The sequence below is a fragment of the Haliotis cracherodii genome, unplaced genomic scaffold (assembly GCF_022045235.1).
Source record: "Haliotis cracherodii isolate W230 unplaced genomic scaffold, xgHalCrac1.p SCAF_1, whole genome shotgun sequence".
In the NCBI taxonomy this organism is placed as follows: Eukaryota; Metazoa; Mollusca; class Gastropoda; order Lepetellida; family Haliotidae; genus Haliotis; species Haliotis cracherodii.
Window position 1 is genome coordinate 36,669,595 of NW_027266264.1, and position 72,089 is coordinate 36,741,683.

General features: G+C 39.6%; 3 protein-coding genes across 11 annotated transcripts in view; 1 reads left to right on the top strand and 2 right to left on the bottom strand.

Moving 5' to 3' along the window:
• Positions 1-10,857: 10,857 nt before the first annotated feature.
• Positions 10,858-31,348, bottom strand: LOC139464066 (organic cation transporter protein-like). Its single transcript, XM_071245620.1, has 10 exons — positions 31,225-31,348; positions 24,705-25,050; positions 23,241-23,472; positions 22,196-22,385; positions 19,125-19,257; positions 15,332-15,432; positions 13,352-13,569; positions 13,090-13,204; positions 11,811-11,883; positions 10,858-11,379 (listed from the first exon to the last, which is right to left on the bottom strand). Exons 2-10 carry the CDS (start codon positions 25,014-25,016, stop codon positions 11,131-11,133), a joined length of 1,623 nt encoding a protein of 540 aa, XP_071101721.1. The 5' UTR covers positions 25,017-25,050; positions 31,225-31,348; the 3' UTR covers positions 10,858-11,130.
• Positions 31,349-37,218: 5,870 nt separating this feature from the next.
• On the bottom strand, positions 37,219-54,633 carry LOC139477176 (eukaryotic translation elongation factor 2-like). The gene is made up of 15 exons (XM_071259729.1): positions 54,526-54,633; positions 52,654-52,868; positions 52,249-52,445; positions 51,061-51,287; positions 50,611-50,856; positions 50,248-50,361; positions 48,748-48,886; positions 43,376-43,571; positions 42,802-42,940; positions 42,555-42,674; positions 41,003-41,254; positions 40,559-40,768; positions 38,929-39,111; positions 38,651-38,783; positions 37,219-37,727 (listed from the first exon to the last, which is right to left on the bottom strand). Exons 1-15 carry the CDS (start codon positions 54,526-54,528, stop codon positions 37,534-37,536), a joined length of 2,568 nt encoding a protein of 855 aa, XP_071115830.1. The 5' UTR covers positions 54,529-54,633; the 3' UTR covers positions 37,219-37,533.
• Positions 54,634-62,240: 7,607 nt separating this feature from the next.
• The window catches only part of LOC139477182 (uncharacterized), a 164,222-nt gene continuing 154,373 nt past the window's right edge, over positions 62,241-72,089 (top strand). For all 9 annotated transcript variants that reach the window (XM_071259743.1, XM_071259760.1, XM_071259755.1 and 6 more), the window contains exons 1-2: positions 62,241-62,298; positions 64,596-66,208. In XM_071259743.1, the coding sequence (XP_071115844.1) occupies positions 64,661-66,208 (1,548 nt within the window). In that variant the 5' untranslated portion in view covers positions 62,241-62,298; positions 64,596-64,660. The remainder of the gene's footprint in view (positions 62,299-64,595; positions 66,209-72,089) is intronic.

The following is a 72,089-nucleotide window of genomic DNA, read 5'->3' on the forward strand; positions in this document are numbered from 1 at the left end:
TATAACTATTACCGTGTGCTAAACTGAGACATTGTCTCTGTGTAATTTGTACCGTGTGTGAAACTGAGACATTGTCTATGTGTAATTAGTACCGTGTGTGAAACTGAGACACTGTCTCTGTGTAATAAGTACTGTGTGTGAATCTGAGACATTATCTCTGTGTAATTAGTACCGTGTGTCAAACTGAGACATTGTCTATGTGTAATTAGTACCGTGTGTGAAACTGAGACATTGGCTGTGTGTAATTAGTACCGTGTGTGAAACAGACACATTATCTCTGTGTAATTAGTACCGTGTGTGAAACTGAGACAGTATCTCTGTGTGAAATCCTTATTTCCTATAATCCATGCAAGGAAATCATTATGACCAAGGAAATCCTTATTACCTATAATCCATGCCAGGAAATCATTATGACCGAGGAAATCCTTATTACCTATAATCTATGCAAGGAAATCATTATGACCAAGGAAATCCTTATTACCTATAATCTATGCAAGGAAATCATTGTGACCAAGGAAATCCTTATTACCGATAATCCATGCGAGGAAATCATGATAACCAAGGAAATCCTTATTACCTTTAATCCATGCAAGGAAATCATTATGACCAAGGTAATCCATATTACCTATAATCCATGCAAGGAAATCATTATAACCAAGGTAATCCATATTACCTATAATCCATGAAACGAAATCATTATGACCAAGGAAATCCTTATTACCGATAATCAATGCAAGCAAATCATTATGACCAAGGAAATCCTTATTGTCTATAATCCATGCGAGGAAATCATGATAACCAAGGAAATCCTTATTACCTATAATCCATGCAAGGAAATCATTATGAACAAGGAAATCCTTATTACCTATAATCCATGCGAGGAAATCATGATAACCAAGGAAATCCTTATTACCTATAATCCATGCAAGGAAATCATTATGAACAAGGAAATCCTTATTACCTATAATCCATGCGAGGAAATCATGATAACCAAGGAAATCCTTATTACCTATAACCCATGCAAGGAAATCATTATGACCAAGGAAATCCTTATTACCGATAATCCATGCGAGGAAATCATGATAACCAAGGAAATCCTTATTACCTTTAATCCATGCAAGGAAATCATTATGACCAAGGTAATCCATATTACCTATAATCCATGCAAGGAAATCATTATAACCAAGGTAATCCATATTACCTATAATCCATGCAAGGAAAGCATTATGACCAAGGAAATCGTAATAATCCATAAAGGAAGCCTGAAGCTGGTAGAGAAATGAAACGCAACTACAGTCAACGTCTTTATTATACATCAATGTTCATTGTCTCCCAATAGTGTCATGTTGAGAAGGTCACCTTCAACACACCTCGGATGTAACGGATTTCACATCTGTTCGACATATCAAAAGCATGCTGCTCTGATCAAAGCTGACGATGAAGACACAACACTCATACTGGTTCCAGTATGAGATTCTTGGTGTTCATCGTTGCTTGGCATTTTGTCACATCCATATTCGTTATATCCGAGGTCCATGTATTTCTGTCCATCAAACACAGACCACAAGTTTCAGACTGTGTCGTCATTGAAGAAACTGTCTCCTTCTCACCTGTCAGTATTCTTGAGTGCAGCAAAACAAAGATTACAATTCGGTTCTTTTGATACAAATGGGTTAAGTATGTTAAATGTTTCCTTTTCAATAATAGATATTATATTCAGAATATGGCACTGATATTATACATTGGATACAGTAATGTCAATTGAAATTTTATCACCGGATATATACTAGTAGTCCTTGTTTATCACAGTGAAACGACTTCAGGACCCTGTGTCCTGGACCCACTAAGTTTTCAGAACATCCAGTATGTCAAGCGAACAATATATACTCACACGCAAAAGAAACGCAAGTGGTTTTAAGCAAATAGGTAACAAACACGGAACCATAAATTGAGTTTTAGCATGTAGTGAAGCCTGATGGTGTTATCAATATTTTTGGTTGCATTTTGGAAGCCCCGAGTAAAAACGCAACATAAAAAACGAATCGCCAAAACGCACCATTTCAATGAATATGTGGGTATCATGCACCCATTTCTCGCGGAATCGAAAATGCACGAACTGTCACGAACTGTAGTGGGTATAAAACTGTGGCCGATTCTTGGACCTACCACTCCTTTGTCAACAATGCCACGCCTAACTCAATTTCAGAGAAACCAGGTTATCGGACGTTTGGAAGCTGGGAAGTCTGTCCTAGATGTTGCCCGTCATTTCAACGTTAACATAACCACAATTTACCGTCTCCTGCATCGATACAATGCTACACAGACCACAGATGACCTTCCTCGGAGCAGTCGTCCTAGGGTCACCACACCTCGACAAGATCGGCAGATTACCCGTCAACACTAGCGACATCCGTTTCTAAATGCAAGTGAAAGTGCTCGACAGACCATAGGAACACATAATCGACACATAAGCCGGGACACTGTGATCCGACGTCTCCGTTCCAACAACCTCAGATGTCGCCGACAGGCACGTCGCCTGTTCTCCAACCACGGCATCGACAAGCACGACGGCACAGGGTCATCGCAATTGGCTTCATCGTGAGTGGAGGCGTGTCATCTTCTCTGATGAAAGTCGCTTTTGTGTCTACCATGCAGACGGAAGAGACAGATTTGGCGGCGTCGAGGTGGTCGTTTCGCTGACAGAAACGTTGTGGAAAGGGATCCACGGGGTGGATCTAGCGTCATGATATGGACAGGGATTGGACTTAAAGCGAGACTTGGACCCATGTGCTTTCTGAATGTTGGTCAAGGTCGGGGACACGGCGTCACTGCTCAGCGGTATATCGACCAAGCGATCAGACCCCACGTTGTTCCATTTTTTGCACAACATCAAGAACACATTTTCCAGCAGGACAACGCTCCAGAGCTACCATGGCCTTTCTGCAACAACACAACATCCGTGTTCAACCGTGGCCAGCCCTCAGCCCTGATCTGAACCCCATCGAACACTTGTGGGATGAGGTTCAGAGGCGTTTGCACAATGTGCGCCCAGTCCCTACAACTGCCGATGAACTACAACTGCTCTGGGTGTGTGCAGGAGGATCCCTAGGGCCTTCACAAATCGTCTGATCCACTCAATGTACAGGAAATGTGTGGCAGTGATCAATGCTAATGGTGGACACACTAGGTATTGTCTAACATTTTGTGTATTGACCCGAAACTGTGTCAGCCCTTAACATTTGAAAAAAACAATTATGTCATCTGCCTTTTAATCCATTAAACTGTCTTCAGTCACATTTTCGTCAATCTTGCCCTATTAGTATTTCTTGTCTTTACTGTTGAAAATAAATAACATGTATACTGCATTTTCGACTTGCGTTTCTTTTGCGTGTGAGTATATTTTGTACATCCAGTGGTCGGTCCTCGGGCACATTACCTACTCCTGCCCACTGTAGGCGATGAGCCACTCCTTCACTGGTTGAAGGTTGTATTGGCCTGGGCCTCTTCCCCCAATAAACATAATCACACCATCCAACACGATGTACACCCTTTCGGGAAAACAGAAGTATGTTCTAACAGCCTCGTCTGTTATGTCATCTAGAACGACGGGACATCTCACATTCTCATCTCGCAAGAACTTTGCCGCCTGAACCCGGTCGTTCATGTTCTTAGCTGATTCAATGTAATAACTGTTGCTCTTGAAATGCCACCCGTCTGTTGGATGAGCTTCCTTTATGTATATCAGAAGAAACTCAGCGACATGACCATAGTTTTGAACAATGTCGTTGAACTTGCCCAGTTGGGCTATGAACGGAGGTCAGCTACAGCTTCCAAAGTTGAGAACCAGAGGGCGCCCCTTCTTCATGAAGTCGAGCAGACGGTGTTTGGTTTTACCGTCTGCTGACCAGACGTATGGGTTACAAGCTTTGTCATTCTGTTCAGGATTAGAAAATCGCTGTTCTCTCACCATAATCAGTATATGTTTCCAAGTTTTCAGACTGAGTAAACTGTTATAGAACTCTTCTTCATTAACAGATGCTCCCGAAAGAATAACTTTCCAAGTCTCCAGGAATTGTCTTCGTAGTGGTGGACATATTCTTGATAGGTTGATAATAATAAACATAAGGACGAACTTCAGAATGCTGGCGATAGCCGGCAACATGGTCGACAGTATCCATGGCATCTTCATCGTCCTATCCGTTCTGCTCAAAATAGTATTTACAGTTAGCAACAATACCTATATGTTCATTATGTGGCTTTGTGCTTGATTTAGGTTTATTGTGAAGCGTCCATGTCTTGACAGGACATCTCAGGTTCACAAATTCTTTACAAATATTTAGTAACCAACAAGAACTGTAACCATTGTGTAACCATTAGATCTGTACCCACCACCTGATTTAATACGGGAAACAATATTTTAGGTAGCTGGAAGAGTGGAAGATATTTTGGTGTGACTGGGATGTGATATGTTTTGTTTTGTTTGTTTGTTTGTTTGTTTGTTTGTTTGTTTGTTTGTTTGTTTGACACCGCACTCAGCAAATATTCCAGCTATATGACGACGGTCTGTAAAATAATCGAGTCTGGACCAGACAATCCAGTGATTGACATCGTGTGCACCGATCCACGCAATTGGGATCGATGACATGTGTCAACAAAGTCAGCGAGCCTGACCACCCGATCCCGTTAGACGCCTTTTACGACAAGCATAGTCGCCTTTTACGCCTTTTTAAGCGTGGGTTTTGACTGAGCCCAAGTGCCTATCTCTTCTTAAGGCTTTATAGGACTCTTTTTTATAGTTTTTATTCACTACTATATGAACAAACACAATTCTAATGTGCCTCATGGCAGGGGATAGTGATGACGCTGTTTTCTTGTTCATTATCAATCATGATGTGGAATTGTCTTCCTGACTCTACACGTCCATATTTTTGGTGGCTACTGGTTTTTTTTGCAGAAATACAGTGCCTCTGAGTTTGTGTTAGAATCATGATTAAAATCGCAAAACGGCATAAACTTTTTATGTTCATATTATTTGATCTATAAATACATACAGTTCAACCGACGAGCAAAGAAACGTTCCTCGGGAATAATGTCAAGGAAGATACTTGTATTGTTAAAAAACGCGAATTAACATCATCACAAGTTATGCCGTGAATGAGAATAAACGAAGGTATTGTGTCCACAGTTCGGAGGATGGGGTCAGACTGAAATCAGCACATGAAACTCCCTTTATTCCTTCAGAATGCCGCACGTGAAGTACATGTACAACAGTATAGAGAGATTGGTCAATGTTACGCTGTCCAGTGATGTTTCCTTCCAAAATGTCCAGACCTGTCTTGACTTGCCAACAGATGCCGCACCAAACTATCATGACAAACTCTTCCATCTGCTCTCCCTGTGTCTTTGCCAGCTTCTGGTCCATCAGCTCCTCGGTGTTCGAACCAATCGATGTCGGCGTTCCGGGGTCAGCGTTAATCTCGTAGTAGTCTGCAAGCTCTGATATTGCACCGACGCAGTCTTCTGGACACTGTCCAGCGACCGACAGGCCTAATGACGTCATTCCTCAGATGGAGGATTTTCCTGGGTAGTGGTGACAGGTCTACCCCTACAAGGCCTGTCTCCCATCCGCTCAGCCTGTCTGAAACGGGCCTTGACCATGGTTCTCTCTGTTGTAGTGTTAATCAAAGCAGGTTATTTTTGTGTGAACAGTTCATCGTACATAAATCATATCTTTGTAGGTTGGCATGCACCAAATGTTTCACTTCAACTCAAGTTCCACTGATCTTGGGTAATGTAGCACGTGCATTACTCAGAAAGGTGTTTTGGTTGTGTTTGGGCGATTGATTCTAAACCATTTTTAACACTATTCGGGGTTTCGTTTCAAATTTCAGCTTGGTAACGTTTCTTTTGTTCGTCGGATGAGATAAAAAGTTACGCTATTTGTGGCCATCATTCATAATGTTCGGCATTGAAAGCACATTCCTCCAGCAGTTTGGAGGACAAACGTGTCAAGTTGACCACTTTTCTGTCAATTTGAAAATAACTGCTAACTGAGCTATTGCTACAAATGGTGTTGAAAATTGTCTTTTATTTATGAAAAAATGCTTTATTATATTAATTTCACTGTTCTGTTCTAAAATCACCTATATCTGTACATGTTTCAGTGAATAGTGAGAAAATTGTAACATTCTTTCCACAGGTTTAATTAAAAACATCTCGGCTCCTAAAAGTGAAGGGAAAAATACCATGACTCCACAACAAAAAACAACCGGATATCTCTCTCATTCAAATATTGAAACACAAAATACTGCGTTGTCATTATAACTCTGAATCATAAGCAATGCCCTGGCGCTACACGCCCTTTGTACACACCACCTACCGATCTACTTGTGTGTATGTCCCAGATACTGACCTGGCCTAGATATATACCAACGTTTGTACTCCCTTACTTTCGTCAACCAGACAGCCTGTCTAGTTCATACATAATATGTTTAAGGAACGTTAGTCTGTCCTCTAGCAACATAATAAACTGGACTGTTTCTGTGAGATGGACACATACCTGACACCTCACTCTGTAGACAGTTCCCGGCCTCCTTGGAGTTGACGTCAATGAGCAGGCGACCGATCAAGTGTTCACAGGGTATATATACTTGACGTTGCGTTTCGGTGCAACTTCCGCACTGTCCAAAAACCGTTAGGTAATGCAGGTGTGTGATTATGGTGACAACACGTGATCAACTTGTTTACTTAATGCTTCTCAAATATCATGATAGGATAATCCGCTATATATGTTCATATATTTCATTGAATACATGGAATTCATATTTGAATTACTCAGAAATAACAAATTCATAAAAAATATCAAAAGAGCAACCATGAGAAAACAATAAATTTTAATATACATATTTGAGAACATTTATAAGATATATATTATTAGAACACTTCATCAGATCCTGTTCACGAAATAATGATATACTATATATTCAACACAGTGGTTTCACAAGTTACCACAAAAAAACTAAATCTACATATGAGTGACTGAAAAAAAGTTTTAATTTTAAAAACTTTGTCAATGGATCCCCAATTATAAACATACAGAATAAATGTTAAAAAATTCTTTAAAAAAACACTAAAAAAATGTATCAAAGCTTGATGATTCATATTTTAGTTCTGGTATGTAAATGCTTGTCAGCACCTGCATGATGTGCACAGACACACACACTGATTATATATATATATATATATATATATATATATATATATATATATATATATATATATATATATATATATATATATCATAACACAACTTTTTACACTGTCTTAATTCACTCTATTTAAATCAAATCTGACAGTAATTATCAGTAAAAGGGCTTAATCACATTAATAGACTTACAGATACCCATTGGAATCAGCTGAATCAGAATTATTTACTATCAACAACCCCACTGGAAAAAAAACAGAGAGAGGGGCTCTGATAGTCCAAAACATGATTTAAATCAGACTGTTGGAGTCTTGTGATAATGATACATTGTGTTTCACAGTGACTGCTGTCCTCAAAGAGGTGAAGCACGATGTGGTTGTCTCAGGTCAAGGTACAGCATCATTAATCAGTCATGTCCTTTGTACTCTATATCATGATGGGATGTATGTCATTACAGTCCACGTTTCATCATATACCTCCCTACGGGATTCCGAGTTAGTGCAGGTCCCCAGCAACTTGTGCTTGACATACAAGGCAACTGGTTGGTTGGTTGTTGTTTAGGGCCCTTCTCAGCAATATTCCAGCTATATGACGGCAGTCGGTAAATGATCAAATCTGGACCAGACAATCCAGTGATTGACATCATGATCATCGATCCACACAATTGGGATACCACGACATGCATTAACCAAGTCAGCGAGTCTGACCACCTGATCCCATTTACTCAGCTCTTACGACAAACATGGGTTGCTGAAAGCTGATTTAAAGGACAAATGTGATTACTATATGAAAGGAGTGGCAGCCATGTCTAAAATTGGATTGGAATTTTGTAAGCACAACACACAGGAAGTGCAAGCTCCTTAAACCTAATTCTTTCAGAAGAGGCCCTGAAAGCTAGATTCAACAGGGCACAAATGAAAGAAGATAAATACAACCATATGTTCTACACATGGGAATATACATGGATGCATGAAGCAATGACCAAGAAAATGACTAAATGACATCATAACATGCCAATGTTTAAAATCAGATCTCAATTCTGAACCCACTGACCTCAATGCTGACTATACCCACAAGTTCTGCTTAAATACAAATGTCTGAGGTCATGGGTGTACACGATGTTATATATATGTAACATTGTTTTCTACCTTCATCATTCACACTGCAAGTCAAATCACACATTCATATAACAAGTATTCAAAAACAATTTATTGATAGGGACATATTTCATTTTCAAAATGGCTGCCACGGCAAACAGACAAGAGAATGAGGATTGTACCCATTACCTCATTAGATTCCAGTGCACTGAATAGTGCACCAAAGTGCATTCTAATTATTCTATTGGCTACACAGACATGATATGCTATTTCACAAATTCTGATTCATAATGCAAGGCTCGTGTGACATTCCCTTACAGCTCCACTATCACTTTGTGTTGAGGACAGATTGTCTGGGTGAGCAAGACAACATTGCAATGTTACCATTGTTATTAGACAGATAAAAACAGGTGACAAGGTCACAAGAAAATAACATTTTCATACTTCATAAAATGTCCCAGTTACTACCTTACTTGTTTTGATTTATTGTAAAGAAGAAATGCAGACGGAAGTCAATGGGGACCAACAGTTGTCATGGCTACTCAGTTACAACACACAAGCTTAAGGCCTTTTAAGGCTTTTTGAAGCTTAAAAGTAAGACCAATGTGTGCTTTAGGAGAATTTATTTGGACGTTTATATTTTATGTCATTGTCAGAGCCAAACTGCCAAAACACGGCCTCCATCCAAGGACTCTCCGCGACAGACGTAGCTTAACTTCAGTAGATTTGTGAACTGCAACAACAAGCATGGAGAACTGGGGACCTGTTTCTACTGTGAAATCATCTGAGGGACAAAGGCTATTCATCCCCAGAGGAAGAATACCATTTTAAGGGAGTGTGTTAAAGAAATACATACAGTTCTACTTGTCAACACAGCCTGGACAGTGTATCAACTCGGTGGTGGACCCAAGTGGAGGGGGGGTGCGGTCGGGTAGCCTGGTGGTTAAAGCATTTGCTCGTCACACCGAAGACCCAGGTTCGATTCCCAACAAGGGTACAATGCGTGAAGCCCATTTCTGGTGTCCCCTGTCATGATATTGATGGAATATTGCTAAAAGCGGTGTAAAACCAAACTCACTCACTCCAAGTGGAGGGGTGGCGATTCAGAGGAAAAAGGAAGACAATGACATGCACTAAAGAATACCTCCTCACCACACTCTAAATTTCTTGTCTAAATTTGAACCCCCCTCCCACCCCACCCCCGAGTTATAGATAGGACAACTCCTCCAACCCCCATTGATGTAAAGAATGTGACACAGCTATACACAGATCCAGAGACACACACCTTTAAAACTTCCCTGAGGCACCTGTGCAACTTCTGCAAAGTCTTTGGTGTAATCTGAATAATGTGTAAAATATGAAACTCTTGATTGTCTTTCCAACATGACTATACTTGCTTCAGCAACACAAATCTGTACCTGCTTATTGCCACATGTAACAATGGATGGTGTTCTTACCTCCTCTCCCTCACATGTTCCTCATCCTGTTACACTGAAGCAGCCATCATACTTTTGCTTACAACACATACCACAAGAAGGAAAAGAAAAACGATACACAGCAGTTTCAGAAATAGAATCTAAATATAAAATACCTCTTGGAGTCATGAAACAAACATCCTAAAAAACCATGGAACAAGTAAAATACAGACAACACAAGCTGAGACTTCTTTCAGAGACATGGCCAAGGTTCAGAGTGATGATCTGATGACTGCCATCATGTACATCAACATCAGGAAAATAGCAACATTAAGCCACAATAAATTATCAGATTTTCATCAAAATTTACTTAAAATGTGAGGTGGGAGGCAATTCAACTTTCATAGTTTGGGTTTTCTAAATCAATCCATGTTGAAAGATTCACTTTAATTTTCAGAAGGTCTATGCGTATGGTGTATTGAAGGTCTATGCATATGGTGTATTGAAGGTCTATGCGTATGGTGTATTGAAGGTCTATGCGTATGGTGTATTGAAGGTCTATGCGTATGGTGTATTGAAGGTCTATGCGTATGGTGTATTGAAAGTCTATGCGTATGGTGTATTGAAGGTCTATGCGTATGGTGTATTGAAGGTCTATGCGTATGGTGTATTGAAGGTCTATGCGTATGGTGTATTGAAGGTCTATGCGTATGGTGTATTGAAGGTCTATGCGTATGGTGTATTGAAGGTCTATGCGTATGGTGTATTGAAGGTCTATGCGTATGGTGTATTGAAGGTCTATGCGTATGGTGTATTGAAGGTCTATGCGTATGGTGTATTGAAGGTCTATGCGTATGGTGTATTGAAGGTCTATGCGTATGGTGTATTGAAGGTCTATGCGTATGGTGTATTGAAGGTCTATGCATATGGTGTATTGAAGGTCTATGCGTATGGTGTATTGAAGGTCTATGCATATGGTGTATTGAAGGTCTATGCGTATGGTGTATTGAAGGTCTATGCGTATGGTGTATTGAAGGTCTATGCGTATGGTGTATTGAAGGTCTATGCGTATGGTGTAATCAAGGAGTGAACAACACATGGATCAATATTTCTTGTACTTATGGTTTACAATTACCGTGTTTTTTTGTACTGGTTGTACTGCAGGAAGGGTTAAAAATATAATAAATAATACAACACACAGTCAAATATCTTTGTTTTGAACTTGGATGTGTCAAATTCCCAGTTTTCTCAAACTCATTTGGGAGTCCTAGGTATCGAAATCAAGCATAAAACTCCCCTGATCGTGCTGATGTTTCGAGCCCCAGATCCAGGCCCCCATGAGTTCGACACAACAAGGTTTGAGTGTAGGTGTCTGTAGTCCATTGAATAATATGCTGGACAGGTTCCATGACTATCACACTTCTTGGCCAGCACTAAAACAGTTTTCCATGTTAACTTCGGCAAGTGGCTGATGTTCTGTCAGTGTTCTGTTCTGATCAGCATCCTGAGCAAGCACTGTGTGATTGATTGAGAGAGTCGTGGACACATGGAGCTGGTCAGGGAGAGGAGCCCCGGCGGTCTCGGACATAAACATCATGAGTACACCACACACCAGGGACAGAACCCCAAACACTGCAAAGGGAACTGGCTTGTGTATGTCTCCCTACAACAACAAAAACAGATTTATTCTGAGTTGTTGTATTCACTCAAACTTAAAGTGATTATTTGTTTCAAGTACAAAGATGATGAAGTAAGGCCAAACCAATACATTTTGTGTATCACATACAAGCAGGGAAATAAACTACTGGAATACAGTATTTGACTACTGTTGGACTTTTTATATTTCAGGATTTTTTTGATTTTTTTTTTTTTTAAATGGAAATAAAAACAAAACATGCAGTGAACTTTATGATGATGTGGGCAGTGCCTGAGAACCAAGACTGTTATTTATTTTAGCCTAAGTTGTCTAAATCAAGTACATATATCAACATTCAAACATGACATCGACAGAGCTTAATAGAGAATGTGTCAGGTCCCCCATTGTACATATGACACCCCTTCCACTGCTATGGGATCAGTGTCAGAATGTCTTACCAAGAAAACAATCTGTGGGGCAACTATCCCTCCGATCCTTGCTGCCATGGAACATGCTCCAATGCCAATATTTCTGAAAGAGAAAAGAGAACATCCAAGATATCCTCCAGATGAAGGAGCACACTGACATGTGTAGCTCCCCTGGCTATTACTTAACTGGTTTACTAAAGAATTCAAATATTATCTTCTTAACGTATACATTAGCACTTCATGTCGACGCCATGAAATATCACCCTTTGTTCTCGATTAGCAAACAACAGATGTACTATTCTGGACTACATCATCCCAATGTTGTCTCTCTGCACGTTCCTGCATCCTGCCTGTATTGTGGCTGTGCAGTTTCATCAATGTTCACACCCTGCATGGTGGATCTGCAGTTTCATCAATGTTCACACCCTGCATGGTGGATCTGCAGTTTCATCAATGTTCACACCCTGCATGGTGGCTGTGCAGTTTCATCAATGTTCACACCCTGCATGGTGGCTGTGCAGTTTCATCAATGTTCACACCCTGCATGGTGGCTGTGCAGTTTCATCAATGTTCACACCCTGCATGGTGGCTGTGCAGTTTCATCAATGTTCACACCCTGCATGGTGGCTGTGCAGTTTCATCAATGTTCACACCCTGCATGGTGGCCGTGCAGTTTCATCAATGTTCACACCCTACATGGTGGCTGTGCAGTTTCATCAATGTTCACACCCTGCATGGTGGCTGTGCAGTTTCATCAATGTTCACACCCTGCATGGTGGCTGTGCAGTTTCATCAATGTTCACACCCTGCATGGTGGCTGTGCAGTTTCATCAATGTTCACACCCTGCATGGTGGCTGTGCAGTTTCATCAATGTTCACATCCTGCATGGTGGCTGTGCAGTTTCATCAATGTTAACACCCTGCATGTTGGCTGTGCAGTTTCATTAATGTTCACAACGTGCAGGTGTTTGCAAAAGATCACAATATGTCAGCACGTGGGATAAAAGCCCAAAGTGCCACAAATGTTTAGCACTTTCAAAAAAGCCCATGAGGACGGATATGTTGCTGACAGATCCAGGATCATATTGAGTGTGAATCTTGCATTCAGATTATGATCATCAGATGATCCTAGCCGGCGTGACTTTGGGACAGACAGACATGCAATAGTCATAGTGCTAAGGTCATGTTGTGAAACAGGACCGGTTATCTTAGTTCCAATTGCAGTGCCTCAGTCATCAGCTACCTTCAATCCCTCCCTAATAAGAAGTGCACAAGTTACAAGTGAACATCCATGGGCTGACTGACTCACCTGACTACAGTAGGGAATGTTTCTGCTGAGAAGACCTGCACTGCCGCCCAGCCCCCAGATATACCAGCCTTGCCGAGCAGGGCAAACACTAAAGTCAGTGACGTCAGCTTGACATCTTGAAGAAAACAGAAACATGGTAATGGTGAAAACTAATAAATATCGATTTGTGAATGACTGCGAAAAACTGAAAAGCTGAATGAGCAGATTGCCATATGTACATTACATTTATGTCATAAATCCACAACATCTGTCGGAGACCTACCAGCGACATCTAGGATGAGGATGGAGAAGCAGAAAACTCCAGCCATCATTATCAGGAGAGTGGTGGTCTTCCGTCGACCGAGACTGTTGTTGACCAGGGCAACAAATAGGAGAGCAGGGATCTCCACCAAGCCAGACAGGAAGACATTGAGATAACGATCTCCTGACAGGTTCTTGGAGTTGAAATTGAGACCATAGTATACAGAGCTTGACACAAACCTGGAGAAGAGATGTCAGCAAGGTGAGGCAGCAATTAGTTGGGAGGTGACAATGGCAAGGGGAAATCATAACTTCATAGTTTGAGGTGTAACAATCAGGAGAAAAACAGAATCTCTCCTTCCGTACAATCATTTCAACAAAACCTTGCTGATTTGTTTTGTAATTTATTTTTCTCTCTCTCATAATGTATGGTTAACAATGTTTACAATATTGCATGCAAAGAAGCTACAATAGAGCCACAAGGCTCTGTAGCTCACCTGAATTATGAAGAAATAATGACGGCCATGTTCAAAGGAGGACTGGAAATGTGTGTGCAATGTTTAGGCATCATAGCTGGGACCATTACTACAGCTCCATAGGCCAGTTTCAGATGAGATTTAAAACATGCAGTAACACAAGCAAAACCGAGTATGTGAAGACAGCTCTAAATTCAAAATGTTCCAAAAAATAATGTTTCATACCGCATACCACAAACTTGAAGCATATCAAATTTCATGATGATACATGCAGAAAAAATGAGTAAAGGGCAAAAATGACAACTTTAATATGGCCACCATTGGAATCCTGTGAGCACATTTTAGGGACACCACAGTTGGGATCATTCAGTTTCATGGGCTTTGCAAAGAGATGTAAACAATGTAAAGGTTAATGACAGACAAGCAACCGGACAGACAATGCACAATGACATAAGCTCACTTGACGTAAATTTAAGTCCAGTCAGCTAAAAAGCGTATACAATATGATCACAAAAATAGCACTTCCAATGAAATCAGTAACATTAATATAAATATTGTCACTACTAAAGTTATAGATGCCTAATTGAAATAATGGGCAGAATAAGAATTTTGTCCCTTGCTGAATAATATACCAACTAATGAAAAGTGCAGCTTTAACAAGATGAAACAATTCTCAACAAGAACCCACCAATAAACTAATTATACGTCTCATAATGTGCGCAGGCTATGCTAATTAATCCTAACCATGTCCTTCCTGACCCCAGGTGAGGCAGTAAGCAATGCTGCTTTAAAGAATGTTACATATATCCCCACATCACCCGTTTTCGAGCCCCTTAACAATTCATGACCACACATGTTAACAATGTATTCAAGGTAGACGCTTCAAAGCCCATGGAAGACATGAAAGTGTTCGCCACTTGCCACTGATGTTATGTTGCAAATTAAGCTACACAAGGAAAGACATTCAATAAGCAATGAACACAAACATCCTCTTTCATTAATCATCATTTAATCAAACTTGATCTGATGATAATTTTGATTTGGAACAATCATATGTACCGATAATTATATCGGCTGATGTATGTAAACTTCCTGTCTGTAATGTCATGTGACTGACCATGTTGTGCATCTATTTTTAACTTGACTCTAATGGAGGGGATCAAAATCACGCTTTAAAATTAACAAAACATGGTCATTTGACCATCCAAGTGTTAACAGAAATAAACGTTCTCAAAGGTAAGACTTACTTGTGGTGTATTGGGCTTGTTATTAGACAGGTAATGAGAAATACTTCTTAGGGGCTCAATACCACAAGTATGTATATATGTATCCACCTAATGTGGAAGGAAACGCTTGTGTGACACAAGTTGTTGACACTAACTACTTGTTTGTAGCCCATGAGCACAATTAGATGAACAGAAGGATGAACCTCGGATTTAAACCTATGACCAGAGGATCCTGGCATAGCTAAGGGACACAACTCTGCAAGCAAAGCACACACGAAACCAGAAGGTGAAATCACATACCATCCATACATGAGGAAGAGAGACCCTCGAGTCAACTTCCAGGAACTGCATAAATGAAAGTAAGAATATTTCTTCTGTTCTGCAATTTTTCTGTGTTCCCTCTGAAATTTCAATATTTTGATATGATCATTCTGATAAGATAAAAACTTCAGTCTATTTTCCTTACCTCTGATGAAACTTTTTAATTTGAGCTCAAAATAGTCACAGTGAATTAAGGTGCATCATATGTTTGAAGAGAAAATTGATAACAAATCATATCTGGAAGTGTTAGCAGTGAGAAGCAAGCAATATCAGGGCCATTTCTCCATCCCTAACGAACATTCCCATCTTGTCCTATGTACAGTGAATGTCCCAACATAGCATGTGAAGGTCTTACGTATAGTGTAATGTCCTAGCATAATGTGTGTAGATCTTACATACAGCGTTAATGTCTCAGCATAATGTGTGTAGGTCTTACATACAGCGTAATGTCCCAGCATAATGTGTTTAGGTCTTACATACAGTGTAATGTCTCAGCATAGCATGTGTAGGTCTTACATACAGCGTAATGTCCCAGCATAATGTGTTTAGGTCTTACATACAGTGTAATGTCTCAGCATAGCATGTGTAGGTCTTACATACAGCGTAATGTCCCAGCATAATGTGTTTAGGTCTTACATACAGTGTAATGTCCCAGCATAATGTGTTTAGGTCTTACATACAGTGTAATGTCCCAGCATAATGTGTGTAGGTCTTACATACAGTGTAATGTCTCAGCATAGCATGTGTAGGTCTTACATACAGTGTAATGTCTCAGCATAATGTGTTTAGGTCTTACATACAGTGTAATGTCCCAGCATAATGTGTGTAGGTCTTACATACAGTGTAATGTCTCAGCATAGCATGTGTAGGTCTTACATACAGCGTAATGTCCCAGCATAATGTGTTTAGGTCTTACATACAGTGTAATGTCCCAGCATAATGTGTGTAGGTCTTACATACAGTGTAATGTCTCAGCATAGCATGTGTAGGTCTTACATACAGTGTAATGTCCCAGCATAATGTGTTTAGGTCTTACATACAGTGTATTGTCTCAGTATAACATGTGTAGGTCTTACATACAGTGTAATGTCTCAGCATAGCATGTGTAGGTCTTACATACAGTGTAATGTCCCAGCATAATGTGTTTAGGTCTTACATACAGTGTAATGTCTCAGCATAGCATGTGTACGTCTTACATACAGTGTAATGTCTCAGCATAGCATGTGTAGGTCTTACATACAGTGTAATGTCTCAGCATAGCATGTTTAGGTCTTACATACAGCGTAATGTCCCAGCATAATGTGTTTAGGTCTTACATACAGCGTAATGTCCCAGCATAATGTGTGTAGGTCTTACATACAGTGTAATGTCCCAGCATAATGTGTTTAGGTCTTACATACAGTGTATTGTCCCAGTATAACATGTGTAGGTCTTACATACAGTGTAATGTCTCAGCATAGCATGTGTAGGTCTTACATACAGTGTAATGTCCCAGCATAGCATGTTTAGGTCTTACATACAGTGTAATGTCTCAGCATAGCATGTGTAGGTCTTACATACAGTGTAATGTCCCAGCATAGCATGTGTAGGTCTTACAAACAGTGTAATGTCTCAGCATAGCATGTGTAGGTCTTACATACAGTGTATTGTCCGAGTATAACATGTGTAGGTCTTACATACAGTGTAATGTCTCAGCATAGCATGTGTAGGTCTTACATACAGTGTAATGTCCCAGCATAGCATGTGTAGGTCTTACAAACAGTGTAATGTCTCAGCATAGCATGTGTAGGTCTTACATACAGTGTAATGTCCCAGCATAGCATGTGTAGGTCTTACAAACAGTGTAATGTCTCAGCATAATGTGTGTAGGTCTTACATACAGTGTATTGTCTCAGCAAAGCATGTGTAGGTCTTACATACAGTGTAATGTCCCAGCATAGCATGTTTACCGGTAGGTCTTACATACAGTGTAATGTCCCAGCATAATGTGTGTAGGTCTTACATACAGTGTAATGTCCAAGCATAATGTGTGTAGGTCTTACATACAGTGTAATGTCCCAACATAGCATGTGTAGGTCTTTCATACAGTGTATTGTCCCAGTATAACATGTGTAGGTCTTACATACAGCGTAATGTCTCAGCATAGCATGTTTAGGTCTTACATACAGTGTAATGTCCCAGCATAATGTGTGTAGGTCTTACATACAGCGTAATGTCCCAGCATAATGTGTGTAGGTCTTACATACAGTGAATGTTCCAGTATAACATGTTTAGGTCTTACATACAGTGTAATGTCCCAACATAGCATGTGTAGGTCTTTCATACAGTGTATTGTCCCAGTATAACATGTGTAGGTCTTACATACAGCGTAATGTCTCAGCATAGCATGTTTAGGTCTTACATACAGTGTAATGTCCCAGCATAATGTGTGTAGGTCTTACATACAGTGTAACGTCGCAGCATAATGTGTGTAAAGCCTACACATAGACAAGGGAGAGGGTAAAGCCTACACAGAGACAAGGGGGAGGGTAAAGCCTACACAGAGACAAGGGGGAGGGTAAAGCCTACACAGAGACAAGGGGGAGGGTAAAGCCTACACAGAGACAAGGGAGAGGGTAAAGCCTACACAGAGACAAGGGGGAGGGTAAAGCCTACACAGAGACAAGGGGGAGGGTAAAGCCTACACAGAGACAAGGGGGAGGGTAAAGCCTACACAGAGACAAGGGAGAGGGTAAAGCCTACACAGAGAGAAGGGAGAGGGTAAAGCCTACACAGAGACAAGGGGGAGGGTAAAGCTTACACAGAGACAAGGGAGAGGGTAAAGCCTACACAGAGACAAGGGAGAGGGTAAAGCCTACACAGAGACAAGGGGGAGGGTAAAGCCTACACAGAGACAAAGAGAGGGTAAAGCCTACACAGAGACAAGGGAGAGGGTAAAGCCTACACAGAGACAAGGGGGAGGGTAAAGCCTACACAGAGACAAGGGGGAGGGTAAAGCCTACACAGAGACAAGGGAGAGGGTAAAGCCTACACAGAGACAAGGGGGAGGGTAAAGCCTACACAGAGACAAGGGAGAGGGTAAAGCCTACACAGAGACAAGGGGGAGGGTAAAGCCTACACAGAGACAAGGGGGAGGGTAAAGCCTACACAGAGACAAAGAGAGGGTAAAGCCTACACAGAGACAAGGGAGAGGGTAAAGCCTACACAGAGACAAGGGAGAGGGTAAAGCCTACACAGAGACAAGGGGGAGGGTAAAGCCTACACAGAGACAAGGGAGAGGGTAAAGCCTACACAGAGACAAGGGGGAGGGTAAAGCCTACACAGAGACAAGGGGGAGGGTAAAGCCTACACAGAGACAAGGGGGAGGGTAAAGCCTACACAGAGACAAGGGAGAAGGTAAAGCCTACACAGAGACAAGGGGGAGGGTAAAGCCTACACAGAGACAAGGGGGAGGGTAAAGCCTACACAGAGACAAGGGGGAGGGTAAAGCCTACACAGAGACAAGGGGGAGGGTAAAGCCTACACAGAGACAAGGGGGAGGGTAAAGCCTACACAGAGACAAGGGAGAGGGTAAAGCCTACACAGAGACAAGGGGGAGGGTAAAGCCTACACAGAGTCTAGGCACAGTGGAAGGGAAAGCCTACCAGAGATAAGGCACATTGCACATCGTGACTACACTGTACCACACAAGGCAATCCTGCAGCCTCTCTGTACCTCTCCACTAGAATGTGTCACCAGTGTCTGCTGTAAATGGTAAATCAGAGTATCTTACCTCAACAAAGAGTTGGAGAGGAGAAAGGTCAGGTAGTGGGCGCTTGTTAGTTGCTGCCATGGCTGTCAAAATCCTTTCGGCGTCTTTGAATCTTCCCTGACTTAGGAGCCATCTTGGACTTTCAGGTATGAACCTGTGTAGATATGGTGAATTCATTGCAATACTCCAGCCACATTAAAGGGGCACTGATCTAACGCCATTCTTCGGACTGGTTGTTGCCTTTGTTATTGTTTTTTTCCCCCGTGAGTACCCGGATGATACGCAACGCAACTGAGCGTGACCAGAGACTGGGCTACCGTCTGCAAGGACAGCTAAATACACTTGGAGGCTGGAGGCAATATTTGTTTTACGCATTTTTGAATAAACACTGATTGGTTAAATGTGATCTATAAAGATTCGACAAAGGGCGCATGTTAATTAATTTCTTCAGCCTAAACAAACAGACAAAAAGAACGGCGGAGCTCATCGGAAGTCGTCATTTGGAAATACCCCAGATGGTTATAGTTTAATACTAAAAAAAAGTAACCATGCAGTGAAAGCATTTTCGGTTTTCGGATTGCGTCGATAATACGACTACTACTCCCTTGTTGTCATCCACGTTTTCTCGTATAACCCTACACTTGTGTATTTGTCGTCATTCACTTGATGCTCAGTTAATGAATTTATTACAGGTACAATTAGTGGTAGCACCACTTAGATTACCTGACAAAGGTTCTCATTTGGCATTTATTGTGTCTGGGGTAATTATTCAATCTAAATCCAGGTTTGAAGTGAGGTGAAATGTGCGTTATGTAATATGCACGTGGCAGCCCAGCAAGAGATGAATGATCAGTTGATTTACTTTGGTAAATCAACGGATCGTTCCTAGTCATCAAAGGATTAACAGAAAATACGTTGATTGATTAATCACTGTTATCTTGCACAGTGGATATGTCAAAAGTGAGTGTTTACATGTCTAGGTTTACTAAAACAAAGGGAATACACTCATATCATGGCGTGAAGTGCCGATGTAAAAACAACATACTTTGTTAACTGATAATACGTTGATTGGTTGCTCATTGTTATCAAACTCAGTGGATTTTTTTGGAACCGTGGACGTAATGAAAATAGTTGTCACGTGGCCTTTCTCAGCCAACCCTTGAGACTTGACACCTATGTGAAACACCTGAAACAATCCAAGTGATCAGTTGAGAAACGAACACTGGTTATAATATCCCGAAACGATATATATCTTTTAGAATATTTGATAGTTACAGAAACACGTGACATCGAATAAGTTATTTTGTATAGCTGCAGATGAGTGGGATATTATTCCTTTGTGTGGATATTCACGGATACATTCCTCGAACAAGGAAGCTGCCTATTTATACACATAAATTTGGTAAGTTGTAATTATGGTATTTGCATTTTGTTTTCCTTCATTTGAACCGATTCGTTCTTGGTTCTCTACGTCTTGGTTGGGAAATTCTTCAATGCGCGATAGACGTTGTTTTCACAGGTCATTTCCTTTGTAAGCGTGTATAGATTACCGTCAATTTGTAAAATGTGATTCTCTCAGGCAATTTATAAAATGTGTAAAATGTAAAATGTCATTTTGACTAAAAAATCTGTCCAGATTGATTAAGACGATCAAAAGGGCCTACAAACATCACAACAGATTATTCTGTAGGATTAGAAGCCAAACAACATAGAAATGTACTTTTCAACGTTACATTTTCAGTCTCTCGGTGATGACATTAAACATCAAAATGTTTGGAATTCGTTATCATAATAATACAGATGGAAATGTTGTTCAGTCACTTTGTAAAATAACTGAATATTTAGACGTTTAATAAATATGTTACACATTTTGACAGTAAAAAAATATACACACTATAAAAAAAGCAATGCTCAGATGAAATATTTACTTTGTGTTGCAAGTCAAAATAGTGTAAACGAAAATCGCAAAATTACCAAGCAAGTGACTTATCAAAACTTCGTCACCATTACCGATGCTACCCACAAAGATACCTACATTTCCTTATTATCTCGAAAACTGTATTTCATTTTGTTGATCAATGTAACCATACGCTCTTATTACTACCGGTATCCATAAAAGTGACTAATGCGCTTACGAATGGCGCAACAGAGGTCGCGAGCTAGTCTAGATTTCTGCTCTACATCCGGGTACTCACTGGGAAAAAACAATAACAAAGGCAACAACCAGTCCCGGGGAATTGCGTTAGATCAGTGCCCCTTTAAGGCAGGCAAGGTGTTGAAACAAAGACCGACATCTTCACATGGTGAAATTAACATTCCCCAGTTTGACATCACATACATCACCTGTCATTGGATAATGAATCCCAATCATAGAGCCAATTAAATCTCATATAACTTATGGGCATTTCTTTGTAATGCGTAGAAACAGATCTTGATATTTCCTGGATCAACAGATATTTCTGTGAACGTACTATGTTCCTTAATGTGATCTTACAGGAAAGGGTGTTTTCTGAATAACATTGTTCCATGGAGAGCCAAGTGTTTTTCCATATTGTAAATATCACATATTATAAATATGTTTTATAATTTGTCTTATTTCTAACATATGATATTTATACCATGGGATACACACAAGGGTAATAATGTCTTTATGGAGACATTATTCTTGAAATAATTGAATACAATGCTTGATTACGTACACATTATTTTTTAAATAGTGACACCTGATTTGCAGCCATGCTTACTTAGATCAACAACATCAGGAAACACCAATCCATACACATTAAGAACATTATACAAGTAGGCATCACATCGATGTATGGCGCTCATTAAAGGTTGTTCCTGTTAGGACACCTTATCTGCATAATTATCAGACCCTGATACCAGATTTATCCGTCTGTTATATCACATTGATAACATTATCCCATATACGATCATGAGGATAAAAAGCATTATCACCTTAATAGAAACACACACTTAGAGACACTTTATTGTGTTTTACATCCTTTATGCTTTACAGTCTCCACAACAAAACAAGACAGAAAATGTGATTCTTATTCTTTAATGACATGTAGACCAGAGTTCATACTTACCACCATGTAAAGAGTAAGAAGACACCTGATGCCGATGTTGCCATAGTGAGGTGGCGCCAGTCGCGCATGAAGAATGCCCACAACGCCAGGGTCATGAGGCCCACTGCCCAAAACCCGATGCAGCCACAGAACGTTCTCCAGGCTGGCGTGACGAACTCCAGCGGCAGAACAAAGTTGACCACTAACGTTCCTGAAAGTCATATCAAGTCATACAGCTATCCTCATCTGCAGTGTATTTTGTGCAGCTCACTGAACCATAATCACAAATTCACATCAGATCAACTAAGCTTGAGATCAAGATCAAGAACAAGAAAGGTAGTTAGGTCAAGATGTGTCCGCATAATGTGGGAGGAATGTTGAAAGTTATGCAGGTCACAGACCTTAACCACTTTGGTGAAACCAACGAGCACCAGTGGGGTGTTATTAAACCAAAGATCACAATGGGGGAAAATCCAGGATCTAAACCAGCAATCCTGGGAAGGGTTGCGTAACTTGGTACAGCAGGACCTGAAGACCACTGAGCCACCCATGACCCCAAAATAACATTTGAAGCAGCTGTCATCATAATCAGTTTTTAAATACTACAGAGCTCAAGATAAGCTTTTGATTATTTGGGTATTTTACCCATGAGTTTGATTTTGATTGGGTAACCACAATTTTTTAGTGGGCATTCAATTCTTTTCACCCACCTGTTTCTTGACAATTTGGTATTTTAACTTGAGAACCAATTTCATAACAATTCCTAGAAATTATACTGCAAATTTTGTTATAACCCGTCTTGGACGCTTGCGACGACCTGTCCAGGAAGTCCTATTTTTCAAAATCTTGCACTGTGGTCATTGACCACGATTTTTTAGAAGCACCAATCAGTGACTGGTTAAGATACACGAGGCATGATGCACTTTTCAATTGGAATCGATCAGTTCTACCAACATGACCACATGTACAGTACAATCTGTGTTTGGTATGAGTACATCAATCATAAAATGAGTTTCAAAATACGACACATTTCCCATCAAAACAAAACAAACAAAACACTGCAAACCTCCAACAAGAGCCCCCACGATGAAGCGGAAGGCTGCATACAGTTCCCAGGAGTTGGCGAAGGCGCTACCAAACCACACAACCAGCAGCAGGGTATACTCCACAAACAGCATCTTCTTGCGGCCCAGCAGGTCCGCCAGTTGACCAGTGGCCACCGCTCCCACCAGGACACCCACCATCTGTATCGATGTGATGAGGTTGGGAATGTAGCTCCGAGAACACACCAAGCCCCACTGAAACATCCACAACATCATTCTATCACTGAAATATCAACATCATTATTCCACCACTAAAACATGAACATCATTTTTTAACTGGAACATCATAACACATGAAGTGATTTTTTTCAAGGGGACATATTGTCGGATCATAGGTTTTCGGACATTATATGTTTCAGACGTCCATGTCTATCGTGATTAGTCGTGCTATAACAGGGGATGTAGCATCACACAGACATTGTTAATATATTTAGATGAAGGCTTGTTTTTAAGAGAAAGTTGTATTTTAAAAGTGAATGAGATGTTTTACATTTGTTCATTTGATTAGAGAGAAAACTATGAATGTTTCTTAAGCATCCAAAAACCAAAAACCCATACTTGTGAACAATAAAATTATATGAGGAGGACTGTCATTAAATTTGACACCAAGAATACAGACAAGGACTGAAGGCACATTTTTTCTGTCACCATGATATATTTGCCACAAAATATTATATAAGTAGCAATGCCTATGTGTATTGAAACACTTGATAATGCTGATTCTGTAATTAAAGGATTATACTTATGTAACATAATGCCTCGAATCCTGAAGTTGAACCACTACCCACGAGGAGCTCATTATATTCAGTCTGCACCTGCAGAATACACTACTACTCCCATTCCCAAGACGATCCAGGTTAGAATCGGTCTTCATCAACCCTTGCTTGTTGTAAGTGGCAACTAAAGGATCAGGTGATCCAGCTTGCTGATTTGGTTGATACATGTCATTGTATCCCAAGTTGTGTCAATCGATGCTCATCATGTCAATTACAGGATAGTTTGGTCCAGACTTGATTATTTACAGACCGCCGCCATATAGCTGGAATACAAAACAAACAACTACGCCCACACCTATGTAACAGGGATTGCTTACAGTCTACATTTCTAAATACCCATTTATTCTCAGGAGCTATAAGATTAAACAAATAGAGAGGGCACGTCAGTGTTTGAAAGAATTAACACTTTACAGAAGGACTATTTCCTCAGATAATTGTCCTGAGTAATATTATTTTAGTGCAATTTTTCGGGAAGTCAGTTTTCTGTGGGCAGTTGGTGGACTTGCCTTGAACCATGGCTGTGGTCAGAGACTGGACATGTATTGTGTCAAGACAAGGTGTGTCATTACCTTCTTTATTTTGCACCCCTGATAATGCCATTACAACATGTTCAGTGACTAATTAAATATGCTGTACAAAAGTCATAGTTACTTCACTTAGAATGGATGTGAATTCATCAGAGAATCTCATCCCAGGACAAAGCTGCCCACTGGGTAGACATGCTGTTGCTTCCACCGCCGACACATTAGATGAATTGGATGCCCTGAGCGATGTGGAGTTGACTGAATATCCCGTGTCCATACTGACCAATCCACATGTCCAGGGCGGCTTGGCGGACGTGAATATCGGCAGTAACATTGCCCAGGCCAGAGGGGTCTCAAACGCAGACACCAGTATGAAAACCCGTATTTGGTATGGTCCAAATGGCCGCAAGTCTGTCAATACTGCCTCATATTCTGACATTTTCAGTCTTTGGTGACAGACTTACTACAGACAACTGAAAGTATGAAAAAAGAAAACCATTTACTCAATATTGGAAGTGACTATTATCTGCTTAAAGTATTCCCCCTTGTCCAGTGTAGTCATCTGGGTACAAATGGTGTGACATTGTTCTAGAAATCTACAACTAAAAGGCTTTCGTTCATCTTCCCGAGGCAAGGGAGTTAACTGACTACAAAAGTCCAATTTCCACCCTTGACAAATTACGCTGGAATGCGTGGCTCGATCGTAGTGCTGCCAGTGGCTATTACAAGTTATGTTCCTTCTATGTCGCTCCTACTGACCAATCAGATTCCATCTCTCACATCACTTGCTTCAAACAAAATGGCAGCACCCAGTCAAACGATCTGCTTGATAATCAAGATCTATATTGTAATAACAATATATTTTAATATTGTAAAATATCTGTCGACACCCAGTTGACGGTACACATGCTTTGCAAATCCTGCAGTCGATCAAATTCTGCACATTGAAATTCACGTTGTTTCCGAACTAGATGAGTTTGATTGGACTATGCATAGACTCATTAGTACAGCCAAAATATAACTCCATAATTCCAGCCCAGTTTGGCAAGGGTGGGAACTTGACTTTTACAGTCCGTTAACTGCCTTGCCTTGAGAAGATTTTTGTTTAGGTACATGACCCTTCTTGTAATGATGGACTTAAAATTTACAGCAAACTTTGAAATACTGGTATAATAATTCCCAAAGAATAATGTTTTGTTTGTTAGTTTGTTTGTTGTTTAACGCCGCACTCAGCAATATTACAGCTATATGACGGTGGTCTGTAAATAATTAAGTCTGGACCAGACAATCCAGTGATTGATATCATGACCATCGATCCACGCAATTGAGATACGATGACATGCATCAACCAAGCCAGCGAGCCTGACCTCCCAATCCCGTTAGTCGCCTCTTATGACAAGCATAGTCGCCTTTTAAGGCAAGCATGAGTTGCTGAAGACCTATTCTACCATGGATCTTCACATGTCTAAAAGAATAATGACTACTAAGCCTAAATATTTCAGTCTTATTTCCCTGCTGTCTGTTATTCCAGTCAAAGTCATCCATACAGAAAACTATTTCTTTTATTCATAGTGATGCTAGAAACTGATATTAATTAGATAACATGGAAAAAGAGTCACTGTTTTTCATAGTGACTGACTTGTTGGCCTTTCCCATAATCAGATTCACTTGTCTGTTTGAACTTTGGGGACGTAAACTTCTTAAATGTCAACCAAACATTATTCAACTGTGTTTCGGTGGTCAGGTGTATGGTATAGAATAGAAAATCTTAAGATATTGTGGTTACACATATTTGGTAATTGGTAGAGACTTTGAACTTCAAAGCCAATAAACCATAATTCAGAATAATTCCTTTAGTGGGTGTGTATGGTTTTACACTGCTTTTAGCAATATTTCAGCAATATCACGGCGCAGAGACACCAGAAATGGACTTCACACATTGTACCCATGTGGGGAATTGAACCCAGGCCTACGACATGACAGGCGAACGCTTTAACCACCGACCCAATAATCCCTTTCAAACAAATTGGATGGTACATTACCTCTGACAAGTAAAGTGAGCATGTTTTTCAATCAATTACAAATACTTCAAAGACAACATTTATGAATTAAGATCTCACTTCAATATCATCTATATCCACCTCCCACTGTCCAATCTTAAAGACAATGATATGTGCAACCAAAAGTGACATTATAAATTATCACTTTGTCCAGCTGCTAAATTGTAGAAGAGGTTGACTACAAGAGCTACTGTATAACATCTCCATAAAACTTGGGGTAAATATCTGCTTTAGTAAGACTGTAATGATAAACAAATATCATAATAATCTTCCAGTAAGTTAAGGCTAAGAATATTTTGTATCCTTGAGCACTGCACAATTTACTCATTTAGATAGCATGGGATGAATTGTATTGTAGGGCATTGTTATACCGGTAGTTACCAGAGTAAGGTACACGATCAGCTAAGGTACACGATACAGCTAAAGTACAAAAGTTGTGGGAATGCTCACCCCTCAAAACCTGGTGAATTTCTAATACAATTCCTATGAATGCTTTTATAGCTTTGTTTGTTGCAGTGACTACTGGTGTGCCATTTAATTGAATAAAAAATAAAACATAATTCTAATATCTTTAAAGAACAAAGACTCTTTAACATCCTTAGACTGATATTGTACAAAGTTTCATGGAAAAGTACATAACAGAACTCAAGTAAAATTAAGATTGGTTCCATTCAGTTCAAGCCTAAATTTATGAAATTAACATAAAACCTAATAATTGGGGAACTCATAAATAAATAAATAGCAAAAGTGATATCTACACCATATGGTGAATGTGTTTACCAAGTTTCTTAAATATATCTCTAAAATAATTTTCTAGTTCTGCTACATAAAAAAGGCCCGTTACTTTCATTCAGTTCAGGGACTAAGCCAAAATTTATAAAATACATATAAAATGAAAGAAAACTTCGGGGAATTATAAATAGCAAAATGCACATCTACACGATGTGGTGAATGTGTGAACTCAGTTTCATGAAGATGTCTCTAATAGTTTTGCTCTGGAAATGAAACCCACTGCTTCCATTCAATCCAAATTTAGAAAATTTATGTACAACATACTAAAAATGCAGGGGAAACCTAAATTGCATAAGGCACATCTACACCATGTGGTGAATGTGTGTACCAAGTTTTGTAAAGTCCCCTCTAACGATTTCTGCTCTGGAAACGAAATGTGACAGACGTACGGATGGACAGAGCCTGTTTCTAAATCCCCTGCCAAATTCACTGGGGAAGGGGATGATCATATCCATTTCATAGATACTTGATTGGCATCAGTTTCAAATCAACAAATTGACCAGGGAATCTGTGATCAATAATATTCCAATTTTTTTAGTTCCTTTAATGCATTAGCAGGGGATAATAAATATTGGTGAGGTGAGGTGAAATGGAGTTAAACACATACATGTGTGTGTGTGTGGCTGCTTGTACTAGTCCGGACTGATGCCGATTTATAGTGCTAGCTCACTGAGATACCATGCCACAGTTTAACATGAATACCCCACTCAAGACACAGTATACTGACTCCGAGCCGACCAGTCCTTGTTTTAGCCCCATAATGCTGAGCGCCAGACTGGAACATCTTTTGGAATGACGCAGACAGGGATTGAACCCCAGACCTTCCGCTCTTGGGCCGGACATTCTACCACTAATGAATTAACATATCTATATGCACTTATAAAATGGGCCATCTGTTTGTCTTCCCTTCACTGGCCAGAAAGATGCGATGACAAAGCCATTCCAACCTCATGGGCAACAACAATCCAACTTTGAAAGTATTGACATATATTTCTGCTCGGATAAAAGATTTGACTGTGGACAGCGCTAATTGTCATCTGGTTATTATGCAGACTAATTGAAGCGGTGCCTGTGAGACAACCAAGAGTTGGAGTGTTGTTTCCCTTTGAGTGAGAGAGTGAATTGGGTTTAACGCCACTTTTAACAGTATTCCAGTTATATTGCGGTGTGTCAGCTTAATGTGGGAGGAAAGCCCGAAGTGATGCAGGCCTCAGACGTTTACCACTTCGGTGAAACCCAGGAGCACAGGTATTGTGCTGACAAACCTAGAAACATAATCGGGGCGAACCGGGATTCGAACCCACAATCATAGGTTTCTGGCGTGCCCAAGGGACGCAACTCTGCACAGCAAATCGCGGCGCCTTAGACGACTGGGCCACCCGTGCCCCCTGTTTCCCTTTGAACTGATAGCACATTTAGATCTGTCCATGCCAGCAGTATATGTCACTATAAACATAAATAATATGTCAGTGTTTGTTGACCACACAAGAACAAATGCACACAAGCACAACCAGTACTTCTCATTCATTTCATGCTTACTTTAATCATTTTCAGGAACCTCAAAAAAGCATTGCTGCCTCCAAAACCTGATGCAGTTCACCATTTTTATAATTGCAAAATGTTACATATTCAATTGTTTTTAGCAAAATTCAAAATCACCTTTTCAAAAGGCTCACTTAAAAACATTGCTGTTGTTTGAAGAAATAATTTTCACAAGATTTCTTTTGTAAATGCTTCTATAACTATATTGTATCAATCAGGTAAAATAGCAATTGACATGATTTATGGACTAAACTATGTCAACACCGACCGTGTTATACATGGAAACAGCCTACAGTAAACACTAGAAACAGACCTGTCACTGTATGTCCGTCTTAAAATAAATCTACGTCTTAAGAATAACGCTCACGCAGAGAGCCTGTTTCTCACCTGCAGCGCTCACAATCCTGCTCGTATTTTTATATATACCACCCGTCCCACGCATGCCCTTACATCATAATCCACAGTCAGCACTGCCACAGTACAGCGGTCTGATTCACTGACCAATTTAGCCAAAGCTGTCATACATGCCGTGTGTGTCCAATAATTGCATGTCATTGCGAAATCTGAAACCCAGCCGCGCTCGGCGAAAACAATTCTTACGATTATATTGTTGCAAACAAACTTGCATATTCGCATATCGTTACAAACAACATTCACAATTTAATTTTACAAAATTAATGAATGGAATTTGTTTGTCGAGCTCAACTCACAGTCACAACCCAACCTACGTGTTACCCTTAAACTTGTAAATGTAAACAATGCCATGTGCTTTAAACCGGAAGTTGAATTTTTTTTACTGACTAGCCAGCTTGAAACGAAAACGGAATATTACCTTTCACCAATGCAGAGTGGCTTTTACAAACAAGAAATAACTTTAATTAAACTTACAAGCTCACTGACACTTATAATGTGTTATCTTGGTGCTTATTTTAAGAGATAGTCACCAATTATCCCAACCATGGCACAAATGTGAACTGAATGTGTTATGAATGATTGAATGGGGCCCTTATTGAATCAAGAGTGATATAAAATGTTTGAATGTGTGAAACTAGTGTACTGTGAATAGTACTGTTAATAAATTCTTATGAATATATATTTATTGTCATTTTGACGGTCGATATACTGGTTAGCCAAATCCAGCCAGACAGCTGCTGTATTGCCGACTCGTTACAAATGCAACAAAAATGAAAATGCATTTGTACGGGTCCTCCACGTTAGTTTACGAATCTTTTCGGTTGAATACTTCAATCCAATCATTTATTTGAGTATTAAGGCCTCGGGCCCACGTAAATTAATAAAGTGAAGATGTTTTGTACACGAGTGCAGCAGCACATACTTACAATTGTGAAGATCGGAAATTGACAGCATTTTTCAAATTTGCTAAATGTACCACAAGAAGCAGAATATAGTTCACTGCTATGACTGTAACTCGTATAAACACAGTAAAGGGTGGTTTAATGTTTATTTGTTGTTTAACGCCGCACTCAGCAATATTCCAGCTTTTTGACGGAGGTCTGTACATAATCGAGTCTGAACCAGGCCATCCAGTGATTGCCATCATGAGCATCGATCTACACAACTGAAATACAATGACATGCATCAACCAAGTGAGCGAGCCTGATCATCCGATCCCGTTAGTCGCCTCTTACGACAAGTATTGTCGCCTTTTACGACAAGCATGGGTTGCTGAAGACAACTGGTCGGGTGGTTTAATGAAGGTACATTCTAGAAGGACACATTTATAGAAATCTAATCACTACATGAGTTAAGTTTTCATCCACGAAACACCTAAAGATGAGCGAGAATGGTTAACACTGCTTAAAGAATTGAATAGTGTGTCAGTTATATCACAACCTGTAACGCAGGTTTATCATTTTACCACTTTCGTTAAACCAATCAGCATAGATATGTGACATACGTTGGAGTCAGTCTGTATGGATGTGACCAAATGGGGGCATTTTGGGCGTTGTTTTAGTTTTCTTTTTAAAAATACCGCTTGGAAATCTTTTCAAACAACTGTATACATCTCAACAAGGTCTTTAAGACGTTTTTATAATAATGCACCAATTCATTTCCTATGGTAAGACCATATTTATCACTGTCAAAGTACCACGTAACGGTATACAATGCAATATGCTATAATATCCCTAGTCAATATAAGAACATAGACTTGTATCGATACCGAACCCATTAAATGTGCCAGGCAGGACTCACGCAGTCAAGAAGTACGCAAACAGCCAAACCATGCCTTACAGGTGTCTGTAGCCCCGACCTGTGTGCCTCTGCTGCTCTATGACGGACTGTTGGACTCGCTTTGCCACATGCCCTCCTCACACAGGGGTTCCCTGTTCATCAAGAACAGTTGTTGGACTTTGGCCGCAACACACCTGGCTTGTTATTCCTTCTGCATGTGACTGAACGCATGCAGCGTCGAGTCTCATGCAGATCAAATAATAGTGGGTGTTGGTTAAGTTGGCCTTCTCCATGATCGACCTCCCGTACTTTATTGCGGTTTGGTATAATCACTCATGATAATAATATCCATGAACATTTATTATATTGACTATGAAGTGAACGCGCTTCACTTAGTATAGTGCAAGTATGAGGTACAAATACCATATGTGTACAATACATAAATTGTAAATGAATCATTTTATCAGTGTACATTTCCACATTTGATGAGAATAAAACTTATATCAAAACCTGGCTCTGTCATCCGTGAGTCATGTATGTATGTATGTATGTATGTATGTATGTATGTATACATACACACATGACTACCTTTTAATGTATCTACATAACTACAAACTGACTGCTACACCGCCACAATATATCATCAATGTGTTTGTTTGTTTATTGTTTAACGCCGCACTCAGCAATATGACGGCGGTCAGGAAATAATTGAGTCTGGACCAGACAATCCAGTGATTGACATCAAGAGCATCGATCTACGCCATTGGGATACGATGACACGCATCAACCAAATCAGTGAATCTGACCACCCGATCCCATTAGTCGCCTTTTACGACAAGCATAGGTTGCTGAAGACCTGTTCTAACCCGGATCTTCACGGGTCCATATGTGATCAAGGAACGGACATTATTGCCACTGTGACAATATAGAACCATGAACTAAAACAAACAAACCAAAACAAAACAAACAAATACACGCCTGCTTGTCTTAAGCGTCGACTGAATAAGGTTCATCCCTGTGGCATTGTGCCATGGCGGCGTTCTATCTTTGCTTATGCTGTGAACGCGCTCCGACGTTCATACAGTTTGGCCCTCACTCTATGAAGGTTCATAATCCAATGAACTCACACAAAGTGAAGGTCAATTCTTAAATAGAATATGACGAAGAAATCCATACATTTATACAAATTAGGATTTCTAAGAATACTTCAGTTTTACATCCGTTTTCATCCCTTAAAGAGAACATTTCATGTTTAATTTTTCCAAGTACATTTGGTGATCGCTATTTAGCCATTATTTGACTTATCAGCTGATAATTAAGGTGATATAAATGTTTGTTAGTTACCCAGGCAACTTTGTAACTGATCAGTAATTATATCATGAACAAAATTGTTACATTGTTATATGAGACGACATATGCACCAGGATGATGATGTCATTAAACGCCAAATTTATTATGTCATTTTTGGAATAAATAAATAAAACACAGCAAAGACCAAATGGACAGCCCAAGCAGTACAGAAAAGTGACACCATGTCCATTGAAACACCACGACTGATAGATTAACATTTAGTCTATGAAAACATTTCTTTAAAATATGTTTTTCAAAAGAACCTTTTCTCTTCTGCTGTTTTCATACTCAAGGAAACAAGACCTGGTTTAGATTGACTTCGACTTGTTTAGCATTTTGTAAAAAGAATGTACAATATATATGCTTCAAATATTCCACAGTCATGGCTCAGGACTACACGACTGAACCAGCAGCTAAATCAATGCCATACTGCCACGTATCGTGTTACGACACATGTGTGGTCAGCCGGCTCAGCCACAGGTCCATGCTTCAGGTTTCCACCGGTCATTCTGTAACTTTAATAACAGATGTAGCTGACCCGCACATGACTCTAGTCATGCTAGTCAGATAATAACTTGCCCAGCTGCTGTTCTCTAATTTGTATTGACTACACGGTGTTTAGGTAAGATAGATAGATATTTAATTTACTGGACTCCGTGAATATAGAACACTACATAAACGTCCAAGTAAAACCAATCTATGTTCCGCCTAAGTGCCTGAACTATAAAAGTGGGGGTTCTCGGAAGCCAAAACACTGTCTGTGTATCTGTGAAATCGCGTCACGGCTAGCCATAAAGCACAACGGAACAACGTCGTCGGATCACTGGAAGTAGAATCACAGCCGACTGGAGCCAGAAATATAAACGGCGCAAGTCGGCCTACCCCTCGTTCCAACGGCCAGGGCCGCTTAACACGGCCACACGTTTGTTTGTTGTTGTTTAACGCCGCACTCAGCAATATTCCAGCTATATGACGGTGGTTTGAAAATAATCGAGTCTGAACCAGACCATCCAGTGATTGCCATCATGAACATCGATCTAAGCAACTGAAATACAATGACATGCATCAACCAAGTGAGCGAGCCTGACCATCCGATCCCGTTAGTCGCCTCTTACGACAAGCACAGGTTGCTGAAGACCGGATCTTTACGACTGTATGGGTGACAAGCATGAGAGTAAGGCCTTATAAGCCAGGCTGTACCGAAGTCGCCATGAACGACTTGCCGTCAGCTACATCAAGGAGATGGACATATTTGGCGGTGACAACGTGGCAACAATGATGTGCGTGGAAATCCTCCACACCTGAAGAACAAACATGTGTCCAAAAATGAACGATAGGGATACGATAACATGCATCAACCATGTTAGCGAGCCTGACCACCCGATCCATTCAGTCGCCTCTTACGACAAGCATAGTCGCCTTTTACTAACCGACTTTGTGTCCGAGGCGAAACAACTGATTTAATCTAGAAGAACAGACAATTTAAGTTGTAAATTGACATTTAAACGACTTTATAGTTTGGGTCACCTCATGTTGATAAATTTGACAGTATTTACTTGGTTTTGAAAACTATTGTTTGACGCGATACACAGTGTATTCATTTGTTTACAAGTCACCAGCAACCGGCTTCATATCTGGTCCTATTATTGGGAAGCGAACACACACGTTGTGGCTGAAAAAGATGCTGTTTGTGGAAAGTTTCCGAAAAGCTCATTAATCACGCACACATTACGCCGAGAAAATAATATAATGCAGTGGTTTAAAGCACGACACGGAAATGAATCTAAGGCTTCGTCGAGCTGAAATAAATATTCTTACTTACAACCAAAGCGAACTGCCTAACCACATCACATGTATTCGCCAAGCATTAGCAAGACCAAATGCATGAGGGTGCAGAGTCTCCATGCACCGACACTTCCTGCACGTCCTCTTTATGTAATGCCCTCAGTTCAATGGCGAAGTCTCCCACGTACATGCAGGGTTGACCAGTCAGTTACAACAGGTGCTGGGCGTTCTGTAAGAGCTGACACAGATTGTGTTTCACGCGTGCTTAATTAATAAACCACATCACGCAAATGAAAAATAAAATTGTATAAAGATATAAAGTTTGGTCTCGGTCTGTTTGAAGTTTTCTTTTTTTAATGGATACAGTTTGTAGTTATATTAATATCAATATTTAGAGTGGTCCAGCCTATAATAGCCATTCAGCGAGGAAATTATTGCTTTATTATTAACATCGTTATTGCTAAAGACACTGGAAATGGTATGTACACATATTTCAGCTAGACATAATAACATTGAATATCCATGCATGAATTGTGTATCATCTGTGCTAGTGATTTTTTTGTTCCGATGTTGATAAAACTAATATAGTGAGTGAACGAGTTAAAGATTTTAAGGCACATGGGCAGTATTGACCATCGTGGGCGTTTCTTGATATTTTCAGGCAATTTTCCCCTACATCTACACTATGGTATTTGTAAATAATCGAGCTTGGACCTGACAATCCAGTGATTGATATCATGAGCATCGATCCACGCAATTGAGATACGATAACATGCATCATCAAACTCAGCGAGCCTGACAACCCGATACCGTTAGTCGCCTTCTACGGAAAATTCACGAATACACCAAAGAATACGAATGCCTTTCACTGTGCATACAGGAACGTGCGTGCGTGCGTGACTATAATCCCCGTTGACATGAATACCCTACTCGGATACAGTTTGTGGACATAAGTATTCGTCACTTAACAAATCGCTCAGCAAAATGTAGCCCTCGTTTTATCCCATTTATGCCGAGAGCCAGGCAGAGTTACAACATGTACCTCCTTATTTTAATTCTCATTTACATAAGGCCGCTTAAACATATATGCTCACATAATGGAATTTATTTTTTCTTTAAGACAATATGCAGTGGGAACATTTCAGTGTTGAATCTCATAACGATGTCTAAAAACGTATTTTTATCATGCTGACATTGTATTTAGTAACAGTAATTATGTTTCATCCAAGTTAGCGTGTTTCTCACCATTCATTACAATATCCCTCAACTGACGATATGAAATGACGGCACGCCCATGTCAGAAATGAAAAGGGACTTAACTCTGTCGTGGTTTTGTAAGTTTCTTTCCCGGGTTTCTCTTCGATACACCAATTGCTCCTGCAGATGGAGTGTTATGAGGGGAAATAAAAATAGTGCATGACCTAAAGTCAGGACACTTGAACACCCAAGTCAAACCATTTCAGATTACTTTAAAAAAATCACAACCCCACATCTTTTGACACCACTAATGTAAATATTTACATCTAAATAATATGTTACAGCACTGTTAGAGAACATGTTTCTGGAAACCAGAACATTGCCTGATAAAAGAATTACATCAGCTAATGGGTGGAAAAGTAAAAATATTTGTGGGCGGATTCATAGTTGATATGACCTCATTACAGGCTGATTACACTAGTCTTTAGGGTCAAATAGAATCACAACTGACAATTTCTTAAACTTTGCCGACTCCTGTTAACCAAAATGGTCTTGTGCAAAACCTCCTACGCAGAAATTCCATTTTTTTCTTATAGACTAGAAGCTTTTTTCCAACGGACATGAACAAGTCACACATTGTGTATAATCAATGTTGAGGATTCCTAACTGTGTCAAGTTTTTAAGACTTGAAATTACAATTTGATTTTTGTTCCATACTTTCCCATTAACCATTGTGGTGGTCCACATTCTCCAACAGTTTCAGCTGTTTCTGATAAGTTCCAAGTAAACAGAAATGCAAGGTGTCACGTTTCTTGGACCCTCACTCCTGGGTCGCTAAAATGACAACTATAAAAACATTTTAGATAGTTTTATTCTTCGAACTGTTTTCTGAATATGTTGCCACTGTGGGGTGTTCTGACAGGATATTACTTATCGAACACCTAATAGGTTTCGTACTTAAAGGAGGTTTTCTCGAATGAAGAGACGTTTTGGCGCGCAGTTCTCAATATAATTCTTGCAGATCAGCATAAACAAGTATTTGATTGGTTGAAACCTATTCACAAAATATGAATATTTGTCACATTGTGTTCACTCTTCCTTTTTGCCATCAAGAAACGGGCACCAAAAGTCTGAATGACACGGAATGTTCCGACAGGTTGTCAGTACTTCACATGAACTGGATGTTCATTCTCAAGTTGGCAGCTTTGATGACGTCACACCTTTCCCCATAATGCGACAGTTCAATATCAAATACGGCTGTTAGGGTACTCGTCGATAGTATAGTTAGTATACCGAGACCGAGTGTGACTATGTATCTTGCAGCTGCTATTGTTTTGCGTTATAAGTCCCTGTTGTTTCAACATGGGATACCATCATGGCGTCTCAATTGTGTCTGCCTGTTTGGTCACGACATTAAAATCAGCGTATCAGCCAGGACAGAATGGATCCACCATCTTCAAAATGAGCGTCACCTGAAGACTGATTGTAGCTGGTCTTAATTGACCAACATGAGAAGGATCTTTTCTTGGCCTTGCATCATGTAGGTGTACTTTATACACCTACATGAAGGGTAAGCCTGCTAGCTCTGCCAGGTCTACACAGATGTAAATATCCAGATTGGGATGTTTGCGATGGAACTCTTTGACTCACGACCTTTTTGTGGAGTAACAAGCTGTTGGACACATTTACAATTCTGTCCAAATTCAAGAGAAACACAAGAGGTAGTGTAGCACAATTTATTCCAGGTTTTTCATTTTTCTCTTAAAATGTGATGTTGAGTAAGCATCACTTTCTAGATTGCAAACATTTTGCAAGTGTTGTAACTGTCAGATGACATCAGAAAGCGGATTTGTTGAAGTTGGCCACATTTGCTAAAGTCCTCATTCCAGAGTTTGTGAACATTCATATATTTGGTCAGCACTTTTTTTCAACGTTGTTAGCAATAAAATTGCTTCATGTCCCAGTACCATTGATCAGAATTTAAATTACAAGTAAATACATGTGTGAAGGTTTGTTGAAGCAAAGGATAACGATAATTTACATCTTGTCCAGGTACTTGTCGAGTGGTGGTATCGTCTCACTGAGACCCTTGCGTTTCCTCGTCTCCAGTACAATGACACCTGGCTTGGAAGTGGGATCTAAAGGATCACCAGGCATTACCTGCCAGTGATCAAACACACACTGGGGGAAGGCCTGACCACCTGTTCCTGCACGTAGAGCTGATGTGAAACCTGAGGAGGAAGAAGACACAGAATGACTAATATGGACAGAGGCCGCCTGGTTAAAAATCGAAAAAGTAGTTAAATAAGATTTATCTTATCCTCTTGCAAATCATACCCCAAGTTTACTTTCATATACATTATGTTTAAAAAGAAATTTTCAGCATGGAGTTGTCAAGCTATTCCCAGTTATATGTATTTTGTCTGGTTCGCTAGTGATTTCTTCAGATTGTTAACCGTCTCTAATTTGTTTCTTGTTTAATGCCGCACACTCTGCAATATTCCAGCTATAAAACTGGCGTCTGTAAATAATCGGAGTCGGGACATAAGAGCATCGAACCACACAATCGAGACACGCATCATGCATCACCCAAGTCAGCGAGCCTGACCCCCTGATCATGTCTTGTCTCATATGACAAGTATAGTTGCCTTTTATAACAAGCATGGGTTGCTGAAGAACCTCTTCTAACCTGGATCTTCACAGGTAAAATGTCTCTAACATATTTGAAGGCTTATATAGTTTTGTATCTGGCATTGTTTTGTATTGAAATGCATACTGTAATCCGACAGTTGGCAACACTACAGATTTTCCATATAAGCATAATTCATATTCATGCAATATCTTCACATACTCCATTTCATATCCATACTGCATTCGTAGTTATGTTGGTGCTGGGGTCCCTGTGGCTTTCCCTTTTAGTATTTGAATCTAGAGACTGGCATCGAGGAAGAAATCAATTGTCTTCAGTTGGGGAAAGTGACTAACATGTACTAGCAAGTTCTTTTTTTTATACATGTTTGTTGTTCAACACCACACTCAGCAATATTCCACCTATATGAGAGCGGTCTGTAACTATTCGTGTCTGGACCAGACAAACCAGTGATTGACAACAAACAATTAGCCACTAGGCCAATGCATTATAACATCAACCTACCGAATGACTCGTTTACTGGAAGGTAAGCCTTCTGTTGGCTCATGCTGGTGCCAGTAACATCGTTGTCTTCAAACACATGGCCACGTCGTTTGTTCAACACACCAAAGATTCCAGAGGCAGCTATACGGGGACACTGTAACAAACCATGTGACTTTGAAAGGAGACGTATATCATGACAGAAGTATTTTTTACTACTTTTAAAACTTGACCAATTTAACTTTACCCCTAAAATGTAAACTTAAAAGCACTGCTAGCTCTTCAGTGAAGATTGACCATACCTGGATCTCCACAAGGTAGACTGGTTCAAGGAGCCTGGGTTCAGCTGTCAGTGCAGAGGCGTAGAACACTCTCCTGGCTGTTGGGATGATCTGACCACCTCCCCTGTGGATGGCATCAGCGTGGAGAGTCACGTCTTGGATGTTCATACGTACACCTCTCATATTCTCATCACATAAAACTCCCTGCAAGCAGAAATGTACAATGATAAAAGAAACTCCAAACAAAGACAGAAAAGTTTTGGTAATCGGAGATTGAAATGGTCTATCAATTTCAATGTTCCGACTTGTTTGTTGTTTAATGCCCCCTAAGCAATATTCCTGCTATATGACAGCGGTCTTCAAATAATCAAGTCTGGGCCAGACAATACCGTGATTGAGATTGTGATTATCGATCCACACATTATTGGGATCTGATGACATCCATCAACCAAGTCAACAAGCCTGACCATCAGTCGCCACTTAACGCAAGCATAGTTGACTTTTATAGGACATGTATAAGGCGCACAAACGCAAATCTACACTATCCAAACCTACACAATAATTAGCCATAAAATTAACTTTACAGGTAAAAATGAACACAAACTTAGAAGTTATTGCTGTGTTATCATGCATGTATGAAACAGCTTGTAACCTGAGGGACACCTGTCCCGAGGTGATAACCTCACACCTGCCCATACAATCATCACCTGAGCTGTGGGTGGTTTTTAAGTATTGCTGTTATTGTTCTTTATTGAAATATGTGTGGAAAGGGTAGTAATTAAGATACTGCATTATATTTGCTTATGGCATAGTCAAAAGATACAAAATGGGATGAGTCTTGGAAGGATGGGGTTTCTAAATAGAAAAGTATTTAAAAAAGTTGTTTTACAGCTGATTTCTTTAGACTCAGCTGACGAAGTATCTGAATCTGTGCTTTCAAACAAAGGTTTGACAACTAGTGCAACAAGGTTGATATCTACACCCTTCACATTGGGGGAACTGACATTCTTCTTCAAAATGTGACCTTCAGCCTTTCTGTGTGATACTATCAAAGGCTGCATTGATTAACCCTTTGACATGTGCGAGATAAAATGTTATGTAACGTCTTGCCACAAACCTTTTACAGTAAGCCCTGATTAGCTCACAATGTCTGACTGCCACACACAATACAACTTGACCATGTTGTGCCACCAGATCTGTCTTGTACTTTACTGATTTCTTATTCAGGCACATGTGTTGCTTTTAAGATATTTCAATGGCAACAGTCTGAAAAATACTTATTTTTTACAGGGCCAAAAGTATTTTTCTAGCATTTCTGACAGCATCTTAGCCGTTTTCTCCCAAATGGTTGATAATCCACAGCTACTGTGGAGGTCACACTAGGTAGGAGTAGTAAGCAGTAAGCCGTCAACCAGTTGACATCATTCATGACCGTTGTGTTGTGTATTAATGCAACACTGCGATCATGAGAATAGTCAAAATATAATTCAATTCAATGCTAAAATGGAGCAATTATAGGGTGTGTAAGAAACACTATTGCACTCATACTTGTCATGTACCATTGCTCATTAGGTACATTTAGAAACTAATCATGCAAAGATACATGGATGTGACCGATAGTAAACAGTAAGCCTGAATTCATAAAACTCACATCCTTGGTGGCCCACTGGAATCCTGCTACAACACTGTCCTTGATTTCATTCAAGTACTGAACAGCTTTGGTGCAGTCCACCAGCATGTTGGGGCCAGTTCCCTCAGGACCGAAACTCCAGATTTTCCTGGCTTCAGTCACATCAAATTCGTACTTATCTGCAAGCAAACGTGCCCTTTCTTTGAAGTCCTGTTTCGGTGAAACGGTACCCTGGAAAAGAAAACAAATAGGTTTACATCAGATGAAAGAATTCACTGAAAATTTCCTACAAGCATTAATTCATTAATACCAGATATCTTTCTTAATATTGACACATACAATTACAATTGATTATCTACAACATACTCAAAGAGTTTACTGCAAATTTATTTCACTTTTCATGAGCAGAAAATGGAGGAAATTTTTTTATGTACTGCTGTTACATAAAACAGAGCAAAACCGTACATCGTCAATGGCCTTTGGTAGACCATCTGTCATAGGTGCTGCTCTACAGTGAAGTCGATTGTGCTTGTTGGGAGACTTGGACAAGCAGGTAATAGCTGACTCTTCAGTAACCGTTTCTCTGTAGGAAACGACTGGGTCACTCTTCTTGATAGGGATACAGGCATGGTCTTCCTCCAGATCCTTCAAGCAAATCTCCAGATGCAGCTCTCCAGCTCCAGCAATAATGTGCTCCCCAGATTCCTCAATTTGACACTGGAAACAACAACATTAATTAAGTGTGATTCTACCATGAATTTGGAATTTACTTGATTCTGATTGGTCAATCAGAGGCTATTAAATCACATTAAACCCCCTCTGATTGAAACAGCTGGTTTGACGGCCGCATCATCGCGGAAGCTTATATTCATAGAATAGAACTATTTTCAGTCATTGTCGGTAGGCATATTTAAATAATTATATCTACAATTACAGGTTACAAAATGCACAGATGCGGTTACTACAATATTCAAAGGATGTGTGGCAATACATTTCGTGCAGAAAAACACGACAGAAATCAACAAAGGGAATGTATTTACATTTTGGAGACAACAGAGCTTGGAATTTTGGCGATATATACGACTGACGTCATATCTTTTGCGTCACAATGAGCGATATGACGTCATAATGGTGACACACGATGTAGAGCGAATGCCTTGCAAAGCTTGCTTTGTTTTCTCTAGGGATGCCCACCTCATGTTAGCTTACCAAGTTGCCGTGCTTATATGCTTTCAATGCCTGTCATATGTTCTAGTGAAGTATTACAGTATAAACAAACCGCTGAGTATATACACCACCATATTTTGTTTGGTGATTCCATAATTCAGATTGATAACCCACTCAAAACACTGAACTCAACCCATACCGCTTCACTCAGTATATTTGCTAACACCAAAGAGTTCACGTTTTATTTAGTCATGGTAGAATGGAGATAAACATACTGTGTTTTCAATGTAGAGCTAGGTTACCTGTAGATTTAACCACGCTAAATTTAACATTTGAAACCCCACGCTGCGCATTTGGTTCCTACATTGAAAACACAGTATGTTTATCTCCTAGATACTACTCAGTGCCACATAGTCAGACTTGATGATATTGAGGTGCCCCTGGAAGAACCAGGTTAGAATAGGTCTTCAAACCATGCTTGTTGTCAGAGGCAACTAATGGGATCAGGTGGCCAGGCTCGCTTGTCATGGTTGATGCATGTCATCATATCCCAATTCCGTGAATCGACGCTGATGACAGTCACTGGATTGTCTGATGATCCAATCTCAAAAGCTGTAGGTTATGTTGACAAAAACTCAAGTCACTCAGCGTGACCACCTAAGCCATTTCATGGCCTCGTGAAACAAGCACAGTTTGTTCAGTACCAAGTCTAAAGCAGAATCCCATCAAGGTTGGACTTCATGACCACAAATATTGTAATGAGAGCTAGATGTAATATTTCTGCTTGCAGGCAAAAGTAGATAATTAGGTAACACTGTTACAGAAAAGGATACTTTTAATGTGTACATACCTGCACCATGGGGTCAGACTTGGCTAGACGTTTGAGACCTTCTACCAGTTTGGGCAGATCACCAGGGTTCTTGCACTCAACAGCTACTCTCACAACGGGACTTACAGAGAACTTCATCACCTGAATAACACAATCTTGCAAGTTAACTTGAAGCGGTCAACTTAAATGACAAAATTTCAAACACACAATGCAACTAATTTTCTATACACACACATACACGTTTTAAAGTCTGGACAAGTTAACACACCTTCAAGTTGTGGGCATTCTCGAAGGTTGTGATTGTTCCTGTCTTGACCAGGTACTGGTCAACTCCAACCAGACCACAGATGTTGCCACTGGGTACATCCTCAATGGCCTCGGTGTATCTCCCCATCATCAGGATGGTCCTATGTAAAACAAGGCATTTAAGGTCAGCCACCAACATCACAGCAAATAGCACTGTGGCACTATCTTCCATTTGTAAATGCATGTGTGTATTCAATATTGGAAGAAAAACAACTTCACTGTCTACCAAATAAACCCAAAACACTATCATAAGAGTATCAGTGACTTAGCAGGAGAGAAATGACATAAGGACATTTCAAAACTATCAACCTCTGACCGGACATTCTTCCACATCACTAAAAATTGGATCTTTAGGGCATTTTGGGAGGACAATAAGTCAATGCCCTAGAAAATCACTCAATCTGAAAGTGACACACAGTTACTGATGATAAGGTCCTCTTAAATTACTTTTTTTTCATCTTCATGGAATATTAATTCATTATGCAATAGCTGCCATTAGGAGAAGAATAAGGTGTCATCATTCCAAGACGTCTCACCTCTGAATGTTCTTGATATACAGATCAACCTTGCTTCCAGGATTATAGTTGGGTCCCATGATGCGCACCTTCTGTCCAGTGCCAACAGTGCCAGAGAAGACACGTCCAAAGGCATAGAAACGACCCTTGTCAGAGGTGGGTACCATCTTAGACACATACATCATCAAGTGGCCTTTGGGGTCACACTTCTTGATGCCTGAATAAAAGCAAATAACCTTTTCAAAATTTGCCGCAATTATATAATCTTATTAAAATTAAATACTGTATACTTCTACATTACTCCTTAATGTATTCACTCCTTACCTTACGACAACAAAAAGACAGCTGATGGCGATGGTCTTGGGTGAAGAAATAAAATTTCATATTCCACTCCTGCTTTTCGTACGGACCATCTCCCCTGTCATGTGACCTTGATGACAAGTCACCTTCCCCATATCGCTGCCTGTTGCCCAAGCTTAAAAAACACTTTTGAAGTTTGAGGCCAAAGTGGGAAGGCAAGTCTGTGACGGTGGTCCTCAAATGTAGTCATGCAGGATCAGTACACAAATGTAAAAAAATATTTAGATTTACTTATCCTGCATTACTCCTTAATGCATCTGTATCAGACCGTTTGGAGGCAAGAAACTTTCATAAAGTGCAAAACTTAATTTACACTCCAAACCAACAACACGTTTGTCAATAATCCGTGAGACGGAAAAAGCTCAGATAAACTAGGCTCGTTCAATCTTCTTACAGAAGGAATGTAGGAAATATAGGGTAGATCCCTATACATATTTAGTAAAGAAATAATAACTAAACAACTAATTCTTTACCTACTATGTCATCGAACCAAAGCCTGGTAGAAAAGCTTGTCTTAATTTATCCACTGGGCGAGCCAACGACTTGCATTGAAGTGGACTGGCTCTGAAAAGGGCGAGTTTATCATTTGTGTCGTGGGTTACCGTATTTCTTTTAGTATAGTGCGCTCTTTTTTTTTTTAAAATACAGCTGTGTTTAAGGGGGTGCGCATTATACACGCAATGAGTTTTGATGTTTTTTTACTCCAACAGAAAGACATTACCGTGAGCATGTAACACCCGAAATACCATGTAAACAATTTCGGCGAAATCGTTTGTAAAGTGATCGGAAGATGGCACAACTAAGTTATTAACAGCAACCACACCTTGAAACGACCTTTAGCTGACAGAGAATGGATACATGTATCATAAATGCCAAACTTTGACTTGTGAAAAGTCACATTTGTTTTAGCTTGATGATTCTATGTTAACACAGTTCTCACGATCATGTGCGCGGAAGCCTAGACGGTGACTGGTCAAACTGGTTCCATGTGAAAAAGAATAACCGGCAATAGCGATCAGCTATCGCTTAGGGTTATAATCATTTTTAATATATTTAGTAAAAACTGCAACTAAAGTAACAAGATCTTGGAATATATTATTCCTGATAAAAAAATAGTTTGATACAATTTTTGACGATCCTTGCATTAAACCCCTCTAAAGTTATATCATTGGGTGTGTCTTGACTGAATAGATTCCAAGAAAACGTGTGTACAGCTGATTGCTGTTTCTGTCTTAGTTTACGGGAAAATACACAAGGTAATCTTAATCCCTGGGTGTAAAACAATACCTAGCAGAACAAAAAATTCAATTTAAGCGGTAAATCAACATGTCCGGTGATTTTTTTTTATCTCTAATTTCAAATTTGTACTGACCAGGTTTCTCATCACCTGTTCGTTTACAGGAATATCCTTTTCATTTTTTCCAAAATACTGAATCTGCTAGAAGAGAGTGCACATTATACTTGAGTGTGCACTATACTCAAGAAAATACAGTAGTTACCTGCTGGGCTACTACCAAAGCGCCAAAACTTTGCAAGCCTTCGACGTCCTCAAGAGCAACATCACGAAGATAATGACTAGCGAAAACTGTGTCGAACATCCAAAAACATCCTTCCATGACTGTTTTAATAGAATAGTTACCATGTAACGCCCTGATCTCGTGAGGATTATTCGCTCTTGGAAGATCAAGTTTGGCGATCTCATAAGCCAGAAGGATTACTGCTCGTAACCATAGAAATATGGTGTTGCGTCTTTGGTCTTAGATGTAGGCGATACCGGTATAAATAACCGCTGCCTAGTTTTGGAATGGCAGATGAAAACTCAAAGTGCTCGCACCGGGCACAAGAGAAGTTCACCATCTTCGAGTCCCATAATCTTCGATATAGGTGGGATGGTGAAGGAACGATCGGTTTGGCATGGTAATTGATTTTTTGCTATAAAATCCCAGCACAAACCAAGATGTACCGTTTTCCTAGAGAGGTCATAAAATGAGGATGCATAGAGAAGCTCGAAGGGGGGTCCTCGCAAACCTTGAAGTGCCACGTTCAAGTCCAAAGCAGAGGGACGGAACTTGGCCTTCTGATCCTCAAGCCTATATGGGCGAAGTAGGGGCGGCAGTTCCGGGACCTTGGTCATTTTGCGATTTTCAAGAACAGCCAACAATACGTAGCAATGGTGCAACCTTTAAAGAGTTTCTTGGTACGCAAATGTAGGAGGTATTCAGCAAGGAATTGTGGTGACGTCGTCGTAAGGTCTTGGTTTTTTGCCTTGCAAAAAGTCTCAAATGATCCCCACTTGTCATCGTATAATCCTCTTGTAGAGAGACGATGAGCTATAACTATAGCTGCCTGTGCCGAATGGCCCTTACCGGCTTTAAGACGAACCAAGCGTGCAGACGAAACCTGTCTGGCATTGGGTGAGGCAATTTGCTGTGAGGGTGGATGAGTAGGTTGGACCACTGTGGCAGGGGTAGTGGATTGTCTTCTGCTTGACTCCTGAGCTTGACGAACCACACTCTCGCCGGCCAGCAGGGCGCAACCAAAGTCAGAGCAAGATTCCTAGTCTCCTTGATCTTTTGTATCACCTGTCTGGACGTGATTATGCATCAGCCATTATGTTCAGATTCTATCCACATAGAATTGTGGTTCCAGACGATCCACTAGACGGAAGAACCTGAATGTCTGTGCATTGTTCCCTGATTGTCTTAGGATGTTGTGAGTTGGGAGGACTGTAGCTGATTCTGCCAATGAGAGATGGCCAGAATTAACGCTTCCAACTCCAGATTGTTTATGTGCCATTTTCAATGAGCGCCGGACAGTAGTCCTGAAGCTGTTTGGCCTTGCAGATGGGCACCCCACCCATGAAGGGAGGCATCTACGAACAGGTGTAGTTTTGGGGTTAACCCAGATAAAGAGGCTCCTAAGACATTGGACTCTACCGTCCACCAATGTGAAGTAAGGCCTAGTTGGACCGGTAGAGTGATGGCCTTGAGTGGATCCTGGCACCTGATGCAAGGGTTTAGGATTGTTGAACTGAGCGCAGTTGTAATCGGCCTCTGCTGGTTCAGTCCTGTGCTGAAGCTAATAACCCTAGCAACACTTGCCATTGGTGAAGTGTGCATGGTTGGTGTAGTGTAGAGGCGTAAAATCTTTAGCCATCTGTCCCTCGGTACTGATAGGACATCCAGGTCTTTCTGGAACAGGCCTCCTATGAACTGGAGTGGAGAAGATAGAGTTAACTCGCCTCGTTGATTATCCATCCCGGTGGACACAGCAGCCGTCAGGTAAATTCCTGATGGTGTACTAAAGTCGGTATGTGTTGACACAGGAGACAGTCGTCTATGTATGACTCGAACCAAATGTTTTTCAGGTATAGAAACGCAGTTATTGGTTCATTATTCGTGTAAACAGACACAGGGCCACTGAAATGGCAAATGGGAGAACTGCCCATTGTGAGTGAACTGGAACCTGTGGTTGGAGGGATGGATAGGTATATGCAGGTAGGCATCCTGCAAGTCGAGCATGGATGATGCTGGTTCTGAGCAATCTTAAAGTGAGACGCTTCAGGTAACGTTTGTTGAACACGGGAGAGATTGTGGATCCTCCTTGGTTAATTTTGGGTGTGTACAATCTCTACAGCTCTTTTCACCAACAATATGTCCATGTTGGATCTAAAAGGCAGATGTTGCTTTCTTGGATACTTCCAAAGAGGAGGAGCTGTTGTCAATGGTGCGATTACCACTACACCTAGATGGAAACCGTGACATAGTATGTTGAGTATGTAATCGTCCTTGAGAATGAATCTGTTTTAGAAGAACTCAGTCTCCCGCCTACGTGGGTATCGACAATTGGGACGAATGGGAGTTCCCAGACGTGACTGTCCAATGCTTCAGTGTTTACCAGTCTCATGTCTTCCCCTGCCTTGGTATTTACAGCGACAGGTAGTGATGTGAGGAAGGTGACTTGTCATCAAGGTCACATGACAAAAGCGATGGTCCGTACACAAAAAGGAGTGGAATGTGAAACAACTTTTTTTTCACCCAAAACCATCGCTGTACGCCGTCTTTTTGTTGTCATAAGGTAAGCAGTGAACGCATTAAGGAGTAATGCAGGATAAGTAAAATATTAGCCAAATAAGAAATAATTAGCTTCACTTTCTTTCATTTGGTTCAGGAAATCAAAAGTCAAGGGATATGGTAGAATAGCACCACTTACATTACTTAACAGTTGTCTTTGGGTAAAAGAAATTTCTGTTAACATTATGGTTTATCTGAACAAACATTTCCTCAATAACAGCCTTCCATAGGTGGCATCAGGTGAACATTTTGATCAGCCAATCAGAGTCGAGGCTTATAAACTCGCTACAAGTGAAGCATACAGACAGGCATACAAGACCTCTATTTCAAAAACAAATATCAGAAAGTGCCAAATGGCAGCTGTGCTATAATATTGTGGATATTTTATACATCCTGTCATTTCTGAGCACCACACCTGCCACGCACAGAAGTGTGTACTATATTTGTGCTCTGCAGCAGTTTTATTTTGCTAAGATTGAAATTTGCAAATTGAGCTGAGAAAGCCTACATCAGATTAGTTCAAGAACCCAAGCAGCCTTCGTTAGATGGGTTACTTCTTATGGTGCAACCTATGGAGGTGTCCTTGGTTCTTCATGCAGTGAAGTATTGTGCAGAGTAAAAGATCTGATTTGAACTAAACTGCCGTTTAATGCCAGTTTAGTGGCCTTTCAGACATTGAAATGAGATGGTATTCTATGCATGTTTGTTGTTTAACACAGCAGACATCAATATTCCAGCAAAATGATGGCGGTCTGTAAATAATCAAGTCTCGGCCAGACAATCCAGATATCATGAGCATACGCAAATGGGCTACGATAACAAGCATCAACCCAGTCAGTGAGTCTGACCACCCAATCCCACCGCACAAGCATGGTAGCCTTTTACAGGAAGCATAGGTTGCTGAAGACCAATTCTAACCCGAATCTTCACGGGCAGTTCTATGAGTGTGTAGTCGTTTACCTGTAGCAGCTTCATCATCAAGGGGGCCTTCATACAGCAGCTCCATTCTGTAAGCCTGGGCCGTCACTGGAGAGGGCAGGTTGAACACAATCATCTGCAACATGGCGTCACCAGCAGGGAGCCACTTCCTCATGAAGGTCTGGAACAATGGAATTACAACAAGCGTATAGTAGACGAAGTCATCTATATCCCCCGCCATTTTAACACGTTATGGTCCCAAACCAGGTAACTGACCCACGATTTCTCTTAGGTCATGTCAAAATAGCTGTAATGGAAATTCTAAAATAAACATTTATAAAACTCCTTAATAGCAAAAGGCACCAGTTCAGTATGTGCCTAGTAGACATGCAAAGTTTTGTAAGAAAGTATTTAATGGTTTTTGAGTTACGCTCTGGAAACAAACAGCACCCTTATAAAACCTAAGTCCAACTTGTTGCAATGAAACCGTAAAAATAAAAATTTATAAAATTCCTAAATAGCAAAAGGCACCAGTTCAGTATGTGCCTAGTAGACATGCAAATTTTTTTAAGAAAGTATTTAATGGTTTTTGAGTTACGCTCTGGAAACAAACAGCACCCTTATAAAACCTAAGTCCAACTTGTTGCAATGAAAACGTAAAAATAAAAATTTATAAAATTCCTAAATAGCAAAAGGCACCAGTTCAGTATGTGCCTAGTAGACATGCAAAGTTTTGTAAGAAAGTATTTAATGGTTTTTGAGTTACGCTCTGGAAACAAACAGCACCCTTATAAAACCTAAGTCCAACTTGTTGCAATGAAACCGTAAAAATAAAAATTTATAAAATTCCTAAATAGCAAAAGGCACCAGTTCAGTATGTGCCTAGTAGACATGCAAAGTTTTGTAAGAAAGTATTTAATGGTTTGGGGTTTTTTTGAGTTACACTCCGGAAACGAACAGCACCCTTACGAACAGCGCCCTTATAGAACCTAAGTCAAACTTGTTGCCATGGAAACGTAAAAAATAAAAATTTATAAAATTCCTAAATAGCAAAAGGCACCAGTTCAGCATGAGTCTGATAGATATGCCAAGTTTCGTAGAGAAATATTTAATGGTTTCTGAGTTATGCTCCGGAAACGATTTTGGGACGCACACACACACACGCACAGAACCCATTTCTATATCCCCCGCCAACTTCGTTGGGGCGGGGGATAATTATCATCACTTGGCAAACATCTTGATCAGGGATTTAGGATCACACTAGCCCCTAGCCACTCAATTCCTCTCGTGTTAAACGTTTCCTAAAGGCCAGTAGATTTGGGGGCATTCTGATATCACTCTTCAGGTTAATTTCTATCAGTTGGTACAACTGGCAATCAATGAAAATCAGACCAAGAATTCTTGACATAAATAAGTCTCAGTCGTACGACTTAGTCAACAGGAGTTAAGAATGGATGGAAGACCTGTGCCAGGTACAATGCAATACAAACAAAATTCTGACAATATGTTGAAAAGACATGTGGCAAAAGATTGTTTTCTCACCTTGAGGAGTGGTTTTCCCTCATGTTCTCTCTCTTCAGCAGTTAATGTCACCTTCAGCTTGTCAACCAACTCTAAAGCTTTAGCCTTTGGTTCGTTCATGCATGTTTTGAACACCTGAATATACAAGAAAACATGTTAATTTAGCTTTAATTTTGCATTCATATCTTCAATAGATCATGATTTTACTGATGACCCCTATCACAGCAAAGAAGAAGTTTTGGGGTAGAACTTTCTGTTATTAACATCAAGAAGAATATATTCCTCCCACGACTGACGTTTGTGCTCATAGTCTCAATAGTGTTTCGGACAGATTGCCTTTGTTGATTAATAGTGCAGAAAGGCTCTGCTGCATCTTCCTCTCACCTTGTAGATAGGGTCCAAGATGTATTGGGTAAAGCCTCTCTTGGCATCAGCTGGCATGCTTTGCTCTGTCTTCTTGTACCACTTCTTTTCCTTCTTGCTGTAGAACTGGTCACCCCAGAGTCTCTTCATAATCTGCTTCTCCTCGATCTTGAACATGCTCACATACATGCGGGCAAAGTCTTTCAGGGTGAAAGCCCAGCCGTGAAGACCGGCTCCAAACCCTACTGTTCCTTTGTTGGGACTGATCTGCAAAATAGTTTTTGATACTATTAATTCTGCCGATATTAATTTACAGCTTACGTTCATTTGCATAAACGGTGCTTATGTTAACATGACATGACAAACTGCTGCGAGTCAGTATATCATGAGCATCCCACTGGCGAGTTGTAATGTAAGAAATATTTGTTACAATTTGTCAAAAGTGTTCATGACGCATTAATTTATGCTTACCTGGAGGTCATTGTCAAAGTTGTCTGGGTCGTTTGGGTCTTCTTCTCCAGCATAGGTGGCAATGATGACGTTTATGTCCTCAATGATCTTCTGGAAGGTCTGGTACATGTCTTCTGTCTCCAGCTGGAGTGTCAGCAGGGCCAGATCCATCTTGTTCATCATCAGAACAGGCCGGATACGTTCAGTGATGGCCTGACGCAGAACAGTCTCAGTCTGCACACACACACCTGCAGAAAATAAAACCATGCTAATAATCATGAGCTGACAGTATTGCACACACTAGGCATACTTAGGAACAAGAAGGTTAGAAACTTCTAAAACAACAAATAGTAAGCAGGGCTCACTAATACTCCTGACTTCAACATATTTTTAAGTTCAAAACATGAAAAAGCAATATTTTCACAGAAGACAAACCACATATCAAAATCAAACTTTGCACTGCACCTCTCCAATTGGTAAAGATACTGTAACCCAAATTGGTAAAGAAAACATGAAGTAGTTTTTTAGGTCATAGGTCGCACAAATGTTGACGAAAGAAAATGTTTTAAGTTCAAAACATGAAAAAAATCCTTTTTTCAGAAAATACATGTATCAAAATAAAACTTCACTGCACCTCTTCCATTAGCATGGAAACTGTTCCCTAAATTTGAAAAGAATCCATGGACTAGTTTTGTAGTCATAGGTTGTACAAATGTGTCAGTAAAAATAGTTGAAGTAAAAAAAATGAAATATAGTTGTATTATTTTCAGAAATCAAAATATTGAAAACAAACCTTGCACTGCACCTCTCCTATAGGTATAAAAAGTGTTCACCAAGTTTGAAAAGAATGAAAAGAAGATGTTCAAAAGAATGTCCTTGGAAGGACGGAGGGACTTCCTTGGTTTAATTACATACCCCGCCCCTTTTAGGTCAAGGTTATAAAAAAATGCCTTCTCTTCCAACAAAACTTTTAGGGAAGAGATTGGAAGTTATTCATATATGAAATGAAAAGAAAGATTCTTTCGCATTACATAGCTTTCCATTGGTGTGACTACTGGGGACCATGGCCACTCATGCAACAATGACAGGGATACTGGAGACTTATTTGCTCCACAATACCAAATAGGTTAAACCCTGACAGTCATCATGGTCATACAGATGATCAGAATAAAACAAATGGATACAAGTGTTGATGTCAAATTCACTGACCTGAAACACAGTCTACAACCACTAGTGCACCGTCAGTAACTCGGAGGGCAGCTGTGACCTCAGACGAGAAATCCACGTGGCCAGGGGAGTCGATCAAGTTGATCAAGAAAGCATTGCTGTCCTTCTCCCACTGCTTGTCAGGCTTCTTGATGTAGCATGTGTCCTTGTCGGCAACCTCGTAGTACAGGGAGATGGCACTGAATGGGTAACATTCATACTTTATCCCAATGTCATCACAAAAAAAGGCCCAAAAAAATGTTGTATAATATATTTTGGTATATGAAATACCATTTTCACATCTTCACACTTATTTGAAATGTCCTATGTAACAACTCAAATTCCAAAAATTTATGCACATTGTGCTAAGGTTCAAAACTTAAGCAACTGTGAAATTTGCCAACTTACGTGGACTTGATGGTGATGCATCTTTCTTGTTCGTCCTTCCTGGTATCGGTGAACCTGGTCTCACCAGCCCTGGAACTGGCAATGATACCAGCTTTGCTGACCAGAGAGTCTGTCAGCGTAGACTTGCCATGATCGACGTGGGCAATCACAGACATGTTACGGATGTTTTTCTTTTTGTCCATGATGTCACGGATCTGGTCTATAGTGAAGTTCACCTAAAAAAGATATGAAGATACAGAGTATCAAACAGCTGTTTAACTGTAGGTATATTACCACATATATTTGACCTGAATCTGACCTGACATGTAGGACAAGAACTGAAAATTATGGGACACACCTGCACAAAAATATTTGAGCAAACTGATATCAACATATTAAAAGCCACTGTCTTTCAGATGCATGTTTGGAATATAGAAGCATGACACATAGGTGAATTCCGATTGGTTTAAATCAAGGGACATAATCCGATGAACCTTTTTTAGGATATAAATTTTACCAACAGCAAACAAAAGATGCACAGCAGGGATTTATCTGACCCTTTCCTAAGGTTGATATTTGGCCACAACTCCAAATTTGTCAGTACAAATTCCCAGTTTGAGATGAAAATTTCCCTACTCGTTTTGTAAGTCATTACTAATGTTATGGCTTTGTAGAGGTGACAAGCTTGACAAGACCAACAAAGAGGATTTAAGATTTTTTAATGCTCAGTTTTACAAAATTGCATTGAACTTTTTGAATGCCAGGTCAATATCGATTTTGAAAAGAGTTTTTTTCCCCAAATGCTGCCATGGGTAGTAAGAGAATGAGAGTGCTAGATAAGTCCTTGGACCAACAGCATGGCTAATTCACTTGATTTGATAATTTCAAAATAAATACCAGTGGTAATAACAGGGTTACCCAGATTTTTGGCTTAAGTAATTTAATCGAAGGACACCTTAAATGTAACTTTAAAACCGGGTTAATGACAAAAGCAGTTTGATCTCATGCTTTGGTTTGAACAGTGATTCTAGGTAATTGGCAGTGACTACATTTCAAGATAGTGCTTGCATTCAACTGTTTCTAAACCTCCAACAAATAAATTGATAAATTAGAATGTCAACATGGTGTGGGTTCTTTTTACACTGTAAGCTTCTAAAACATTCTTTGCTGTAACAATTTCCAGTTTTAGGACTACTATTATATAGTATTAATAAATTGACCAAACCAGTTGCAGTCAGCTGACATTGATGTTTCACTAAAATTATTGAATTGGTTGTGTGTTTTTAAACACATTCAAACTGTTTATTACGATTCACGTGGAAAATTTGTATTAATCATCAATAGAGCAACTTTAACAAGTGTCATTGACCTATTGGCACTTTTGAAGCAATAATTATTAATTTTAAGAGCCACAAAACTTAAGTCTCGTATTGTGAATGTTTCTTTGTACATCTTCCAAACATAGAAATACTGCGATATATAACTTTTTAACATATATGTATGTAAATGAGTAACTACGCAGATATACCTATAACGCCAAAACAGGATAACAGTATGACTGGGGCAGACATTACGCAGTCCTGTGATCTGACTATGTGTCACTTATGATAATATATCCTTCCAAAGCTCTGATAATTACAAATAATTAACAGATCGCTCTCCGTATGTTAGTTGTCACTGCCAACATATCTTTCAGAGTACGATCACATCTAAATCGAATGGACTGATCATGTCCGTATGTTGTGTAAGAATATGGCCATGTTGACAACACAAGAAAATATGGACAGACATATCTAACAAAATACACATTTTAGTACATCTAAACTCAGCAAATAGATTGATCAATGCATAAACTTTCATTATATTGCTAAAATATAAAAGGATGAAGCATACCATCTTGGATCGAGTTTCGATTAGACAACCCCGCTTTCTGACAAGTTGTCTTTTCGGTGAACCCGAATGGAAAAGGCTGAATCTTGCTCACGTGACGTCACTTGTGAAATTTCCGGTGCCACGTTTTAGGAGGAACAGCAGAATAAGATATATGAGGAAACACGAGAACTTCAGTTTTTTTTATTATTAGATTCTGTATATTTTGTGGCATTAAAAGATAGTCTGCATTCGAAGAAAAAATACGAAACTTTAACGAGAAGATTCACAATGTACTTTATTGATGCGTCATGGAGTCGTGATATTAGTAACAGCCAATGAAGTCAAATTCCTTGCACGCGAACGTGACGGTGTCAGTTGTGAATGTGTCTAAGAAAATCAAAACGAAAGTTTAGGCAAGTTTAAGCATTTAGTAATCACATGTACGTATTACTCCACGGTACTATTGTAAGCAGTGATTATATTTTGTATTAATTTGGAACATCCCGAACATTAACTATAGGCTGGGAAGTGATCACAATATCACCTCAATAAAGACCATTCGTTTATCATACGCCCCCTTTAGAGTCAAAAAGACAATATGACCACACTAATATTTTTGGAACATATAATGAATTGTTTATCATGACAAAAAGATTAATTATTTGCATGGTTTCTTGTTGAAACTTGAATTATCATATTTGTTCATGTATTACCTATAAGAAGCTAGTGCCTTTTAAACACATTTGCTTTCATTTGTTTGGGACACCGTTACTTACATAATAACTTATATGTTGCACTTAATATTATATTTTGTAAAAAAAACTATTGACGTTATAATGGTGTGGGAGATGGGAGATTCAAGAAATGTATCATGAAGTTAGGTACATAGCTGTCGATGAAGCACCATCTTTACATAAACTGGCAGTGTATATTGTTGTTAAAAAAAACTTTTTGTAGGCAACATGGACAGAAAGGATCCAATACTGGAGGTGAGGTGAGGAGAAATGGGGTTTAACGTCGTGTCAAAGTGCACACACACACATGCATGCACGTCTCTATATTTAAGTGCACTAATCATGGAGGCGACCTCCTGTGCGAAATACGCATAATGTCAGAAAGCGCACGTTACATCTCCAACAGTAAGGAATAAAGGACGCGACGCTAAACCCCATTTCACCTCCCACCTATGAAGAATGTTGCTTTAAACAGCATTCACTCTTCTTTCTCTCTACACGATGTAGCTATTTATAGAGCAATTGACTGTAATTGAGTTTTGAGAGAAACACAAAGAAGAGAAGATAGTTTCTATAGACTGGAAGCAAGTTCTAATATCGTTAATGGCGTGCATATTCGAAAGATTGAAGTATTTCTATTGAGACTATCTGTACAGTAAATGAAGTATAACCAACTGACAGGTGTGACTGTGGTGACACCTGTGGCTGTCACGTGACAGACAAATGCGTCGCATATAAATTATGTAGCTATGTAGCTATTTTTAGAGAGGAATTTACACACCAGTGCCGTAGCCAGGCAGTTGCCCCCCTAGATTTTTCATAGAAAACAGTTTTATTTAAATCAAGTTGGGGACAAGGATACTTGTACAATTATGCCCCCCCCCCCTCCCCCCTCCCCCCGCACCCCGTCAAAAAAAATTTTGACTACGGCCTTGCACACTGTAGATAACCCTTCATTTTTCAATATATCTATTTAATTTTGTTTTGTTAAATATCGGATCAAAAGAACACTGCATTCTTGATCTATTTTAAGGCATTACATAATTGGATAAAAATACACAATCAAATCTGTCACGTACTCACGTACTGACTCCACGTGATTGCGTGAACGGACGGAATTAATCATGAAACATAAATCCGTATTGTGTGTGTACATTGTGTTCTGCCTTAAAATATTCCAATACTTGTGGAAGATCGTACTATTTATTAACAAATTATTCTATTAATCATGATTAATTGTGATTACAAAATTGCTAAAGATATTCAGTGTTTCCGACGATTCCAAACTAAGCGCCATTGGCTGGCGAAGTGGGGAAAATCATTATTTCTTTCAATGTTTCAAGTTCGTATTTTCTTGCATTCTGAAGTATTATTGCATTGTATTTTAACATTGCATCAAACGGAATACTTTAAAACTAATCGTAACATCCTCTTTATTGATCCTGCGTAATACAAATACACCTCTAAAAAGACCATAACAATAGTTATAACTATTGACAATTATGAGAAAATTAGAATTTGGGAATTGTTTACTGACATTTACTGCAGAGCCGAGTATCTCCCTCCGAGCAGATCTACGCGGATTACACTGAGCCATAGAGAAAACACTCCTGCATGGTCCGGCAACCCAGGCATAGTGAAGCTCTAAACATAAGACGACCCGGGTTTTAACCCTAGGTATATGCCTGGATATACTAACATTTTCTAGATAATCCGTCTCACTAAAACGTGCATTCGATGCTCGGATGTGTAAGGTGTAACCTGAATTCCTACATGTTTGAAATGCTGAAATTATATATCAGTGTGTACTACTGTCATGCAAATACGTTTATAATGCAATTGATAAAAAAACAACATACAGAGCAATTTAGTGAGAGAGAAAAAAACAAGTTAAATGTGCGAATTTCTTAATTAATCAGTAATATAATCGACCCCCAGTAAATCAGCCAGTTCACATTAAAGCAGCTTCATGCATATAATATTTGATGCGTGAAGATATTGCAGAACTGTTTAGCTCTGTGCAGAAATAAAATCAATATAACTAACGCATTTCAGTTTTAGGGGGATTGATTACAAACTGATCAAATAAGAATGTAAAGTATTGTACTTTTGTGTATCTAGTCGAATCGCAAGGTAGACACAATTTCATGGAAAACAACTTCTTTAATACTGTAAAAAGCGACGTTTCGTTATAGATCCCTATACCGTTGTCAAGCAGGACTGAATGAGGGACATCGTACAGAATATATATAGTAGGTGGAGGATTAACAGTAGAGGATTAACACTAACCACAATTACATACATGAGTGGGATAGGCCGTATAACCACAGCTCGATGTTCACTGTTTGTTTACTGAATGTATAATTTTCACACGTATGTATAGTTACCCATGTGCAAAATTACTAACGTTAGTAAATGTTGTGCACGTGAACGGGGTATAAGAAACATGTCTTACTTCCTTCACATCTTAAAATTCTCTGCTTTCTTTCTCATACTCATCCGTCCAACTCTATATCTGAAATTCTTGGTGGGATGTTTATTGCGCTTGATCTGGTCACGACCTCTGAGACTCAACACAAGACAACATTATATCATTGCTGCCACCAACCACTGGGAAAACAGCCTGTAACGTCCGCTGGCAGCAAGGGCTGGCTGATTCTTATGTTATATTTTATTATTATACTAAACACTTGCACAAAGCCTACCAAAGATAAAATTACAACGCTTTTCTACGTACTACAAATACCTAAAACTCTGCTCTAAGAATGCTCATGATGCCAATCACTGGATTGTCTGGTCCAGACTTTATTTACAGGCCGTCGTCATATTGCTGAATGCAGCGTTAAACAACACGTCCTTCACAGAGGGACAGACATGTAAAGGAGAACGCCACCAAATAGTTTACAACAAAGTACTGGTCACGACATGCCGTATTAAAGCATTGTGGGGTAATTAGTGTGCTTTAGTGGGGAATGGAAACAACCAGATATTTCACTTTTGCATATAAAACCATTTATCATCCAAAACTGGCTCCCACAGGAGATATCGCTTGGATGAGATCAAGCGATATCTATACTGTAGATATCGCTGCAATGAAATTACATCACAATGCTTTGCAGAACATTCTGACGTCACTGGTTACCATGACGTCACAATCAAATGACATCACTAATGGCTCTGCTACTGAAGCTGTTAGCAGTACTTTTTACACTGAAGACAGTGCTAATTACTGTCTACAAATTGGAGAAGTTGGAAGGATGATGTTAGATGATAAATAAAATCTCACCCTCGTGTCTTTTGATATCAAATATATCAACACTCTTTGATAAAAGTGGCAAAAATCCTCGGCAAGCCTCGGAATTTTTGCCACTTTTATCAACTCGTGTTGATATAATTGATATCAAAAGACACTTGGGTGAGATTCTCTATTTATCATCCAAAACTGGCTCCCACAGGAGATATCGCTTGGATTAGATCAAGCGATAACTACACTGTAGATATCGCTGCAATGAAATTACATCACAATGCTTTGCAGACCATTGTGACATCACTGGTTACCATGACGTCACAATCAAATGACATCACTAATGGCTCTGCTACTGAAGCTGTTTGCAGTACTTTTTACACTGAAGACACTGCTAATTACTGTCTACAAATTGAAAAAGTTGAAAGAATGATGTTGGATGATAAATAAAATCTCACCCTCGTGTCTTTTGATATCAAATATATCAACACTCGTTGATAAAAGTTTCAAAAATCCTCGGCAAGCCTCGGAATTTTTCCGCTTTTATCAACTCGTGTTGATATATTTGATATCAAAAGACACGAGGGTGAGATTCTCTCTCTATATTTTTTAATGTAAACACATTCTAAATTCACATTCTGCTATTTCATGTTTCTCACAAAGCTTTGTTTTTTATGTTTAAAGCCGCAGTCAGCAATATTCCAGCTATATGACGGGGGTCTGTAAATAATCGAGTCTGGACCAGACAATCCAGTGATTGACATCACGAACATCGATCTATATACGCAATTGGGATACGATGACGAGCATCAACCAAGTCAGCGAGGCTGACCGCACGATACCGTTAGTCGCTTCATACACGCATAGTCGCCTTTCGCAAAAAGCATGGTTGCTGAAGACCGATTCTAATCCGAATCTTCACAGGTCTTCTCACAAAGTGACTGTAAAATTAAAAATATACATACCTTGAACGTTTTTCGTCTTTTATTATCAATTTGTTTCTGAAATATTTTTAATGTTTTACATTTCGCAAAATTTATTCTCACGTGTGCCTGGTTACTGCGAATAACGGACCATAGTCTTTGGTGTTCTCTTTTGTGGCGAAATCCAATAAGGCATAAACATAAGGGAGATAATTCCGTCAAACTTGTGCCTCTACAACACTGCAGTTAATCATTCAGAAGTGGCAATGGTGTTCTTGAAGTATCCATGATAAACAACACAGTATCGATGCAGTCGATGAAATGGCGCTTATAACATGAATAAAGGAACACGTTTTGGTGGAAGCGGACTCCAGGAAGAATACGTACACATACAAGAGAAGTGATTGTTTCTTTGAAAGTCAATTATTTTAGACGACTGGGTATGTTGGAATCAAATTCCTAGTTCTAGAGCGAAATGAATTCATTATAATAAACGTCTGCTTAAACCATGACTCATTCCTGCAACAGTTTGTAAAAATGTAATCTGTAGCTGGGTAATTTTGTGTAAAAAATAAATTGGGACTGCAGACTTGGGTGGTAAGAAATAGATCTGCAACCACGTGCCCTATACCGTGTTTGAAATGTTGTAATTTGTGACGAAAACGCAAATTTAGTGATTTCCAAAAATAAGAAGTCTGATACCCCGTTCACATAAGCATCATTTACTCACGCAAGTAATTTTGGACATGTGTAGCTATACAACACAGTATGTTACTATGCGTTCACATAACAATTGGGGGCACGGGTGGCCCAGTCGTCTAAGGCGCCGCGATTCGCTGTGCAGAGTTGCGTCCCTTGGGCACGCCAGAAACCTATGATTGTGGGTTCGAATCCCGGTTCGCCCCGATTATGTTTCTAGGTTTGTCAGCACCATACCCGTGCTCGTGGGTTTCACCGAAGTGGTAAACGTCTGAGACCTGCATCACTTCGGGCTTTCCTCCCACATTAAGCTGACACGCCGTGATATAACTGGAATACTGTTAAAAACGGCGATAAGCCCAACTCACTCACTCACTCACTCACATAACAATTAACAAAGGTGTGTAAATAAAGTATGTAAATGGTGGAAGGAGCACATGTTCATCAGTCTGTTGACTGTTCTCACAACTTTCTGCATGAAAAGGATGCTTTTCAATCAAAGTCGAATGAGAAGAGAGTTATTTTGTAAAAATCTTCGCATGAACCAACATGTGTGTGATTTAATCTGCACACAACATTTTGACACCCTGAAACCCAAAGACCCAATGTCCGCATGAAAGTTGGTATTGCTGTACACTGAATCGCGGCAACTTCAATTTGTTTGGTGTTTGCAAATCAACAGACATTGTCAGATATAATGATTAGATCATCATCTGGGGTTGGCATAAACGTTCAGATGACCACACCTACTTTACATACAGTGAAAATCTGCACTTGTGTTAATTTACATTTGCCCCTGCTCCAGGGCACATTTTTCCTGGTTAAATATACACACATGAGTAAACGCGTTCACATGACAAGTATACTCACGTGAGCATATTTACACACATATATATATATTATATTTATGTATAGAGGTGCATGTGAACGGTGTAGATACTTATCTTCATGCGATTTGTTTTATTTAAATAAATATTTAAAAATAAAAACTTGTAGAAGTATCATTTGAGTGCTGACTGAGAGCAAGTACTGTTCATTTTTAAAATTATAATATCGCTAACTTAAGATAGTGTCAATAAAGTATCATCAAATGGATCATCAAGGTTCGGGTGTTTGTTATTCTCTAAAAATGTTGTTTGTTGTTTAACGCTGCACTCAGCAATATTCCAGCTATATGACGGCGGTCTGTAAATAATCGAGTCTGGACCAGACAATCCTGTGATTGACACCATGAGCATCAATCCACTCAATTGGGATACGGTGACGGGCATCAACCAAGTCTTACGACAAGCATAGTCGCCATCCACGGCAATCATGAGTTGCTGAAGACTTATTCTACCCCGGATCTTCACGGGTGTATGAGATATGTAACGCGCTGGGATAAAACTGACAAACTGACATGATACTTAATTCATTAATTAATTCAATTTCGACAACCATATATGAGCACAAATGTGTTTGAAGTAGTGTCTGGTCGTACTTAACTTTTGTACCAATAAGTTCCCCCTTAGTTAGATCGCCAAGGTGAAAAATCGTTGCAGACTGGATCAAAGCATGAAACATTGCATAACTATTTGGAATATCAAGCCACCTGGGAGGTTGCTTTTTGTGTCAGTAACTTACTTATGAAGACTCAAGCTTTTTTTCAAAACCATATAGATCAGTGCCGTAGCCAGAAGTGGGAGACAAGTTATACTTGTACAAATATTTGCCCCTATATTCATCCCTATAATGATATCATACTAAAGGAGCAATGATTAGGATATGCAATGGTTAGGATATTTCCAGAAACACTCAAGTCGCTCGCAAGGCGAGCCATATATAGCCTATGGAGACTATTATCAAGTCTAGAATTAGCAACGTCACCCGGTCAACGTAGGCACTTGTGACTGGGATAAGTCTTGCTGCCAATCAGCGTCCTAAGTGTTTAGCGTGCTCCCGTACTGATATGATACAACCAGTCACACAAGTGGCAAATACTAAATATTGCTTATGATAGACAAAGGATATCATAATAGGTTTCATTGGACGTGATTCAATTATAAATAAACAAATAATTCAGGTTATATAATGCAATATGTCCTGCGATAAAAATACGAAACTTACTAAAAATATGTTAGCTCTGCTGCTTCGTTATTATCATGTCTGACATTTATGATGGTGATGCGAATCGTGCATCCGTAATCAGATGCAGGTAAAATGGGGAAGAATTTCAAAGATTATTTAATGTTTTTCGAAAATTGATTCTACCATTAAGGTGACATAGAAATATCTTCTGCTAAATGTCGAAACTCACGATGTTTGTAAAAGCAGGTGCTTCGAGGACCATTCCATCCCTGAAGACAGGCCTAACATTGTGATTCATAGGGTTTTGTTTCCAACACCTAGTGCTTGAGAAACGCCGTGTGTCTTGATGGTTTGTATCATACTTTTAATAATGCGTGTATTGTGGGAGCATTCTGAAATAATTATCGAAACCGAATTCACGGCGATGTAAAATTGTCTTGTAATCATGGTATATTGTCGTATGTTGTATTCCAATCTGCATTGGAACACGTTTTAATTGTTAGGAATTAAATCAATGGTGTGTCTTAGATTGCTACACGCTAGATATTTTGTATTGCAACAGTTGTATGTATTCGTCTTTCTTATAGCAGTGTAACAGCCTGTTTGATGAACAGGGATGCAGGTTATAGAATATGATCACCCAGTACAGTAATGCATTTCTAATGACATTGTTTGAATAATTTGTTGATTTAGTGAATGACTAATCTAGGACTGGTTAATACTATAGAAAAGGTGATATAATTATGCACCTAACATTTTCTAACATACTCTGCACAACACAGAGATAGTGTATGTAACAGTGCCAATTATTTATCAAAACATATCAATGTGTGCCTGTGAGTGCCAGTATGCCGACAGTTTTGAGTGTATTGAAATCATGCATAAAATAATTTTGCGAAGTCACACCATTTATTCAAGCACAATTCAATTCTCAAAACAAAACAATATAGCTCCACATAGCAAATAGGGCTGGGGCAATACACCAACTCTGCGATTTGATACCTATCACAATACCTTGCTCACTATCTGATAGGTATCACTATACTTGCATGTGCTATTATCTGTGGTGTGTAAGCCATCTTTTTCATAGACAGAATGGCCATATACCTGGCACACTAATGATTTACTGTTGGCAGTTTCAAGTATGGCGCAATGGATGAAGATATTTACGTTTTCACTACTCATTTTCACAAGTAATTAGTGTTTGGTGTAACATTTATTAAAAAAATGCATTTAAGGTAAGAATCAATACTTTTTAGTTAGTGTGAGATTGTGATCGATACTCTTTTCGAGAAGTAAAACATCGTGTTCCACCGATGCATCAGTGTATCGTCCCACTACTAATAGCAAAGCCGTCAACCCAAGTGCTGCGCAGAATAACTGGCATAGTTCATATTTTGATAAAAGGCAAATTGAAGAGGAAGCTTGTGTCTGTTTTTTTCAAATGATGTACAAAATACAAATTGCCGGCTTGGTTGGATTAGAAGCCAGTGCTTAACAAAGCCTAGCTTACAATGTAAATGCCTTGCTCATATGAAGCCAATCACTCTTCTACCCAGTGTTTCTTGTGGCCAGCCTAGTACCTCTGCCACCTCTCACAAAATCTATTCAATTCATTGCATATGTTTTTCATCTGTTGCATTTTTTTTATGAGTCTACACATTTAGATAAACATATGACATGAAATGTTTTATTGAGAAAGTATCCTAAAATGTGAAAATCTTTTGCGCATTTATCCTCGTACGATGACATTGTGGATTGATTTCCTGTTGGATTTAACATTACATAGCATGGAAATTGAGATCATAGCACCCTACGATTATTTTAGTTTTGTGTGTCATTTAGTGTCACACTCAACAATATTCAACAATATAATGATGGCAGTCTCTTAACAATCAATTCTGGACCAGACAATCCAGTGATTGACATCTTGAGCATTGATCTATTCAAATGGGATACAGTGACATGCATCAACCAAGACAGCAAGTCTGACCACTTGATCATGTTGATCCTGTTAGTCTTATGAGAAGCAATGCTATCAGGAAGATTATCCTTATAAGTCTGTGGTTCATGTCAGGTAATTTGTCTGGGGCCAGTGGCAAAGTGTCAGGTTCAAGTTATCTGGAAGTAAGTCAGTGTATATTATTGTGTGGTAAGATTTTTTCAAATATTTTTACCTGTATGTATTTCAATACTGTTATGATTATTGTCAATTTACTTGAAATCCGAATAGGTAATGAATTCCTTCCTCAGTTTATAAGTAATGAAGGGAAAGCTGAATCTGATTTGAATTGTCTTCACATTGATTGTATGCAGAAAATGTAGTTAATTGATTTGTATACAGGCAAGTAAGAAAATATATTATTATGTTCAAAATGTTTTGCATGAAGTAACTGTTTAATCACCATTTGATTTTTTTTCAAGATGATTGGCCAAACAAGAGTGACTGCATCAAAGTTGTCTCCCCATTTCCTACATCTGCAGTTGTTATGACAACCCATGAAGGATATGTGGAAGTAAAAGACATCATACACTGCGATATGGACGGAGGTGACTCTGTAGATGGTGCCCGAGGTGGTGGATCCCCCAAACATCAACTCATGGTCAGTATGTCTGAATTCTCTGAGTCCATGATCGATGATGGAGCTGACAACATCAGTATGGAGGTACAGATGGGAGAGGAGGGCTCCAGGCATCCCAGCGAGATCAGTTCCATATCATACCAGAATCTCCTCGAGGATGCCGATGCAGGTAGCACGTCCTTATCCCGCCGGGATAGTGAGGACAGCAATGACTCCTATCAACCGGACGACCCTGACGGTATTGCTGACTTCCCACCTGAAGATATAGAACGGTTTGAGTCTTCCGATCTTCCTCTATCGGAGCATTATGCTGTAGCACGGAAGTCTGAATCCACAAACCAGAGTTCTAATAAGGCTACGAAACAATCTGATTTCTCACCTGAGGAGAACGGAGGAGAGAATTTGAGTGTGTGTTCAGACAAACATTATGACAATGTTCCCATTACGATCACTGGTGAAGAAGATGATGCGGATGTGTCTGAGAATGGATCTTATGATAGCAAGACTAATGTGATACTCCGAAGGAAGGCTTCATCTTCTGAAAATGTGAGAGAACTCAATGATGTAATGGATGCAGTAAAAAAGAGAAACAGTCTAGAAATCCGGAATAATATTCCCACAATTGGGCAGATAAAGACTTATGATAAGGATATTGATGACATAACATATAACGCTCAGGGGGCCAAGCCAAAAATCCGAAAACAGTCCCCTGGTCTTGCTCGAAGAGTTTGTGATCGTCCCATGGGTTCTGGGAGTGATAGAGAAGGTTCAAGCTCTGAGCGGGAAATGGAGAGGATAGAAAATCATTTAGAGCCAAATTTACCTCGTGCATTAGGATTAGAACTGTCAGGGGAGCCAACAGTTGGGGTTATAGAAAACGGCAAGGATGGCATTCAAATTATAGCGCCTAGAAAAAATCTGAACATTGAGAATGAGTACGACTATGTTAAGTATGCTCGTGTACAGAAGGGTAATTCATATGTAGGCATGAGGCTAGCTTATTCAAGTTCCAGTGATTCTTTGAATTTAAAACGGAACAGTATGAACAGTCAGGACAGTGGGTCCTTGGACAGCTCCAGAGAAACATCTCCAGAGAAGATTCTTCAACAAAAGATCTTGCAGGATTTAGGAGTACCTGCACCAACAGAGCGAGTGAATGAGGACTCTCTCACCGAGATTCCATTGAACGGGACTGATGGTAATATGGTGGATGACCGCAAGAGCTTTACATTGTCACCTGAGAATACTGAATGTGATAGTGTGGAGGTAGAGAGTGTGATGTCCGATGGTGACCGGTCGACGCTAGGCATGCCCATGGTGGATGATGGCTTGTCCAGTAGCCAGGCCAGCGATGTGGAGGATATGGGGAACCATGACTCCTCCATCCCCTCCGAGATCCTCAAACAGAGGCAGAAGCAGGACATTGAGCAGGAGTTAAAGAACAGTGAAGACAAGGTGAGGTATTTGTGTGGTAGGGTTCAGATCGGGCATTGCACTTACCATTGCCTAGTGCCTATGTACAGTTATATTTATTGGTCAGACAACTGCCTGGGTACAGTAATATTTCATTTCAGACAACTGCCTGATGCCAATGAGAGGTATTGAATGGGAGAAAAAGATGATTTAAATCTTATTTTTAACTCACCAGACAGAAAGTCAAGTGTCTTTATGCTGTGGTCCGTTGTCTGTTGATTATCATGCCTTGTTAACATAACCTCAGAAACCACAAGCCACATGAAGCTGAAACTAACTAGCTTGTTCCCACCAATGATGACTCACAATTTATTCAAGAAGTTCAAATCCAATTTTCCATATGGTCGCTATGGCAGCCTTTTTATGGAATTTTGTTCAAACTGTAATGAAATGTGGTATAAGTTTAGTTGGTAGTAGGACTCAACACGTTCCGATATTTTTGCAATATTTGAACCTTGTATTGACCTTTGTGTTTTTATCATGCTCTGAAATTATCTGAAATATATATTTGACTCTGCAAGTTTAAAGTTCTCAGTTTTTGGTCTAGAATACCATTGTGGCAGCAACATCTTATTTGTTGCTCTCTTTGTTGACATTATAATCTGTTGATTACATACCCAGGTGACCTCAGTGCAATTACACTGTTTTCATGCTCATCATTCCATAAAATTAATTATCATTAACCACATGAAGCATTACATTCCTTATATAGTTTCTAGTCGTTTACTGAAAGCAGTAAGTCCTAGATGTTTCGCTAAAGGATGAAAGGGGCTGAGTGTACTTCATCCTGCAATAAGGTACACCTTTTGAGTTGTGTCCTAATGGACTGACGTCATGGCACTGTTAAAATTACCTTCCTGTGATCTTATGTATCCTTGGTAACATCATTCTTTCATTACTGTCAAGCATAATCTGTGAAATAGTTTCTTTTAACTTGTTGAATATTTGAATATTATAACATGAGAAGAAATATGGCAAGTGTCCGTTCCACAGCAGTCACAAAATTTTCTAAGGCGGCCATTGGTGCCCAAGGAATGATGTGTGTCTCTCAGGACAAAGGAATGAGCAATCCTTAAAAAGTTTCATAACTACATGTACACCTGTTGCTCAGCTAGCAATATACTGAAGTCAAACAAAGTGACTGCTGCTGCTCTTCCTCCACCATGTTCGTCCCATGCCGACGCCATATCACGCCCAACATAGTAAGGACACTATTTCATGGCTTGCAGTTCCGGCAGTCACAAGTGGTGGAAACAAAGTTTCAACTCGTATGACAGAAAACACCTCAACTCACAATAACAAACATAGCAAGGACACTATTTCATGACATGCAGTTCCCACAAGTTGCATCTTATGACAAGCATAGTCTCCTATAGGCAAGCATGGGTTGCTGAAGACCTATTCTTCCCAAAACCTTTTCGGGTCTGGCTGCACTGGTTATGTCTTGGTCAGTTTAAAATTAATAAGAACCTGCATCTCCCCTCATCAACCCTCTCCTTTCTCTTACATTCCCTTGTACAAATGTACCTACATTAATATTTCCATGTATGTGACATGTACATTGTAACTTAGGTTTTCGCTTTGCAAAGGTGGCTTTCATAGTAACATGAACCATAAACGGAAAGAAAGGTTGAACTCGATTTTATTTTATCGCATTGAATATTTTATTAAAACAAGAAATGTTTTTTAAAATCAATATTTTGAACAATTACAGCTTTTTCCGTATTTGCCAACCACAGGCACTTATTTTGGAATCCAAGATGAATCATTGTTTTGACCACACTAGCTAAAGCTGCCCTGGAAATGTTTTTAATATTTGATGAAAACATGATCAAATATTACTTGGTTTGGCTTGTTTTGAGAGCAGATCTATGAAAATGATCTTATTGATTAAACAGGACTTTTTCTTTCGTTTGAAAATTTCAAAGAAACCTTTCAAATATAAACACATTTTCTAAAATACATGAGCATACTGAACTCTGTAAAACAGTACTCTCGCATAATGGGGATAAACAATTTCCAAAAGAAAATGGAATATCCTATTCTACTTTTAACTTGTTTCACCTACTTAAAACATCCAAGGGAAGTCAACATTACTACTCAACCTTTATACAAAATATTGTGCCACAAATCAACACTGATAAATTGGAAAGTCTACTAGAAAGTAAGACGGATAAAGATAAGCCTAACTAAAACCTTATATCTTTTAGATGTGTAACCAACACCAAACTCCAATGGTTTCAATACCAAATAATGCACCTTATTTTACCAACTAAGAATTAATTGCACAAGATGGGATACGTAGACAACTAACGTAGCTTCTGTTCAGACTTCAGAGAAACTATTGAACACATATTTTTGTTGTGCAGAAAAGTGAACTCTCTTGGGATTAAGGAAGAGAATTTATGGATGTCAATTTATGAGGAACACAACCTTTTCTGAGTATATGCTTACTCCTTCATCGGGTAAATGAATGCTATGAGGCAGAGAGCATATATATAAGTACATCTAGGAACAGCAAAGATAACAAAAGGTAGAAACTTAAGAGAGGGAAGCCAGCAGATAATTGGTGCTGATAGATGATTAGCAATAGGCAGTGGAAGCCAACAGTTTAGAGTAATTAGCACTGATAGTTATGGACTACTGGAAGCCAGGACTTAAAATATCACTGATTGGTAATGGACAATGGGCAAACGAGAGGCTGGGGGTAATTAGCACTGAAAGGCAAAAGAATGGAAAAGCAATGGACATAAATTCTCTTCCTTATGTGTATCACTTCTAAATGCCTTTCAAAAACGCTCTTTCCAAAATGGAAATTAAATAAAATACAGATCAAAATTACAATGACAAAAGACGTTGTCTTAATAGGTTATCCAGCACAGACCTACTACTCAATAAATGCACTAATCATTGTATCAAAGTGCATGACTTATAGATATAAATATTTCAATAAACCGCTCACGTTTATCCAACTTAAAGAGGAGCTCACAAACACCCAAGAACAATGCACGACCAAACACAATGCATCAATATATGATAGCAAAAACCTCTTTAAACAAATTTTGGCCAAATTGTCACTCATTGTTAGTTGATAACTGTTTCTTTTTCCGTAGCTTGTATACAAAAAACTGGCTTTTGTGTCTATTTATAAAATAATGATATGTTCATTTGTAATAAGCAACAGAAAAAAAAAGAAGTTATATATGTTCTACTCCACTTTTGATAAGGATGATTTTTATCTTTCCATGATTCACAAAACTGATTCTCATTATATGTCAAGTTGGGCGGTCAGGTAGCCTCGTGGTTTAAGCGTTCGCTCGTCACACCGAAGACCCGGGTTTGATTCCCGACATGGGTATAATGTGTGAAGCCCATTTCTGGTGTCCCCTGCCGTGATATTGCTGGAATATTGCTAAAAGCGGTGTAAAACCACTCTCACTCACTCACTATATGTCAAGTGTATATTCAAACAGAATGACATTATCTGAATATGCCTACCAAAAGAGTAGTAAAGCGTATCCTAAGAAAGGTTATTCAAGTTATTTCAAGTAAATGTGTTCGCTTACATTGAACATTTTGAATCTGTTGTAATAAAACTTTGATATGCTTGCACACCTACAGATATAGTGAAGAGTAAGTGGTTTTGATTTCATCAGTGTTGTGCTAACAATGTTACCAATGGTAACCACGTCTCCACAGTGGTCTCAACTATATTTTGGCTAATTTCCAGGAGAGATCAAGGTCGCAAGTAATCACAAACCATTATAGCAACCTCTGCAGAATGGAATGTTATCCATTTCTATTCACAAGATTGCAAAGCAATTTTCAATCTGTAATGATGAATTATTTAGATTTTTATCACCATCTGTCACGTGTATCCATGAACCTTCTGTCATGTGTATCCATGTACCTTCAGAGGTCAACAAGGTGGAACAGGAAGTTTAATTGTAGAGTCATTGTCATGCACAATGTGTACAAAATCCTGGAGCAATGCTTCAATTCAAACAAAACAAGTTTTTTATTACTGTAATCAATGTTAATCATGATAACAACCCTCTTCTAATAACTGCCGGGGCCACGGGTGGCCCAGTCGTCTAAGGCGCCGCGATTCGCTGTGCAGAGTTGCGTCCCCTGGACACGCCAGAAACCTGTGATTGTGGGTTCGAATCCCGGTTCGCACCGATTATGTTTCTAGGTTTGCCAGCACCATACCCGTGCTCCTGGGTTTCACCGAAGTGGTAAAACGTCTGAGGCCTGCATCACTTCGGGCTTTCCTCCCACATTAAGCTGACACGCCGCGATATAACTGAAATAATGTTAAAAGCGGCGTTAAACCCAACTCACTCACTCACTCACTCTAATAACTGCCGTACCGTTACCATTATGATTGAAAGGAATTAGAGATTTAGAGATTTAACCAACACACTACAAATTGCGGATATTCTGTCCTCAGTTAGGTTACTTTGTAAGTTGCAAAGCTGTCCTAACTTCTGTGACACCATGAAGAGATGACATCATCTTTCATTATTTGCAACCATGAGTCAGTTTGGATACCTGGCTGCTACTCTCTGCTTTGGCCAATACCGTTCTGGAATATGAACAAATTATTCCAACTATGATATGTTTGTTATGAATGACCAATTATGACTTGATAGATGAATGGCCAACTAAAATCAGTAAACTAAACCCTGCTGTGCTGGCTGGGGCTGTATTAGAACGATCAGTAAACTACATGACCCATGTAGGTCTAGTGAAGTCTTTAGCAGGACGTGCTTGTATGAGGCGACTATGCTTGAAGCAAGAGGCGACTGACAGGATCGGGTGGTCAGGTTCGCTGACTTATCTGATGCATATCATTATATCCCAATTGTGTGAATCAATGCTCATGATGATCAATCACTAGATTGTCTGGTCCAGAATCGTTTATTTACAGATCGCCGTCATATAGCTGGAATATTGCTAAGTATGGCGTTAAACAACATGTCCATTACAAAGGGATAGATATGCACAAACAAACATAGTAAACTACACTCTATGTAGGCCGAGGCTGTATTAGAACAATCAGTAAACTACACTCTACTATGTAGTCTGAGGCTGTATTAGAACAATCAGTAAACTACACTCTACTATGTAGGCCGACGCTGTATAAGAACAATCAGTAAACTATACTCTTCTGTATTAGAACAATCAGTAAACTACACTCTACTGTGCAGGCCGAGGCTGTATTAGAACAATCAGTAAACTACACTCTACTGTGCAGGCCGGGGCTATATTAGAACAATCAGTAAACTAAACTCTTCTGTGCAGGCCGAGGCTGTAATAGAACAATCAGTAAACTACACTCTACTCTGGAGGCCGGGGCTGTATTAGAACAATCAGTAAACTACACTCTACTGTGCAGGCCGAGGCTATATTAGAACAATCAGTAAACTACACTCTTCTGTGCAGGCCGAGGCTATATTAGAACAATCATTAAACTACACTCTACTGTGCAGGCCGAGGCTGTAATAGAACAATCATTAAACTACACTCTACTGTGCAGGCCGAGGCTATATTAGAACAGTCAGTAAACTACACTCTACTGTACAGGCCGAGGCTGTAATAGAACAATCAGTAAACTACACTCTTCTGTGCAGGCCGAGGCTATATTAGAACAATCATTAAACTACACTCTACTGTGCAGGCCGAGGCTGTAATAGAACAATCATTAAACTAAACTCTACTGTGCAGGCCGGGGCTATATTAGAACAGTCAGTAAACTACACTCTACTGTACAGGCCGAGGCTGTATTAGAACAATCAGTAAACTACACTCTTCTGTGCAGGCCGGGGCTATATTAGAACAATCAGTAAACTACACTCTA

Coding starts and splice junctions, on each gene's coding strand:
- LOC139464066 (XM_071245620.1), bottom strand. CDS start 25,016: ATGTCAGAATATGAGGCAGTATTGACAGACTTGCGGCCATTTGGACCA. Junction 22,386..23,240: donor CGTGGGGGCTCTTGTTGGAG/GTTTGCAGTGTT, acceptor TATGACTTTCAG/GAACGTTAGTGGTCAACTTT. Junction 13,570..15,331: donor CTCTTCCTCATGTATGGATG/GTATGTGATTTC, acceptor TCTCTTCTCCAG/GTTTGTGTCAAGCTCTGTAT.
- LOC139477176 (XM_071259729.1), bottom strand. Junction 50,857..51,060: donor ACTTTGACAATGACCTCCAG/GTAAGCATAAAT, acceptor ACTATTTTGCAG/ATCAGTCCCAACAAAGGAAC. Junction 41,255..42,554: donor AGTCTGACCCCATGGTGCAG/GTATGTACACAT, acceptor TGTTGTTTCCAG/TGTCAAATTGAGGAATCTGG.